The sequence below is a fragment of the Theropithecus gelada genome, chromosome 3 (assembly GCF_003255815.1).
Source record: "Theropithecus gelada isolate Dixy chromosome 3, Tgel_1.0, whole genome shotgun sequence".
NCBI lineage: Eukaryota > Metazoa > Chordata > Mammalia > Primates > Cercopithecidae > Theropithecus > Theropithecus gelada.
Window position 1 is genome coordinate 58,664,525 of NC_037670.1, and position 72,089 is coordinate 58,736,613.

At 36.2% G+C, this 72,089-nt stretch overlaps 1 long non-coding RNA gene and 1 other non-coding gene across 3 annotated transcripts; both read right to left on the reverse strand.

Moving 5' to 3' along the window:
* Positions 1-20,365: 20,365 nt before the first annotated feature.
* On the reverse strand, positions 20,366-20,469 carry LOC112621963. Its single transcript, XR_003118881.1, has one exon. It is a non-coding gene; the product is annotated as a small nucleolar RNA U13 (small nucleolar RNA).
* Positions 20,470-30,480: 10,011 nt separating this feature from the next.
* LOC112621823 lies at positions 30,481-49,798 on the reverse strand. Of its 2 annotated transcripts, none has more exons than XR_003118780.1 (3): positions 49,677-49,798; positions 32,713-32,784; positions 30,481-30,956 (listed from the first exon to the last, which is right to left on the reverse strand). It is a non-coding gene; the product is annotated as an uncharacterized LOC112621823 (long non-coding RNA). The 2 variants fall into 2 exon arrangements; XR_003118781.1 differs by having other exon boundaries at positions 30,481-31,422.
* Between the last annotated feature and the right edge of the window lie 22,291 nt (positions 49,799-72,089).

The window sequence follows — 72,089 nt, forward strand, 5'->3', positions numbered from 1 at the left end:
CAGCCACCTTAGAAAACATTTTGGCGGTTTCTCACAAAACAAAACCTACTCTTACTATCTAATCTAGAAATTACACTCCTTGATATACCGAAAGGAGTCCATGCAAAACCTACAGGAGTCCATGCAAAAACATATGGATGTTTATAGCAGCTCTACTCATAATTGCCAAAAGTTGAGCGTAATGAAGATGTCTTTAAGAAGGTGAATGGGGACATAAACAGTGGTACATCCAGACAATGGAATGTTATTCAGTGCTAAAAAGTAATAAGCTATTAAACCATGAAAAGACATAGAGGAAACTTAAATGTGTATTACTAAGAAGCCAATCTGAATAGGCTACATATCATCATATGCTGTATGATTTTACCTACCTGACAGAACAGAAAAAACAAAACTATGGAAGCAGTAAAAGATCAGTGATTTTCAGAGGTAGAGGGGTGGGGAATGTATTGGTTCAACACAGAGGATGTTTAGGGCAGTGAAAACACCCTGTATGATACCATAATCACTCTGTATGATACCATAGTGATGGATACATGTCGTTATACATTTTTTGAAATCCATAGAATAATGCACAACACCAAGAAGGAACCCCAGTGTAAAGTATGGCTCTGGGTGATAATGATGTGTGAACACAGGTGAATCAATTATAACACGTGTTCCACTCCAGTGAGGGATGCTAATATCGCGAAAGGCGAGGCAGGAGTGGGCATAGGAAATATTTGGCATGTATCCGTACCTTCTTTTTATTTTTTCTGTGATCCTAAAATTGCTCTTAAAATAAAATCTTTTGAATGTATTCATATTGTTCCAGTGTGATAAGTATGAATGTACAATAATGGAGAAAACATAATACAATATAATATGTAAATAGTTTTGGAAGACTAAATTTAAGAATGTGAACTTTAAAAAATATTAGAGATTTTTCTTTAATTTTGCACAATACAGTTCGGAACAGCATGATTAAAAGTGAAAGTTTTATATGTTTTCACTCTACTTCCAGAGTTCTCAGTCATTTTTATGACTACATCTAAAGGTTAAACATATGTATGTGTGTTTATTGAAATGTGTAAAATTAAAATAGCACTTTTCTCTGTGTAAGTGTGTTCAGTTCTGCAATAAATCAAAAGTATAGCCTAGAATTCATTTCCTTACCTTGTATGGCCTAATGGGAAAACAGGAACTAAAGAGCAAAGGATTACATTTTCTTCCCACCATAACAGATGGATGCTCATTTGCAGAACAATGATGTGTTCCGAATAGAAAGAAGAAAATTTCAGTAAATGCAAAAAAGATTGGTGTGTATTTTCAGTTTTCTCCATATCTAATTAGAAGTGCATTTATCTGTTGGACAAACAATTGGTATCCAGATGTAATTATAGACTACTCATAAACACTAGATTGAGTCTTCTTGTTAAAATTTTGAAACAAAATAAGTATATAATGTAATTTTAACTCTGTGGAATAGTACAGTCATCCTTCTCTATTTTCAAAAGAATGGGACTGACCTATAATAATAGTATCAGGAAAATCAAGTCTCAGGATAAATTAAGGCTTGAGAAAATAAATTAAAGGGAATAAAAATCTCTTTTTAGTTTTACTCTGAGTATGAATTGATAATGTCCTACAAAAATAGAAAACATGATATTCAACTTGTATTTTGCTCCCTTCCCTGTAGAGTAAGCTTAAAACAAAAAAGGATAAATGGAGTATAGCTAGAACGAAATTGAACCTGAAGACAGATAAGAAAACTAAAAAAGATCTGCTTTTTAAATGACATTAAAAAAAAATCTTCTTTAATAACATCTACTTATATTTCTCAGTTACCCGTCTCTACAATAAATTTGAGTATGATTTGTAATTAATTACTAATTATCATAGATAAAATGTGAAGATATAGGTATTCATATGATTTTTTTTTTTAAGTTTGATTTTGGGAAAAATGTTGAACTTGATTTTGATTCTAGGGAAAAAATTAAGAGGGCATGGTTGCTATTTAAAAATGTTAAATATATAATTTATTTATTTCTCTGATTATAACAGAATACATACTACTATTTACATGCAATAGGAAATTTGATATATTCAGAAGCCATTAAATAAAATAAAAAGAATCCCCAATAACCCATCATTCAGTTTTCATCTTGTCATGATATAGTAAGATAGATAAGAAAATATTTATAGTTGTGTTTGGTGTGACCATAGAGGGAGAGTTAGTTCATGCCAGTATTTTCTAACCCACAGACAAGAGCTTATACAGTTCAACTCTCAGCAGCTCTGCTCTGGAGTTTTTCCCTTTGTCACTGTAATAAGACCAATCCCTGGTCTCCATCCCCTGCCCATCTCCAGGAGCTCTTGGTCTCTTGGCAGGACTCCTTCAGGTTCTCAGTGTCCTCCTACTGTATGGATATTGGTTGGCAGTGCCTCCTCTTGGACCATGGCGGCTTGGACTTGCCCAGGGTCTACTATAGTCACTTACTCAGGTCAAAGTGGAGTACACAGACCCAGAGCGTGTGGCAGGCACCCTGCCCTGTGCCCAGGGCTTGGAGCTCCTGTCTGGCTTTGCCTCTGCTCCTACCAGCAGGAATATTTCAGCAACAAGTGCTCATTTTCCACAAACATATTTATTCCTAATGTTAATACTACAGATTTAGGGGTTAAGTTCTCTAAGATAGAATTGCATCAATCTTTCTTAATGCAACAAATATAAACTCTGCAGAAGTCTGATGAAAAGTCCTTTTTTTTTTTTTCTTTCTTAAAATAGTATCTTCAAAAACTCGTTTATGGCTGGGTGCAGTGGCTCAAACCTGTAATCCCAGCACTTTGGGAGGCCAAGGCAGGCGGATCACTTGAGGTCAGGAGTTTGAGACCAACCTGGCCAACATGGTGAAACCCTGTCTCTACTAAAAATACAAATATTAGCCAAGCATAGTGGTGCACACCTGTAATCCCAGCTACTCAGGAGTCTGAGGCACAAGAATCACTTGAACCTGGGAGGCAGAAGTGGCATTGAGCAGAGATCACGCCACTGCACTCTAGCCTGGGTAACAAAGCAAACTTGGTCTAAAAAAAAAAAAACCAGCAAAAAACCCCTCATTTACCTTTAATTTAATAAGCATACTTAATTATCAATTATTTCTTGCCTGTAATTTATATTTTATTATCAATTTTGTAAGTAATTCTTTATATAATTTGAAAATAAATTTTTGCCTAGAATGTACATTCCAAGAAGGTGAGAGTTTTTGCCTCTTCTTTCTACTGCTGTATTTCTGAATAGAACAGAATCTGCTTGAAGAATCCATCACTGGCTCATGAGTGTTAACTGCCATACCCCTAGTCAACACAGTAACACATCTCCACCAGCACCCCACATCTCACTCCAGGTCCTCCTGACTCTAATCCTTTTTTTTTTTTCATAGCAGTTATAATTTTGTAACAGAAATGTTTGGTTTGGAATGTCTATAAAACCTGCAAATAAGTCGAGTACACATCGAATATATCTGGAATTTGGGAAGGGGTACAGGACTGTAGATACAAATTTGGCACAGAGAAACTGTATAAAATTCTGAGGGTTGAAGAGACTGCCAAGGATGTGTGTGTAGATTGGAAAATGAAGAACAAAGACCGAGCCTGGGGTGGGGCGACATGAAGAGTTCAGGGTGAACAGGATGGGGCTGTGGAGGAAAGTGAATAGCAGAAGAACCTGGGAGGTAGGAAAAACTGGGCAAGTGTGGGATCTTGGAGGAAAAGTGAAGAAAATGTATCAAGGAGGAGGAAGAAATAAATTGTGTTGAATGCTGTTGATAGATCAAGTTCAATTATGTATTTGAATTGACAGATTTAGCAACATAGAAGTCATTTATAAACAAGGCAAAAGAAGTTTTGGTGAAGTGATGGGTTAAAGGGCATATCAGAGTGTGTTTAAGAGGGTAAGAGAGAGAAAAACTGGTTTCGAAATGAAGAGAAGTGTTTTTATTTTTATTTTTATTTTATTTTATTTTATTTATTTTTTTGAGACGGAGTCTCGCTCTGTCGCCCAGGCTGGAGTGCTGTGGTGCGATCACGGCTCACTGCAAGCTCTGCCTCCCAGGTTCACGCCATTCTCCTGCCTCAGCCTCCTGAGTAGCTGGAACTACAGGTGCCCACCACCATGCCCGGCTAATTTGTTTGTATTTTTGGCAGAGACGGGGTTTCATCGTGTTAGCCAGGATGGTCTTGATCTCCTGACCTCCTGATCCACCTGCCTCGGCATCCCAAAGTGCTGGGATTACAGGCGTGAGCCACAATGCTGGACTATTTTATTTTATTTTTTAAAGGAGACATAAAAACATACGTGTGTACTGGCAGAATGATTCGATAAAGATTTTTTTTAATTGATGAAGGTGGAACCTTATGGCCATTGGGAGGGATTAGCTTTAGACAGAAACATGGATCATTCTGTAGTAACAGGCAAAAGGGTATGTAGGTGGAGGTACTGGTAGGCCAGAGATGTGAAAATGAGGCTTGTGGAAATTCTTTTAAGATTCGTTAAATTTTCTCAACAGGAAATATTAGAGTGAGATATTTCAACAGATGAAACTGTTGAAAATTTCAGGGAGAGGAGAAAGTGTAAAATAGATGTATAAGAGAGAGAGAAGTCATAGCTAGATGTCTGGAAATTGAGGTTAATGGTCATAAGCTAGTGCGCGCCTGCTTAGTTTTGGTTGTCTCTCCTCCAGCCTCATTCAGCACACAGGCTCAAGTGAGGGGTAGTCCCAGATACAGAGTGAGCCAGGGTTGTAATTTTGTCAAGGGATTATGAAAAAGAGTGATTTTAACAATTGCCTATAGAACAGCAATCCCCAAACTCACTGGCACCAGGGATCAGTTCTGTGGAAGATAATTTTTCCACGAACCAGGAGTCAGCGATGGAACTGTTCCACCTTGGATCATCAGGCATTAAATTCTCATCAGGAGCGTGCAACCTAGATCCCTGGCCTGTGTAATTCACAATAGGGTTTATGCTCCTACGAGAATCTAATGCCCCACTGATCTGACAGGAGGTGGAGCTCAGGCAGTAATGCTCTCCCACAGCTGCTCACCTCCTGCTATGTGGCCCGGTTCCTAACAGGCCACAGACCAGTCCCAATCAGCGGCCCTAGGGTTGGGGACCCCTGCTGTAGAATTGAAGTTGGGTAGAAAGAGGAGTGAGACCATTAAAGAGTAATTGCCTGAGAAAAATGTTGGTAGAATCAGTAGAATAAAAGTTCCCATGAGGTTGAAAGATTGTTGAGCTTAAGGTACTGGAAGAAATACGTTAAAAATAGGAGGTAGGGTGCATAATGGGATGCGTTAAATTAAAGCTAAGGAGGGTTACAGTGATGGAAAGAGCTAGGGTAAGATCACGGGAGGATGGCTGAGGCAGAAAGGGGAGAAAACTCACCAAACGAGAGAATCACGACAAGGACAAAGAACCGAGTCCTAGGCATTGAATATTGAAATTACTAAGAGTTAAATAGGCCTAGCGATTCAGGGAAATGAAGGGGATGCCGTTGGAACCAGCTGGGAAAAGCCACAGTGAAGAGGTAGAGGTGATTTAATATGATAACATATCCAAAACTGTGTTTTGTTTTGATTTGGTTTGTTATGTCTTGTTTTTGGAGCACAAAGGGAAAGTAGTCTGTAATTAAATAAAAAAAATCAAGAAAGGCACTTACTCTACCTACATGTTTAGCAACATGGAGGTCATAGCAAAGAAAACAAAAACAGCCAATGTTTGAAAGGTAAAGCAGGGAAGGGATAAGACTCTATTAGATCAAGAAGGTGAACAGAACATTGAGAAAACAGGAGGACGATATGGGGGATTGTGCAAACTGTATTACATAGGGATCATTGGAAGAGTTTTAGGAATGGGAGAGAGGGAAGAAAGGGCCAAAGACAGGGACTTATGTGTCCCACAGAGTTTAGACTGCAGCACATGAGGAGAGAAATGTGGGATCTTATTTGAGTTTTTGACATATCTTTCTATATTCTTAGCACATATCTTTTGTAATTTATGATATATGTATAGGCATATATATGCATATTTATGTTGTGAATTTCTTTCCAGTCTATTTTTTTTCTTTTTTTTTGAGCTAGAGTCTTGCTCTGTCACCCAGGCTGTAGTGCAGCAGTGCAGTCTTGACTCACTGTAACCTCCGCCTCCTGGGTTAAAGTGATTCTCCTGCCTCAGCCTCCGAAGTAGCTGGGATTACAGGCATGTACCACCATGCTCAGCTAATCTTTGTATTTTTTTTAGTAGAGATGAGGTTTCACCATGTTGGCCTGGCTGATTTCGAACTCCTAACCTCAAGTGATCCACCCACCTTGGTTTCCCAAAGGCCTAGGATTACAGGTGTGAGCCTTCGTGCTCAGCCTCTAGTCTATTTCGTGATTTTGTGTATTTTACTTTATAGATGGTATTGTCTTGTGTTACTAAGTTTAGTTACTTTGTTTTTTTTAAAGTTTAATACTTTGGCCTTTGGAATTATATTTAAGGAAAGCTTCCCTTTTTAAATAGATGAGACAATTTTCTTAACAAGTTCATATTTCTCCCCCAACCTCTTGCCTTTAATTCATCCAGAACTCTTATTCTGTCTGATTCTTCTACTTGCCTATACTTATACCACAGATATACTGTTTTTATTACAATAACTTTTTAACATATTTTGCTTTATGCTAGTCCAAGCCTTCTTTCCCAGCATTCACACATATTTCAGTTTGCTTTTTTCAAAACTGCTTTGGCAATTCTTATTTACTCTTCTATTTGAATTCTGAATCATAATGTATATGAAACAGTCGTGAAGCATAAAGTACTACTTACCACAAGATATATATATTTTAAATATAAAGATATTTCAAATGACATCAAATCTTTTACTTAATAACAAAAGATTGAAAATCATTTTATCAAAATAAAGGCTAAGAAGAGAAAAATATAAAAGTTGTAAAGTACATATGAGAGCCGATGGAAAACTATACCAGAGAAGAATTTTTGAAAAGTATAAATCAAATACAACGAAATTAATCGTGAAGCCCAAAGGAACCCAAGAACCTGCAGTCCTATGTGGACAAAAATAGATCTTCAAGAAGATGGGTTTCCAAGAAAGTGTGCTTTTACAGAAAAACCTGACATTTCAGAAGGCAGCACTCGGAGAAGGGGGTGCTAGGCAAGTGATGGGGTAACTGTGGGCAGCTCCCTGAATTCCTCACATTCTGACAGTGAGGCTCCATTATTTGTCTAGGAGGCTACTTTAAATTTTGATTTAATTAAAACGGCCTCCAAAAAGTCCACAAACCAATTGTGGATCTCATTGAATTCCCGTGTAGGAAAGACACTCATGTAACCATCTTCAGATGGAAAATCAGGGCATTTCACTTCAGAGGCTGCATTGCACCTCCTCCCAGCCAGAATTTATCCACACAGCTAGCCATTATTACAACCATCTGCTCTCCTAGATTAGTCTCTCCTGCTTTTGAAACACATATAAATGGAGTATATAATATAGTATGTATCTTTGTCATTAGTTTCTTTCCTCAATATGAAGTCAGTGAGATTCATTTAGATTAGCGTATACAGCAATATTTCATTCAATGTCAGTGCTGTGTAGGGGTTGACAAACCTCTGTAAAGTGTCAGGTAGCAAATATTTTAGACTCTTCAGGCCATGTGCAGTCTCTGTTGAATGTCTTATTAAGATGTATTTTTTAAACAAACCTTTAAAAATGTTAAAAACGCATTCTTAGGTTGTGGCCCATACCAAAATACGCTGCGGGCCAGATTTGGCCTGCAGGGCACAGGTCTATTATAGTATTCTTGTTATAGAATTCTATTGAACGAACACTCCAGTACTCATTTATTCATTCCATTGCCATTGAACATTTAGGATATTTCAAATTTGGGTCTTTTATAAATGGTGTCACTATGAACATTCTTGTGTAGGCCTTTTAAATAACTGCTGCATGCATTTTGTTGAGAACACAGCTAGAAGATAAACCACTGGATAACAGGATTTGCACACGCTTGGTGTAGAGGCTGTGATCAAATTGCTGTTCAAATAGGTTGCATTGATACACACTCCCACAAGGAGTGCATAAGCATGCTAGTCACTGCACATTCTTGTCAGCACTTGGTATTATCTGCATTTTTCATTTTAACCATTCTAATGGATGTCTAGTGGCTATTAATGACTACTAATGAAGTTGAACAACTTTTTTAGGTTTATTATTCATATGGATATACATTTTTGTGAAAATCTGTTCAAATCTTTTGCCATTTTTCTATTAGATTTCCTTTTCTTATTCTTTTGTAGATATTTTGTGCATTTTATGGTTATGAGTCCTTTGTTAATATGTGTATTACAAAGATCTTGTCTACTCTGATTTGCTCTCTTAATGGTGCTTTTTTGATAAATGAGTGCTCTTAAATTTAGTCTAATATAATTTGTCAAGATTTTCATCTCTAGTAAGTGCTTTTTGTGTATTGTTTGAAAAATATATGCCTACTCTAATGGCATGGAAATATTATCTTTGTTCCTTGTAAAACTTTATATTTTTAAATCTTTCACCTGAAGACCTAAATTTTCTTTGTTGTTTTTATTATGCATATGATATGAAGGGTCAAGATTCATTTCTTTCATATTAATATCTAGTAGACCTAATTACAGTTTTTTAAAAATCATTTCCCATTACACTGAAGGGTCACTTTGCTATAAATCTAGTGACCATGTATATACAAGCTCTGTTCTTGGGGTCCTTGTTCTGTTTCTTTGGTCTTTTTGTCTATAATTGCACCAATAGTACAATGTATAATTTAATGTGGATTTATCAGTTCTAGTTACCTTAGGATGTTTCAGTATAAGGCATTGGAAAACATCCACTTTTATTCTTCCACACATTGGCCTTAGGTGGTCTTGGTTCTTTTTTTTTTTCATATAGGTTTAAGAATCTGCTTGCCAACTTCAACAGAAACTACTGCTGGGATTGCAATTAAAATTAAGTTGAATTAATAGACAAGTTTGGGGCAAAGCATATGTTTACAATATTCTTGGTGCATCCCAGTCCAGGTCACTCTTGCCACCCACCTTTCAAACATGAATTTGGCATATCCTTTCATTTATTTAGTTTTTTTAAAGTTTCTTTTAATACAGTCTTGTAATTTTAAAGTAATAGTCTTATACTTTAAAAAAAATTTGCATTAGATATTTCTGATATTTTCCTATTACTAAAAATGATACATAGAAGAAAACTTTTCCTTATGTTTGTCACTAATACATATACATACATTGATTTATTGATTAATTTTTGTGTGTTGATCTTGTGTCCACCTACCTAGCTACATTTAATTATTAATTCTAATTGACTATTTTCAGTGTCTTTTGAATTTTATATATGTACCATCATAATCTCTGCAAATAGTGACAGCTTAATTTCTTCTTTATAAGCAACATCTGCTATTTCTTTGTCTTATTGCATTGGCTACAATCTCCTGCAGAACAGAATAGAAGCAGTCATAGTGATCCTCCTTGAACTGTTCCTAATTCTAGGGGGAAGCTTTCACTATTTCACCATTAAGCATATTTGTGCAGACATTTTATAAATATTTTTATCCAACTAAGGGACAACTTTTAGTTCCAGTTTGCTAAGAGTTTTTTTTGTCATAGATGGATGTTAAATATATTACTACATATATTGAAATATTTATGTATTTTTTCTTTTTTAAAAAATTTAACTTTTCATGTGGAAATAAACTGAATTTCAACTGATGGCTGACCTTGTATTCCTGGAATAAACTCAACTAGTCATGATGTATTATCTTATATTTATATTGCTAAATTTGATATCCAATATTATACACATGTATTTCTGTTTCTACGTTCTTAACAAAAATGGATCTACAATTCTTCTGTTACGTCCTTGATAATCTCTTGTGTCAAGTTTGTTCCAACCTCATAGAATGCTGAACTGCCCTCATTTTCATTGTTGTAAAAGTTTGTGTATTTTTTTAAATTTTAATGCTTGAAAGAATGGACCAATGAGGTCATCTGGGCATATAGATTTCTTCATGAGATGAATAGGTCTTTGATTATAAATTTAATTACTTTAAAATAAGGATGTCTATTTATATTTTTCATTCCCTCAAATTTCAGGTTTCATAAATTGTGTTTGCTCAAATAATGTTCATAATAGTCTCACTGTATAATGTCAATGGATCTCTAATGATGTTTTGTTTTTTATTTTTGCTTTTGATAATTTATGCTTTTAAATAATGCCGTTTTGTTATATAGAAGCCTATACATTTTGTTAGTCTTATGAAAAAACAGGTTTGGTTTTCTGAATTTTTCTATATTGTGTGTTTTCTTTTTCTAAAAACAAGAAATTTACGCATAATTTCCTTCCTTGTATTTTCTTTGGATTGAATTTACTGCCATTTTCTATGTTTTTGAGACAAAGAGTTTGATAATTGATTTCTAACTTTCTTTAATTTCTCATATTGTATTTAAAAATAAACTTTTCTTAGACAAATGTTTAGCTAAATTCTACCAGTTTTATATATTCTCTCTCTCTCTCTCTTTCTGTGTGTGTGTGTATTAAGATATATACGGTTTTTGGGTTACTATCAGTTTAGAATTATAATATCTCCCTTGTCCATGGACTCTTATCATTAAAATATCTATTTACTGGCAGTAGCAAAGCATCATGTGCTTTCTTTTGGTTAGTTTTTGTATGGTATAGTTTTATCTTTACTTCAAACTTACTTAAATTTTATAATCTTTACCTAAACTTTTGTAATTTTTAATCTTTATACTTAAAGTATGTTTCTTATAAGCAGTGCATATGAAAATAATCTAGCATGACAGTATTAATCTTCTAATTAAACTAGGGCATTTCATTTAATATAATTACTGATATATTTATCTTTTTATCAGCTTATATTATTTCATATTTGAACCATTTGTCTTTTTTTTCATTTTTCTTTTCTTCTATTAGATTAATCAAGAGATATTTTATGCAACATTACTCCTCCATTAGATTGTTAGCTATATATTTTTAAAGAAATTAAATATCTTTTCTTCTATTTTCTGAATGTATAATACATAGCTTTTAAAGATCTTTGTTCAAAACTTCAATAACAAACTAGACCACTTCTGAAACTGTTTCTCTGAAATTGTTCTTTATACTTCTTTTTTTATCATTTGATCCTATTTATTGGAGTGATTTGTTTTCTAAATGCTGTGCATTATATTAGAAAAATTGTAGAGATTTATAAAGTGTTTTCTTCCTGCAGATGCAATGGAGTTAACTACCCTAATACAATTTGAGCCTGAGTTAAGGCAAAGTTTTATAGCACTCTGTCACTCTCTAATTTTCTCCCATTTCTGGGGTTTTTCCCCTTCAGGTGATCCTGAATAATGCTAATCCTTTTTTCCTTAGTTCTCAAGAATGTCAGGTTGTTTCTTTAACTTCTTGGTCTTCTGTAACAAACAACTTCAGACATGAGAATGAGATTGTGGAGTGGGTTAAGTGTTGAGTTCTCTGAGCTTCCTCTTTGCTTCTAGAATCCTATCTTCTCCAATGTTTTGTTTTCTAACCCCTCCCTCTAGCTCTGCCACACTGTAAATGTTTTTCAGGTTTCTCTGGTTCTTGTCCTTATTTTTGGATCTCAGTTTTTTTTCACTAGGCCTAGAACTGGCAAATGCCCTGAAGGAATACTGGCTTACCTCTCTGGAAGTTTCCTGTTCTGGAATTTTGTACTTTTAGGTGCTGGCTGGTTCAGTATCTCTCCAATGCCCTCAGACAAGTTTTTCTCTGTGTACTTCATCTGGATTTGAAAGTTGTTTTTAACAGCAGTATTAGATTGCCACAACCAAAAAAAATCAATATGGGTATTCTGATCCTGGAGGCTCCCAGGTGGACTTTTCATTGCAGTGTAACTTTCCTAACTCACTTCCAAGAAACTAATTATTGGGATGCCCACCTGTAAATATAAACACATAATGTGCTCCTGGTCATCATGGTTTTAAACAAGTCCAACCTTTAGAACTGCTGTGAGATTAACAGAAATCTACAGGCTGTATCTTTCAGATACTAGGTAGGGTGGAGGCAATTAGGCAGGATGACTCCCTGAAATCTTTGACTGTCTTTATTTGAATACTAAAATAAGCTAGAAACCAAATTAAGACTATTATTTATACAATTGAACTCCTTCAACCAGCTTGATGAACAGTACTAATGCGGTCCTGTGTATGGCATTTTAATGCATTTTTGAAAAGACATCTGGAAAGTTCTACTTATATTCCACTTCACTAACAATATACGGCCACTCAAATTAAAAGGAACAGGAAGAGAAGGATCTCACAATTTCTATGATCCACTGGGCTGCTAGTTTGAAAGTACTTTTAGCACTGGAGCCTGTCACAGAAACACTGGAATGGGCTCAGTAAGAGAAACTGTGACAAAGTTAAGAAATGAAGACACTGATGAAAATATCAATGCTGGCCAGCCATATTATTGGTGTTGGAAAGTGTGGCAGCATCTATGATGATTTGAGTGACTGATGAAAATAGCTGAAGGTTATGGTGTTATAAGCATTCTCTCATTTTACACACGTTCACACAGTGGACATAGAGGAAAGAATTATCAATGTATGGTAACTCACTTGTGTGAAAGAAAGCTACCAATCTCAACTATCAGATGAAATAAACAAAAAACCAAAATGAGTATGGTTGACAGTGTTCAATGTTATCTGAATTCTTTGCTCCTGGAAAGCAGGAGCAAAGGTTAAGAAATTTTCTCACCCTTTTGTGTTCTGAGAGATGGCTAACCTAAAAAGACCACTCTATATTTTAACATAAGACCTGCCTTCCCCATTTCTCAAGGCTCACTCTTTTATCTGTCTCCACAAAATCCTAGATCTTCTTTCTTTTATTCTGAAAGATTCCTTATTAATGAACCTTTTCTCTATTACAGTAGTCTTAATCAAGTCATCTCCTTAATTATCTGGTACATTTTTGACAACAGAAAAGCAGAGGCTTTAATGAAAATATGAATGTTTTTCTGTATAATGAATGAGCAGAGTAATATGCAAAAAGCAACCTAAGTTATTTAAGAAATCATAAGTAAAATTTCCAAAAGAATACAATTCAAAGGTAGTATTTACGTGTTGGTGATCTGGATGATTAAACGGAAAGGTATTCAAAAACATAGTGTAAAAAGAAAAAGAGAAGAAACTGAATAATAAAAGTGAGGTAAATGGCATGGAACATCTATTGAGAACTTCAATATCTACATAATAGGAGTTCTGTAGGAAAAACCTTAGGGGTAGAGAACAAACAAAACTCAAAGAATTGATTGTTAAAACATTTCAAGAACTAAGGAAAGACAGACTTTTAGATCCAAAGACTTATCAAATACCCAGGTGAAATATGTTGGGAGAAAAAAGATTCACGCTTGGAGCCATCCTAGTGAAATGTCTACATTTCAAGAAAGAATGCTAAAATCTTTCCAAGTAGAAAATCTTGGAAAGGTTACTTATAAAGTAGCAATGCACAGAATAACACCAGCTATTTTAAAGAATAATGTCATCGAATAATAATGATAGCTAACATATTTAGCACAGTCTTTGTTCTAACTTCTTTGTACATGTTTCTCTTTGAATTTTCTTAACAACTCAATGAGGTAGATATTTATTATTAGTCTCTTTTTTCAGGGAAGGAAGTTTAGACACAAAGATGTTAAATAACTTGCCCACAGACACACAGCTGGTAAGTGGTGGGAAAGGATTCAAGTTCAGAAAGCCTGATTCCAAAGTCTGTGCTTTGGACTGGCTTGAGGAAAATGCATTTATGTAGGTGAAACTATAATTCAAATGTGAAGGCAAAATAAATATGTTTTTGGATATGCCAAGACTCAGACATTTTGCTGGATGAACTCACACAGGAAGAGCATGTGGACACAGAGAAAGGGTCCAGGACTGAGCCCTGTGCATGTGAATGTTTAGAGGTTGGGCCAATGACTAGCCAAGGAGATGAAGAACAGTGGCCAGAATGGAGAGAGTGCAGCTCCAGACACTAAGTGAAGCAAGTGTTCCGGGAAAAAGGAAGGATGCCAATATCAAACACACCTATCAGGCAGAATGTGAGGGGAAGTAAAATGCAACCATTGGATTTGGCAATGTTGAGATCCTTGGAGAAGCTGGTAGACCTGACTAGAGTGGATTCATGAAGGGGAGGAGAGGCCTTGGGTGAGCAGGCGTGATCTCTTCCTGACAGCAGGTCCACCTGGACTCATACATGGCAAAGAGAGCCACGTCCAACTTGATAAAAGGTCTAAACTTAAATTTACAGGTTTTAAACTATTAGACACAAGTATGTAGGGATGTATGTATATCTTACAGTGGGACTTTTTTAAGCAAAGAATGAAATTAAGAAGCTGAGCTACATAAAAAGTGAAAACAATTTTAAACAAAAGTAAATAGGCAACAACATACAGGTGAAAGTATTTGCCATCAATAAAGCAGGAAAAAGATTTCAATTTTCAGCAAAAGGTGAACAAATGAATATAAAAACTTCAAATAGTTGAAAAATAATTTAAAGCTGAAAACCTAATTTAAAGAAGATGAAATAAGAATACATAATACAAATATAAAACAAAGAATTTAAAAAACTAAGAAGAAAACATGGGTACATTGAAAAGTATACAATTGATACTATTTTGTTCATTCTGAAAAAATAAAGAAAACTTTAAATATGCTGAATTGAGATGAGGTAGGAAAAAAGATTACTCTCATACACTATTGGTGGGAATGTAGGTTGATACAAATTTTTTGGAGCCAGTTTGGAAGTCTTTTTCAAAAGTTAATTGATAATTTAAATCTTAGAATTTAGTCCAGCATACATCATTGCATCTGTGTTATCGGGGGAAACCAGCCCCCAATAATTCAACGTTATTTCACATAGGTTCTTTTCTATTTCCCTAAGTGCCAGCTGGTCTGAGAAATAAAGGGAAAGAGTACAAAAAAGATAAATTTTAAAGTTGGGTGTCCGGGGGAGACATCACTTGTTGGCAAGTTCTGTGATACTCCCTGAGCCATAAAACCAGCAAGTTTTTATTAATGATTTTCAAAAGGGGAGGGAGTGTACGAATAGGGTGTGGGTCGTAGAAATTACATGCTTCACAAGGTAATAAAATATCACAAGGCAAATGGAGGCAGGGCAAGATCACAGGACTGGGGCAAAATTAAAATTGCTAATCAAGTTTTGGGCACACATTGTCATTGAGAACGTCTTATCAGGAGACAGGGTTTGAGAGCAGACAACCGGTCTGACCAAAATTTATTAGGCGGGAATTTCCTTGTCCTAATAAACCTGGGAGCACTACAGGAGACCAGGGCTTATTTCATCCCTTATCTACAATGGTAAAAGACAGACTTCCCCAAAGCGACCATTTTAGAGACCTCCCCTTGGCAATGCATTCTCTTTCTCAGGGATGTTTCTTGCTGAGAAAAAGGATTCAGCGATATTTCTCCTATTTGCTTTTGAAAGAAGAGAAATATGGCTCTGTTCCACCTGGCTCTCAGGCAGCCATACCTAATGGTTATCTTCCTTGTTCTTGAACATCGCTGTTATCCTGTTCTTTTTTCACGGTGCTCAGATTTCACATTGTTTAAACAATTTGTGCAGTTAACGCAATCATCACAGGGTCCTGAGGTGACATGCATTATCTTCAGCTTATGAAGATGACAGGATTAAGAGATTGAAGACAGACATAGGAAATCACAAGAGTATTGATTGGGGAAGTGATAAGTGTCCATGAAATCTTCACAATTTATGTTCAGAGATTGCAGTAAAGACAGGTGTAAGAAATTATAAAAGTATTAATTTGGGGAACTAATAAATGTCCATGAAATCTTCACAATTTATGTTCTTCTGCCATGACTTCAGCCAGTCCCTCCATTCAGGGTCCCTGACTTCCCGCAACACTGTGTAAAATGAAGCATGCACAGAAATATTTTTTGTAATATTATTTATAATAGTAAAAAAAAAAAAAAACTAGAAACAAATTTAATACCAATCTATGGCTGCACAGTTAAATTCACTATGATGTTGGAATATTATGTAACTTTAAAGAAAAATGAAATAAATTACATTGGAAACATGAAATGACCAAGCAAGTGTTAAGTATGAAAAAGCAAGTTATAGCAAAACTTATTGATCAAATTTGATTAAAAAAGAGGAGATCTAACTAGCTGCTATGATCTGATTTGTGTCTACCTAAAATTTATATGCTGAAACCTAATTCCTAATGCAATAATATCAAGAGGTGGGGCCTTTGGGAGATAAGTAGGTCATAATACCACTATCCTCAAGAATAGGACTAATGCCCTTATAAATGAGGCCCAAGGGCTCCTTCCACCACACTAACACACAGCTAGCAGGGACCATACCTGAAGCAGAGGGCCCTCACCTGATACAAATCTGCTGGGCCATGATCTTGGACTTTCCAACCTCCAGAACCATGGACAATAAATTCCATTGTTTATAAGTTACCCAATCTAAGGCACTTTGTTATAGCAGCCTGAATGGTACTATGACACTAACCTACTAATGAGATATAAAAGAAGAATGTCTGTAAATCTACATGAAAAATGTAACCTGTAATGATCTCTGAGGGGTGGGTTTAGCATATGAGGAAAGAGGAAACAATGGATCATCATCTCATTTTACGCAAAAGTTCATCAAATCACTTGATGTTTCTAAATAAGTAATGTTTTATTTTAAACGTTTAAAGGAAGAGGTTTTTTAATTTTAAAAAGATAAAAAAGAAAGAATAATTATATTCTTTACATTACAGAATATACCAAAACCAGTAGTACATGGACACAAGAGATAGATCTAATGGTGAAACCTAAAAGATCTAAAGGGTTTCTCACAATTAGAAAGATCACTATAAAGATAAAGCATCTGAAAAATCACTGACTAGAGTACTTGCCTTTTCGTTTAATGTATATGTTTGCATAAAATATGCATGCATATTTTAATATATGCATATAAAATTAGACACACATGGGAAATATGACAACAGGGCCAATTTTCTGAATGACAACATTTTTTACCTTATATGTATTTGTGTAAAGTTTCTTTCCAAAGAACAGTAATTGTGTTTAACCATAAAGTAAAAAGTTAAATTAATTTTATATGATTGCTACATAACGTCTAACAATCTGGTGTTGGACCACAGCCTGCACATAAGGAAGTGTGTCTTGTTCAGCCTGACCAAGGGCAGAAGAAAGGATGCAGCAGCACAGGAAGAATAGATTTTCCTTGTACCCTTGTTTGCTTTGGCATTATTAGATCCAATAATGAGAACCTGGACTAGGAGATTGGATATTGATTATTTGCATTCTTTGTATTTAGCTGTTGGAGAAGGTGAACTGGGGAGAGAACTGTGTTTGGTCATCAACTTCACATAGCCCAGTAAGTGGATTTTTAGATTCTGAACACTTTCCCTTGAATTGTTTGACTTTTCTGCCTTGGAATTGCATCTGTCCCATGAAGGGGTAGGGTATTGCCTTTTGCATCTGACTAGTCACCCAGTTTCTGGGGAGAAATGAGGTTACTGCTAAGCTGTGTGGATCACAGACATTTTGTTTGGTGAGTCTGTTTGGGAATCTCCAGGCAAGTGGTGGGAAAACTGGTTCCAAGTTCATTGTATCCTTGTTTTTTTCTAACTATGATTTCGTTCGGTAGGGAACAAGTGAACTTTGACCTTTCCATGGGGCAGACACGTGGCAGGTGCTGCAGACTCAGTGTTGAGCACCACAGTGGAGAGTGCAGGGAAGTTCAGCAATAACTTATTTATAATTCTATCTGATAAAAGCTGCAATGCAGAAGTGTGTTATGGACTGTATTTTGTTCCCCCAAAATTGATGTGTTGAAGCCTTAATTTAACCTCTAACACCTCGGAATGTGACTGTATTTGGAGACTGGGTCTTTAAAGAGGTAAAATTAAAATGGTGCTATTTGGAGGGGCCTTTATCCAATCTGATTGATGTCCTCATTAAAAAAGTTGATACGGACATCCTGAGAGACACCAGGGATGCTCACATGCAGAGAAAAGGCCATTTGGAAGCCAAGGAAAGAAGCCTTGGGAGAAATTAAACCTGCTGACATCTTTGATCTTGGACTTCCAGCCTCTAGAGCTGGGGTTCTTTCTGTATTTGAGTAACCCCATCTGTAGCACTGTTGTATGGCACCTCTAGCAAGCCAATACAAAGTTCAAGGTGCTCTTAGAAGGAGGAAGGACTGCTTTCCACCGGGAGATCGATCTGAAGAATGATTGATGGTTAACTGTAGGGGTCCTGTGAATGCAGTACAGTGAAATGATCCTAAGTGAAGGGAGAAGTCATTCAAATATTTAAACAGGGCATTCCTATGATCTCTTTGAAATTTTTTAAGTAAATATAGCTACAACATGGTAACCAGTGAGGATCCTGGGTCAACAAGAGACTGAAAAGCAGTGCACTGGCATCAGGAAACGAAACAAGAAGAGTGTGCCTTACTGAGAGCCAGAAAGTCGAGTGTTCCTCAAGGCACCTTGAGATCAAGAGGTTAACTAGATGTTGGAGAGCTTGGTGACTCTGACTAGAACTTCTGATGCAAGTCCAAAGTTTAAACCAAATTCAAGTGGCCCGAGGAGGGAATGGGAGTAAGGAACTGGATGTTCTGTTATTAGACAGCCCTTTTGAGAAGGGCAACTGTCAAAGACAGAGGGAGTTTGAACAGCCGCTGGTTATTTGGAGGGTGACACAGCTAGCTTCAGAGTCCTCTAATACTGTGCAATGGTTTTCAGTGTGCAGAAGCAGCAGCAGCATCACCTGGAAACTTGTTGACATGAAAATTCTTAGGCCTCGCCTCAGACCTACTGATCAGAACCTGTGGGGGCGGAGCCTAAAAATCCCCTGCCCTAGAACAGTCTTTCAGGTTTACAGAAATAGGCTGACTATAGTCAGAAGAGCCCTCATCCCTGATGGAGTTTCCTTCCCAAGTTTTAATGCCTTTAGTCCATTTATTGCTGTTTCATAAAGGGAGATATGCAAAGTGTACCCACACTGCCATCCATACAAGAAATAGTAGTGGGTGAGTCTAAGAAAGGTGAAGCTTCTTGCCATAATAGTTTTGGGAGCTTACTGTCTTCAGTTATATGTTAGAAGAAGTTTGATTTTTTTTTTTTTTTGGTGTGCTTGTTCTTCTCTATCTACTTTCGAATCTCACTTGCATTGACTTAATATAACTTTTGTTATGTGCACTCAGTTGATTTGAGGAATTTTTTTTTTTTGCTTGTATAACCTGTCTCTCCCTCTTACATACAGTAATTTCTCCCTTGAATAATTGCTTAACACTTCTTTCAATTTTAAGCTCTGAAACACTTATCTCCTTTATATTAACATCCATATACCCATCATCTTTTCATACCTTTTATTAATTCATACTTTTGGAAATTCTGGCATTAACCATTTATTTCTTCTATGGCTTTATTTTGTATTTATTTGTGTTTATCATATCTCTGAATTTAGCAATGTCTTCTTTACCCACATCACACTTTATCACCATCAGCACATGTGGTTGATGGTGAGGAATACAGAGAGGCCTCGTGCCTGTGTGTCAGTGCAGAGCTTAGCATGTAATCAGAGACAATGCCTGTTAGCCGTTCTTATCACCATGAGGGGACTGCAGCCAATGCTAACAATGGCACCTCACCAGACTGTGCTCTGCACTGGAGCTTCACTGTTAATTGACTCATTCAGTCTTTCAAACAGTAGTTAGCTTTTTGATTCCATGAGCTTGATTTTGTTTAGCTTTATAGGTCTCATGTGCACAAAGGAAACACCCCTCTTTTGTTCTTTCTTTTCTCAGCAAGAACGATAAAATAACCATAATCTTTTCCTTGTGTATTCAAAATACTCTGACTGAAAACACACTTAAATTCTAGAAAGCTTTATAATGATTTAAATTACAATGGCACTGGTTTTTTTTTTTTTTTTCTGCTTGTCATTATCTTCCTAGGCTTTGTCACTTCCATGGCAACACATACTGTATTTTACTTTGTGTTTAAAAATTATTTATGCTGAGCCATAAACTAGTTTTTTATGAATATTCCAACAATGTCTTCCAAGTGGCAAAATGTTCTGAGCCTTGTCTTAAATCCTTCCCACGCACAACTTTTAAAATAATGCTTTGAAGTGCAGTGCTGATCATGTCGCTCCTCTGCTCAAACCCCATCAGTGGCTCCCCACTGTTGATCAAGGAAAGCCTATACCCCTTGGTCTGACCTCTGCCTCCTTTTTTTCTCATCAGATGAGTAATGCACCAACATCATAACAAGGTTTGAGGATGGCACTTCTCACACATAAGCATGAAAACCCAATCATCACGCTTATAAACTACAAAAGGATCAGACTTCTGCCTCCTTCATAATCTTGTCTCAACTTGCCTTTAATGTCTTTCCATCTCACATCTGACCTCCTAATATACATCTGAGAATGCCTCGTCTATAAACTACAGATGGCTTATTAAAAATGGCATCAACAATGAAGACTCTATTACATCACAGAAAGGAAGTATGAAAATAGGAGGGCAATGACTGTTTACTTTCTCTGCAATTCTCTTGGTGTTCCCTTAATAGTCCAGGGATGGTTGCTCCCCTTCTAATGGTCACCTGCTGAAGGGGCAGAATAGAGAAAACTCATCTTTTGTCTATTACCATGAATGAGACAAACCTTCTCTGAGCCTTCCAGCAAACTTTCCTTGGTATCTATTAGACAGAGTGTGTTTCACACAGACCACACACCTAGACTGAAGAAGGAGACATTCAGAATTGGCCGAAGCTAACGAGTAAGCAGCTTACTCGTTACTGGGCAGATTCCTGCTTTCCACAAAGGACATGAGTACTCAGAGGAAGACGAAGAAAACCAGAGTTCAGTTGTTGAAGAAGGGAGGAGATAGCTACTGTGTGAACAGCTTTGTTGACATGAATGACACAGTTGGTGGTCTACACCCTAGTTTTCAGACTAGGGCCAGGTGCAGTGACTCATGCTTGTAGTTCCAACACTTTGGAGGCTGAGGTGGGAGGAACACTTGAGCCCAGGAGTTCAAGACCATCCTGGGCAACATGAAAAATCCCCAGCTCAACAAAAAATACAAAAGTTAGCCAGGTGTGGTGGTGCACATCTCTGGTCCCAGCTACTTGAGAGGCTGGTGGGAGGATCACTTGAGCTGGGAGGTCAAGGCTGCAGTGAGGCATGAGGGCACCGCTGCACCCCAGCCTGGGTGGCAGAGCAAGACCCTGTCTCAAAAATAAATAAATAAAAATAAACCAAAACTAAGACTAAGAATCATGTATTTCTTTGTCACTACAGTTGCAATCCTGGGAGAAGGAATTCTACTCACCCCTGGAAAAGCCTGTATAATATGTACTGTATCTACTTCTTTTTGAAATCAGATCCCTACACTAGGCCTAAGATACTTGAAGCCACTTATCTCACCTAGGGTCCTTCTGACCTCTTTTGGCTAATGTCAGTCTCTTTCATGGAATCCACCTGCTGCAGGTTTCTGAGGCAGAGCTTATTTGTGACTGATGGGTCCTAGGAATGCTTCTCCTCTGGATGCTTTCCAGTGAGCAGACAGCACTCAGGCCATCCTATGAAGAGACCAAGCTGGCCCATTCCTTCTGCAGGCTTTGGAATCAACTGGCAGCCCAAGACTCCATGACAGTTATTATGCAGCAGCTCCTGGATGCATCCACCTATATGCTCTCCCATGTTGTTGTTTATACAATTTCTTTTCCCTGGATTGAAGCTGTTACCCTTCTCCCCTCCTTAAATCCAAGTGTGTATCTGATTTGTGTAGCCAAGTAATATTTTATTTAACAAATTTTCACATGATAAAAACATAAAAAAGAGGTGATTTTTAGGGGATCAATGAAGTTGGATTTTTTTTGTCACAAATTAGAAGTAGAGGTATAATACATTTACACAGAATTATTTTTTATTTTCTTTGAAGTAAATCAATGACAAGTATATGACTATAGACAGATATTTGTCTTTAAAACTGTTCATTTATATATGTAGAGGTACTAACTTAATAAATGCATTAATGAAGAAAAATATACAAGTTTATACATATTGGACAGAATAACTTGAATTATTGTTAATAGAAACATCTCTAGAAGTGTTTTCTTCTTTTGAGATGTTAGAATTTGGTCATATAACCAACAACATAGAGAATCACTCACATAGAGGAAAGGTGATACTAGCCAAATAAATCCCTTGCATTATTTACAAGAAGCATTAATTATTTATCCACTAATTTAATTGATTTGAACTATAACCAGGAATCAAACATAAGGGCTTTTTGCAGTAGGTTTAGAGCTTGAAGAATTTAATCTCATGAGTATAGTAAATGACCTTGTTCTCCATATTACTCCATCTCCAGTAAGCATAGCTTGAGAGAAATTTCTATATTAATTCTGTCAATGTTCATATTATTTGAAATGGCATGTAAAACACACATGATTAAAGTTAAAATTATTGTTTTATTATATCATTGAATAATTGAAAATAAAACTATTCACTAATCTGAATAAGACTGAATACAATACCTAGTTATTCTCTTTTACTAGATACCCTTTGTTTTTCAACATAATTGTGTTATTTGTTTACTTGTTTGATTTTTACTCTTTAGAACCTGCCTAATAAGTAGTGTATTTCTTGCAAACACCTTTAACTTTGATAAAGTAGGCACCACACACAACATTTTAAAATGCTATCTTTAAATATTGATAATACTTCCAGGTAAGAGGCAAAATGTATGTATTTCATGTTTCCAAATAAAGTCTATTTCTACTTGTAAAACGTTATTTGTTTTGAAAATTTTCTTTTATTGGGTACTCAGTGACTAATATATAACATAAAATATTGTAACTTTTTGCAAATTTTATTTTATTAATAAATGAAGAAATTGATATATACTTTCATCTTCCTCTTAAAGTGTACCTTCCTAACTAACATGGCGCCCATAAAACCAAATGATCCAGTAGTCATTTCTAATGAATTATATGATATTCACATATTTGGATGGGTCCTGGGAATTTATAGTCTGTGATGACTTTTAATCCAGGAAGACTTGATTCACAAGCTCACAAGCTCCCTGCCATTCTAGGAAGGTTCTTGTTTTAGTTTTCACTACAGAAGTGCCCCTGCAATCTCCCACTAATCGATCAACCTGAGCCTGCCTTGCCTCTACTCATATAATACAACCCAGGGAGTCTTCTGGGGCCAGAAAACCAATTTGCTTCTCAGTGAATCTGTAGAATGTTTGGAATTTGTCTGAGTTGACAGTAAAACTACTTGACTGACAAGGTATGCTGACAGATCCCCCCACCCCCGCACACACACACTGCACACACACAATCTGATAAATGGGGGGAAAATATATAAAGCTGTGGTAAATTCACTAATGGCCTAACTCGGTAGGAGAAGAGATCAGCAATTTATAATTTTAGCGAGAATTTTTCACTTGCTATCTCTATATAGTGGAGGAAGCTTTCTCTATCTTAATTATTTTTCAAAATGTAGCCTCTGACAAGGTCAATCTTGACAGATGTCCTCTATAAAGAAAAATGGTTGCCGTATGTTCTCCCAGAACAATGCTTTCTGTTGGGGAAGCTTGATAACAAAAGCGCTCGAGTGGAATTTCAGGGCATTTTCCTGTGTGCCACTGAGGAACACTGGTCCAGCGGCTTCCTCTGGTTACTGCAGCCATCAGTCTTCTCTCTTTGTCAAGGAGGTAGTCTTCATCATGGTCCATATGTCTACCTCCCAGGGATATCAAGCATCTTCTTTTGTCTTAAATGATTTTTATAGCTTCCTTTTACAACGATCACGGAGGCTTACAGTCTCAGCTGAGATTCTTCAAATTTGTGTATTCTTGTGGCATTTGGGGTGAGATATAGTTAGATCTAGGTCGTATTTAAGATCTATCTGAAAACTTTCTCACTATTAGTGGACAAATGCTGCATCTCATAAGATTCCCAGGAGCCTACAAGATCATGGCAAAAACTGTGGCTGGAAATTCCAAATATAATTCCTCCCAGTTGCAAGTAAAGGCTGAAGGCTTGTTCTGATTCTTCTGACTATCCTCCCACTGCCTCTGATGGGTTGTGGGTTGTCACAATGTTGGCTCAACAGTGAGGTTTGAGTGACTGAATACTGTAATGGGTATATGAAATATGGAACTTAAAAGTTTCCTCCTTTGAACTGAGCTGGAGGTGTCTGGTAGGCTGCATGTCATGAGTAGGAGGTTCCGCTATGTGTTCTGGCAGCACCATATACTTCTCTTTTGTAGCACTACTATTTATAGCACTATTAAATTACTGTCTCCATAATAAATCTGTGAGCCTTATGAAGGCAGTGAATGTACAATTTGCTCACCATAGCTTTTTTAGTACCTAGATACACTCCACTGAATCAATGTGTGTATGTATGAATGAATGATTTAGTAGTTCAATGTCTTATATTTTAGAGACTATGGTATTCATATATGTACATTTTCAAACCAGTATATTAAGTCCTGAAATAGTCCCCACTTATGCAGTCATATTTTAATTATTTGATTACTACCCTAAATACATTTGATTTCTAATAACTCAAATGCAGATATCTCAAAATGCTAATAATTACATTACCTTTTCTTAAATATCAGACCTTGTGAACTACTTAGTAAATTGGGAACACAAAAATTCCAGGGGTTATTGGATTGCTTTCAGGCTACTTCATTTAGGCTACCTTATTCAGTAAGTTATTTTATTTTGCACCTCCTTTACACTAAAAGAGATTAACATATCTTTATATTTCAACTTCTGTTTGGCCCCTTGTGTCAAACATGACGCACTGCAAAATACTGGTATGATCTACCAGATTTGTCAAAGGATAGTTGATAGTGCTTTCAACTGAACACATCCTTTGTAACTTTTAATAAAGAGTAATAACATTTTATATGCAGTAAGGTACAATAGCCATTGAAAACACAATATTCTTCCCAGGATCACTGATATAATAGCACATCCCTTTTCAGTTGCTGAGATTTTTGTAATCGTCTTTTTCGTTCTTAGTTAGATAAAAACTTAAAAGTTGTTTGCCGAATAAAAAATTATATATTGTTGATATTTCTCCAATACAAGGAATAATTTAAAATTATCAATCTTTTTTCAAAAATAGCAATGCAAGTGGGGAAGTAGATGTGGCCCTGAATACAGAATAGGTGAAATCATGTCATTACTTTTTTTCATAATCAAATGGCCCTGAAAAAAAAAACAAACTAAACACTCTTCACTGGTTAACATGATTAAATGAAGATAAGGTTCTCTCATTTCCTCTGAATGGGCAACAAATAAATAAAACACAAATACAAAACGCTCACGGATACTTTGTACAAGAAGTTAGAAGAATAGTAGTGGCTGTTTTAAGTGTAAAAGAGGGAGAAGAGAAACGCAGGGAAAGGGAAAGGGAAAGTAAGAGGGAAGGAGGAGGAGGGAGGTGAGGCCTCTCCCGAGTCATAAGCAGCCCTCTCTACATATGAGCATCCAGGCACACCCATGCCCACCGGAAACAGCAGCCAACCAGTCACACGCCTAGGCAAAAAGCAGAAATGAACGGCTTTTATGGAGCTATTACTTCTAGGATGTGTAATGCATTGTGAATAAGCAATTACTCGAATAAAATCCTAGTTCATTCCAAATGTTAATTATCTATTTTTCTAGATATATGAAAAGCAAGCTTAGTCAATTCCCCTTTTTATTAATTAATGCATGTTTAGACATCCGGTTTATAATGTTAAGTAAAGGGGCTTGCATCTTTTTCCTTAAAGCTGTACTGACTCTGATATGCGAATGTCCCAGGAGGCAAATAATTAGGCACTCTCAAAACTACCACTCCCATATTTCATTGGTAGGGGCAGGAAGAGACAGATACTCTGTCCACGCAAGTGAATCCCTCTTTCTATGTGTGTATCGCACATGGCCATGCCACCTTCTCTTTCCGTTTCTCCTAACCAGGCTCAGCCTGCACAAGAGCATCCCTGATCATGCAGAACTGAGTACAGATCTCAAAGGGAGGAAGGAAGGGGGTTAACCTCACAGCTACCACAGAACCTCTCTTCTCACATCTCCTTTAGGAGTCTTTCTTCTCCACAGTTGCTCCTTTCAGCTTCTTAGCTGCCAGTTCTGTCATCGTTCTGCCTCTGGATTCAGGGAAAAGCCGTCAAAGCCTTCTAGACCCATCTCTTTCATTTCCTAATCTTCCCTCGCCAACTCCACGCAGATTTTCTTCTTTCCAAAGAAGGGTAATTTAAACTATGTTTCCGTCTCCAGCTCTAAATTTTGCATTCTTCCAGCCCTACTTAGGTATGTCTTTAAAAAGAGGGAGTAACTAGGAAATATGGGGCTTACTTATGAAGCCAAAGGACTTGGCCTTTGCTAGGGGATACCATTCTGAGTAGGCAGTGGAGCCATTTACATGAGGTAGAGCAAATAAATGAGGTTGAGTCACATGAAGTGACCAGTGTTGGACTGATTTTGACCTACAGTAATGGAAACTTCATATGATCAACCGAATACATATATTTTTCTAGGCACAAGTTTAAATTCAAAATGAAGAGTTTATTGCCTGCACTAAGCCATGGTGGGTCTGATAGAATTTTTGTCAGCTTTAACATACACAGTGCTGTCTGTAGGAACTTGAACTGATTGTATCATCATCACAATGTTTATCTCCTTAGTTTTCCTTCTTGGTGAGGTCTGTTAACAGGAAAGCTATACTCTAAAATATTTTAGAAAAGTTTATTTTAAACCTCTTTTAAATACACATATTTAAAATACGGTGGTCAGATTACAGTTTGGTTTTACACATTTCAGGGAAGCAGGAGTGACAGGCAAGGATGTAAGTCAGTATGTGGAATGTATACATTGGCTTGCCCTAAAAAAGTGGGGGCTTACAGGTTATAAGTGGATTCAGAAATTCTTTAATTTTCAGCTGGTTAAAGGAGTACAGCTCTCTCTAAAAATTGCTGACAGCAGAAAGGAATATCTAAGATTAGGATGCTATGTCAGAGTCAGCCACAAGATGCTGGGTCAAAATGTCCTGTTTAGCCAGATTGATGGGCTGCAGGCAGGACTTACCCTGGTCTGGCATCACCTTACATCTTGGTTTTAATTTGGTATCTTATTGCCCATGAAATCCATTCTATTAGTCTTATAATATCTATTTTAACATTAATTCTGGGCAATTTTGTCTAAGCTCCTTCAGGGAGGGGTTATAATGAGCTCTATCCAACCTCCCTTCCCATCATGGCTGGGAACTCAGTTTTTAAGGTTTCTATGGGATCCCTTTGGTCAAGAGGGAGCCCATTCAGTGGGTGGGGGATAAGGGTTTTATTTGCAGCTCACAAGTCCTCCTGTCTTCCGTGGTCCACAGTCCAGAGGACACAGGCTTCACTTAACCAGACGTCCTGACAACAGCCCACAAGGGTCAACACTATTTGCTTTCTGTATTGGTGATATTCTTTGAGTTCTCTTCTGCTATCTGCATCAAATTTTCACTGTAAGCTGTAACTTAGCAGGTAGAATTAGCCTTTAAAAAATTATTTTAAAATATGTTATTTAAAACACTCTTTCTCAATGCCTTTTAGTTCTCACCTTATCACCATGGAGTGATAATGGCCCCTGAAACCATTTCCTTCATGACCTTTGCTTGTATCTAAAATTATCTTGATTGTTTGTATTTACTTTTATTCACAGTACTCACTTGACTTAATTCTCAAATAAACTATCTGAACAAAGAGATTTTTTGTCTTATTCACTGCTAATTTTTTAGCATAGAGAACAGGACTCAACAAAGATGTATCAATGGATAAGTAGAAGATTAATTGACAAATACACTGACTTCCACTGGGAAACCACAGGGAGATGAGTATCCCTGGGTGGCTGGTAGACCTGCCTGTGGTCCTCCCCACCCAGTGTCCCCACCACCAACCCAGCCACTAAAAACCAGAAGGAGACTTGCCCAACATCCACATTGAAAACGAGTTTCTCCTGCCTCAGCCTCCTGAGTAGCTGAGATTACAGGCGCCCACCACCATGCCCAGCTAATTTTTGTATTTTTAGAAGAGACGGGATTTCACCAAGTTGGCCGGGATGATCTCGATCTCCCGACAGTGTGATCTGCCCACCTCGGCCTCCCAAAGTGCTGGGATTACAGGTGTGAGCCACTGCACCTGGCCCATAATAATTGTTTTTAAAAGCTTATGCAGAAATGTAGACAATATGCTGTTGGTGCACATACAAATGTGCATGAGCATATACATATAATATACATGTACAAGATATGTACAATATATAGTACTTGAATGTATATATATATCTCATACATAGTATATGTAAATATAAATTGCATATGTGTAATAAATACAAATGTATAATGTGTATTTCATATGTACATACCAAATATATATACATATACATATACATACACATACAATTGCAATGAGATTTAAAATTAATCTAAAAACATTAAAAAATTGAAAATTAAAATTTTGTATTTTTATTATGCATTGAACATATGGCATCATGTAATGTAAAAACAAAGCAAAATTCTGACTTTTTAAAAATAAAAACTGTAATCTGACCTCAACATTTTGTGTTTCAGCAACTGGGAGACCAAGCCTGCCTCCCTGCTGGACTTTCTCCCTCCTGCAGTTAATGCTCATCTAGAGAGAAGACAGATATTGTAAATCACCATGACTTTATACCTCACTTCTCATTGCTGAAGGTTTAGCATTATTATTTCCATTGGAAACAACAGAGTTAAGGAAGAAACCAATGATTTTCCCCATAAAAGGGATCAAGGAAGTAACCAAAGGAAGTGACATTTCGATTGTTCCTTTAAAAAGAAGCATCTTTTTAACACGTAAAATGTAAGCGAAAGTGCAACTCAAGCGCTAGCATCCACATGGCTAAAAGCAAGGAGGCATACTTGTTTTTGGCATCTTTAATGATCACAAAATACTAATAGTGGTAACACCTTTGGAAAAATTACTATGGGCCAGACTCTGTAATGACTGATTCACTTTGGGTTTCACATAAATCCAGTCCCCCAACATGGTAGGAATATTTTTCTTCTTTCTAATCTCTCTTTACGTCCCCTCCCGCACCCTGCTTTGAGAAAACGAATAGTTGCATTTGGCAAACTCTGCAGAAATGTTAAGTGGGATGAAATGTCTTTTGGGTGGGGGCAATTGGTCAGTCTCTTTTTCCTTTCAAGACTCTGAGAGGTGTAGATCAGAGGGAAGCACTCACTGATGGGAGGGAAGGTTTGTTGAGGAAGCTTATGATTAAAAGCCTAAAAATAGTAGTTTTTCTATACTGAAATTTTAGGTGCATTTATTAACTACCACTATGGCAAAAAGGCATTACTTGAGCACCCATTAAGTGCAAGGAATACTAAGAAAATTCAACATAATCCTTGCTCATAGAGATCTCCTGGTGGGGACAGTGTGTTGCACGTTGTTTGGTGAGCTATCTGTTAATATGCCTGGCTGGCTGACTGAATGAGGAGTTGATGCCTGTGCACAGAGGAGTGCAGAATGCCTTTGTGGGCACCGAGCACAGAGTTGAGACCAATTAGAACCTCTATTTGCAATGAAATGAGCAGATACATATGTTTTATATCTGACCAAAAAAACAAAAACAGAAAAAAGAATATTTAGAGAGCATGTCTGCAGGTGATGTAGTTTTTGTTTGTTTTTGGTTTTGTTTTTTTCTTTTGATAGAGTTTTGCTCTTGTTGCCCAGGCTGGAGTGCAGTGGTGTGATATCGGTTCACTGCAAACTCTGCCTCCCAGATTCAAATGATTCTCCTGCCTTAGCCTCCTGTGTAGCTGGGATTACAGGCGCCTGCCACCACACCCTGCTAATTTTGTATTTTTAGTAGAGATAGGGTTTCACCATGTTGGCCAGGCTGGTCTTGAACTCCTGACCTCAGGTGGTCTACCCCTCTGCCTCCTAAAGTGCTGGGATTACAGGTGTGAGCCACCGTGCCCGATGTAGTTTTAATGCCAGTTTTTGCATTGCATGCTCCATTACTGCAGCCTGTCCCCAGATGAGTACCTGCTTGCCTAGAGCATGATTACAGGTGCTGCACTGCAAGGGAGACAGTAGTGAGGATGAGCCACTCTGATCATTTATTTTGGCCACATGGAGGTGAGAGGAAGGAAACATTGCAAGAGGGAACAAGATATCGCTAATACAAAAATGCTTCTTTTTACTTGTCAGCTGAGATTCCACACATAGTGAGGTTTCGTTTTCATCACACAAATGTTTGAGGAAGAAAAATTCCTGACAAATCATATTAAGACTGTAAAATATTTTATTAAATATTAGTATTTCATTAAAGAAAGAAATGGTAATGTCAAACATTATATGAGAAAGAAAAAAATAGCTCAATGCAAATGAAAATTTGATCAAATGCATACAAATTAGAAACATTTTAAAATATGTTAATTAAAATTACAGGCTTTATTCCCATTTCATCATTTACTATCCTGGAATGCTGTTCACATGTAATGAAGGAGGTACTATTAAACAAAAGTATTGAAAAATAAAATCCCGTTTACTTATAGGCAGTGGTTAGAAGGAATCACTTTGCTCCGGATTCCCGACTGCAGTACTTGGCAGCTGTTATTAAGAGCCTCACATCCTTTCCTCACGTCTTCCCACAACTCAGTTCTTTTTCTCATTGTTCTCTGCATTCCAACCCATGCACTTCATCATTCTTACATCTGAGGCATCGGCACAGAACAGGGCATTCTAGGTGCAGGTCAGCAGAAGTGTCCTGAAATGGAGCGTAATGTTCCTGCTTCATGACATTATGTCCATATTGTAGCTCAAAAGTGTATTAGTTTCCTTTTGGCTCAAGTCTTCAGACAAACTAATACGTACATTACTTGGCCTCCAATAAAATCACGACTTTTAGAACTTTGCCAGTATATCTTAACATATTAAAATTTACATACTCTCAAATAATGACATGAATTATTTATTGTTCCAGGCATTTGAAATCATATAGGTTAGCAAGGAAAATATTTTGTGTATTAAGTATATGACAGATTATTCTATACTAAATCAAGAGTATTATTGTTGCTGTTGGAAAAATGCTATATATGATGAGTGTATTAAACAGGGTAAATGCACATAAATTTTTCCTTTTTCTTCCACAGTATAGACCTCCCTTTGAAGACTGGCAACCTGGCAAGGGAGATTATTTTCCAAACTCTTGAAAACATGTGAGGACTCATAATCTGTTACATCAATAGAACTTGAAGAGAATTGAAGAATATCACTTCTGTGCCAGGGAGCCTAACGGAAGAGGTTAGGCTCTTCCGTTAGGCTCCACCCTCTTTCCTCATCCAACAGCTGTATGGAAGGATACCAAGGCTTTAGGAGAAGGCAAAATCCCATGATGGGAGAGGCCTGAGCACCTCACAGTGTGTGGAAACCAAGTCCTCACCAGGAACACATGCAGTAGGCCTATGTGTGCAAGGCATTCATCTCCATTGTTGGAGCTGACCTTTTAGGTTATTTTGTAACGGCAGTTAAAATTACCTTGTTAACACAACAGAACACTGTCAAAGGAATGCTGTATGGTGCCAACCCACTATTGCCTTGAAACAGAGATTACTTCACATATTGGTCAAAAGTCTCCAGAGAAACAGCAGCAATAGGATAGATGTGATTTTCATAGATAGATAGATAGACAGACAAATAAATGGACAGACAACTAGACACAGACAGACAGACAGACAGAGATATAAATAGATAGACAACTAGACACACCAATAGATAGACAGAGATAGATAGATAGTTAGACAACTAGATACAGACAGACAGATAGAGATGGTGGATGGATAGATAAATAGATATATATATAGATCTAGATAGAGATAGATATAGATAGATATAGAGAGATAGATGGACAGAGGACAGATAGATAGACACAGATAGATAGACAAATAGATAAATAGATTGATAGATATAGATGGACAGATAGACAAATAGACATAGAGAAAAACAGATAGATAGATAGATAGATAGATAGAGATAGACAGATAGACAAATAGACATAGAAAGACATAGAAAGATAGATAGATAGACAAATAGACATAGAAAGATAGATAGATAGATAGATAGATAGATAGATAGATAGATAGATAGATATTTTAAGGATCGGATTGGCTTATGTAGCTATGGGGCTGGCAAGTCCCACATCTGTAAGGTAACCTGACATCTGGAAACTCAGCAGGATTTCTGTGGTAAGATCTGGAGGCAGAAATCCTTCTTCTTCGAAATCCTCAGTTTTTGCTCTTAAGGTCTTTGATGGGTTGAATGAAGCTCATCTGCATTATCAAGGATGATTTTTATTTTACTTAAAGTCAATTGATTGTAACATTTATAAAATACCTTCAGAGCAGCATTTGGATTAGTGTTTGACCAAAGAGCTTGACACCATAACCTGGACAAGTTGACACATGAAATTAACCATCTCACCCCCTCCGCCACCAGCTCACACAGAGGGCCAACTCCATCCTTACCTTTGATCATGTAGGAATGGGCACCTGACCCTGGGAAAATCCAGCTGGGGCCGGTGATGTACATCTTGTGACCTAAAAGGAAAAATATACGTTTTACCCAAAGTATTTTTTGCAGTAATTTTCAACTGGGAAATATGAAAGCTGTGTAAACAAACAGGAAGGCAAAAGGCAGAAGCCTGTGTAACTTTAAGACAGGACCAAGACAATCAAACTTATATACCAATCGGCATTATGAGGAAGCAGCAAATAGAAGGTGTTCAACTACCGAAAAGAGCCTGGCTTCAGAGAGCATCAGCGATGACATAAGGTAAAAATGGAGACACCAGGAAGAAGGATGATGATGCTGTCTCAATGCTAATTGCAGCTTCCATGAAATCTATCATAACTGAAGCTTCATTTTCAAATAACCTGTATATCCTGAAAGCAACTGCTAGTGCCCAACTAGTGATGGCTTGGGTATCTGCTTTTCTTTTAAACAAAAAGTGCTAACTAAGAGAAGCCAATAGGAAAGCTTTGCTAGATTAAGTGTTGTTTAATCTCAAGTTTGAGAAATAAATGGGTGCAGTAAACAGAGGCAAAAGTTCAAACACATTGTGCATTTTCCTCCCATTCCAGTCTGTGCTCCACGTTGCAAGGAAAAAAGGAGAGAAGGTCCAAAAAAGAATTCTAAGGATGGTATAATTTATGCTGTCAGCAATAGGAAGCCACAATACTCTGTTGACACTGATTAATCCTGAGTGAGTACAGTGTAGAGGTCATTCAGTTTTCACTTAAAAAAAAAATTATTTATTTATTTGTTTATTTTATTTATTTATTTATTTATTTTGAGAAGACTTTTGCTCTTGTCACCCAGGCTGGATTGCAATGGCAAAACCTTGGCTCCCTGCAACCTCTACCTCCTGGGTTCAAGCGATTCTCCTGCCTCAGCCTCCTGCGTAGCTGGGATTACAGGCACCCCCACCATGCCCAGCTAATTTTTTGTATTTTTAATAGTGATGGGGTTTCACCACATTGTCCAGGCTGGTCTCAAACTCCTAACCTCAAGTGATTCACCTGCCTCGGCCTCCCAAAGTGCTGGTATTACAGGCGTGACCCACTGTGCCTGGCTCAGTTTTCACTTTAAAAAAAAATTGTCATTGGATTTTCTGTGAAGTAAGCATGTATTTTTTAAGTAAATACAATCAAAACAAAAATTATGTACTTATCTTTGTAAAATATGATACAAAGGTAAAAAGCAAAAAAGTCGAATGGTAAAAATGTAAGCAATACCTTTAGAATTAATGAATGTAGATTCAAAGCAACCAAAATGTCAGACTGGATTTGCTTAAGATCCTTCTGGAATGTGTGGCTAGATTGTGGGGGTGTAGAGATGCACACAAGCCGAAGCATGAGTTAGAGTTGGCACCACAGTCTAGGCTGACACAAGGCCATGGAGAGCCAGTCTGCGTTTAGGGCTGGTGCGGACGATGACAGATACAAAGCATGTCAGGTAGGCTTCATGATGTTTTCCATCAGCTACAGTGTGGGAGGAATGACAAAGGAAAGCTAAACATGGCTTCCAAGTTCCTGACTTCAGCAATTAAGCCGATATTAATTATTTCTCTCAGAACATAAATGCAAATATGTTATGGATAGCCTACTTTAAAAGAAAAGGCAATAGGGTTGTTTTGAATTGAACAAACACATATAAATTCTCAAGTAATTAGGAATAAGAACTGGAATTACAAACGTTTTTAAAACGTTTTAAAAGATTAAGAGAGTTGCCCTCAACGGTGCTCTAAAATTTTGTTTACGAGAGAGCATATTTGGGGGTTTATGGTTGTAATGTGAAGAGGGAAGAGAGAATACCACAAGCTGCTCCTTGCTTACTTTTTATTCTTTTCGACAATTCCAGGGAATTACTGGATATTGAGTTGCTTGGATACTACCATGTGAAACGCAGACCTGCCGTGACCCCCATTTAAGTAGTGGAAGTTGGAGAACTGCACCTCTGGAGTTGGCTGAACTTCAAATCAAACTGCCTGAAACCAGAACTCTAGTGCTGACTAGTTACGTATGTTCTGCTTGCTAGTGTCTTGATTGGAACACACTCCATTTTAAGTCATCTACATTTAACATAAATATTTAATCAAAGTTGTCAAGTGTGCTTTGAAGTATCAGGCAACAGTCATTTTTCAACTCAGGTGTCTAGACTAATCAAACTTTAAGAAAGAGTGCAACATTTGTAATGACACCATCATTTTATTGAATCATTCTAGTTAAATTTGATTTCAGTGCAAAAATCACAACATTTGCTTTTCTCTGATAGAAATGCAGCTCAGAACTACAATTTTCATTTTGATTGAAGGGTACACAGCTTGTGGTGTTTTGGGCTCCACATGAAATTCAAAACTATGTGACTCTCATTCAGACCCACATTCCATGACCCTTCCTCTAAATTGAGAAAGGAAAGGGGAAACTTTTTTGACATCAATTCTCTACCTCCCCACTTCTGTCAGGTTAAATTTCTGCTTTGCTGAAAGAGGTAAATCTTTTGCTAAAGCTGTTGAACTGCACAGATAATATCTCCAAAATATGATTCTCAAAATATCAAGAGAATGATGTTATTGGAGGTTATATTATCCTTCACTGACTTCCAGAGTTGAGGTGAAGATTAAGTTAGATGGTATACATGGATGCTATCGATGGAATCACTATTAGAAAAAAAGAAACTATAAAAATGTTCAACTTCCATTACAACGTTATTGAAAAGAGCATACGTTTGTTTGTTCCAGTAACTTTTCTAAAATTCTTTAAAGGACATATTTGATTATATTGAGATATAGACTTTTTGTTATTGCCTGGCTCATGAAAGAGGTACCTTTGGACATTTTAAAAGTATACGAGTTTACAGTACTAACAGATTGTTAAAACTGAGTTGCTTTGGTTTGGAGCAGAATTATTATTAAATAGTGGTAAAAATGAAAATCAAAAGAATGTTTTCAAACCCAAGTAGAGAACGTTTGGTGTAATTTTCCAGCAATAAGTCCCAGGAGAAAGCCTTGCCCAAGATTTAGCCAATGGGGCAATTGCTCACTCAAGGCCTTGGTTTTTTTCTAGCCCAAGTGTATTTCTGTGACCAGCGCACGGGGTGGTGTGACAGGAGGCAGCCAGCCAGATAAAGCTATGGTGGTAAAGTAATGACATCAGGTTCAGAGAAGGAAAACTGCATATACTCATATGGAACAACCAGTAAATAGATTAGATTCCAAACAGCATTATTCACAAGCCACAGGCAGAGATCGTGCTCAGCAGTGGGCCGCATGTTCTACCCTGCCAGGTACAGGCATTCCTGCTCAGTCAATTGAGGTTGGATGTTTTCCATCAGAGGGGAGTGTGGCCCTCAGGTCCCCAGGAAGTCGTATGAAATCAACAACAGAAAACAGAACGTAGGCTGGTGGCATCTGTGAGTTCTAATGTGCAAAACTCTAAAATCCAAATGTCTGAAAGTCCAGAATTGTCTGTGTAAGTTTGAGGCAAAGCTGAAGAGGAGATCGAATGACTAAGAGTGGGTAAGCTGGTGTCACTAGGTCAGGAACCGAAGATGACATGGCAGTGAAGATGTGTCCTGCAGGGCTGGGGCTGGACAGATGTGGAGAGGAGGAGTCGCAAAGCTGGAAATGCATGCAGCCAGAAGCTTAGGTTTCAAAAGGCAACATATTTTAAGATGTGGTATAATTTTGTTGGCCAGTTTTAAGCTGTTTTCTCTAAATTGTGTAAGCTTCGGCAGATCCCCTAAACCTAGATACAGCCCTGAGTACATGTGTCTGGAGAGGATTGAGTGTTTGCGGGATGAGAATAAAGCAACTCACATCAGACTGTAGCCTCTTAAGGGCAAGGTATCCCACTAGTGCCTGTAAACAGCTGGCTTCTACAGAGACATGATGTGGACATTGACTTTATCTGTAATGTATTCTGTAATTTAAATTAATATTTACCATTTTTATCAACCTTGGCTTGAGGACTTTAGGCTACAGTGAAATGGCAGATTTAAAATAATGTACAATACTGGGCAATTTAGATGAAACATTTTATTTTCCATATTAAATTTAAAGGACAAGTTGACTCTCCCTTATCCAAAATGCTTAAGACCAGAAGAAGTATTTTGAATTTTGGATTTTTTTTTATATTGGAGTATTTGTATTATCCTTCCTGATTGGGCATTCTGAATCCAAAAATCCAAAATTTGAATTGTTCCAATGAGTAATTTTTTTTTTTTTTTTTTTGAGAGCCTTCTTGTCAGTACTCAGAAAGTTAGAATTTTGTACCATTTCGGACTTGGGGTTTTTGGATTTGGACTATTCAACCTGTACCAATTTTGTACCTGCTACTATCCTACAATCTCATGTCTCCTCCTCCCTTGTGTGGCCAGCAGACTGTGAGTAAAAAATCCATGGGGTATTTCTGTGTTCATGCATTTGTGGGATGATTCATCCCTAAAAGACAGCTCAAGGCCTCTTCAAGAATCCTCCAACTTTCTCATTTCCTGAAGTTCTATATATTTTCATTTGCTACTGAAAAAGCAAACTAAATTTTATGATTTGCTGTTCATTGAAGAGTGTATTTTTCTCTGGAACATTGTCATATGAGTGTGTGTGTATGCATGGATGTGCATAGTTTACATGGGTATGCATAGTTTACACTGTACAATTTGTTGACTTATGTTAGTGTATTTCTGTTTTAATAGTTCCATGGAACAGAGGTCTTAATTATATCAGGCTGATTCATACATTTGACATTTTGTATTTTACACAAACTTAGTGGTAATGGTGATCTATTTTTTCTTAATTTTAGGTCACTGAAAATTAGATTTGATTTTTGTAGTTCAGAGAGTAACTCCTTTATCAAGTTTGATGTAAGGTGTTTCTTGATATCAAACAAAAATTATTAATATTGACCTTACATGTTTAGAGAATTGGGTTTTGGAATTTAATAAATATTTTCAAAAATCATAGGTAGATTTTACCAAGTATGTATATACACAGCCCTATATGATTTTGTTATTGATGCACTTTCTGAATGGTTTATTCCCATGCATTTTGAGAATGAAAGTTTTAGAGACATTAAAAAAAAAAAAAAAACTAAGCAGCAGAATCCTATTGACTTGTCAGCCAAAGATGAACTCATTTTCTTCAACTCCTAATGCTCACTGACTAAAATCCATTTTTTTTTTCAAAAAGTCAAGGACTAAGAAAAGATGTTTTTCAAGAAACACTGCAAGTTACAGGTTAGAGAACATTTAATCAATCCGATGATTGGAGATAATCGTATTACAACAACAATCTTATCTTGGTTGTTTCCTAACAGGAATGAAAGAAAATCTGAGTGAAATAAACCCCAAAAATTTAAATGATAAACTTACATTTATTGAAATAGTAACTCAAAAAATAGATCGAACTTGATGAGTATTTTGTGCTAGTTGCTAGGGATACAAAGATGATTAAAATAAACTCATATTAAAATCTGTTAAACCTGTAAAGTAAAATGAATTAAAATCTGTTCTTTGAAGAGTTAGATAAATAAACAAAATAACAATTAGTGTAGGAAAAGTGATAGTTTTGGGTTAGGGCAGGTGTGTAGGGAAGCACTTCTCAATTTCTTCTCTAAGTTTCTCACTTACTCTCCAAATGTCAATGTGCCTTAGGATTTTATCCCTGGCCATTTTTCCTTTACAGACTATTAGCAAGTCTTGTGTGAGATTAGTCTTAATTGGCAGCTGTAAGCTGAGAGTGTCCATATCTCTATCTCCAGCCCAGATTCTCTGCTAAGGGCCAGTCTCACATATTCCACCTTGCATTAGCCATCTGCCAAGTAGACAGCCTAGACCCCTTTCATGTTCATAATGGAGAAACAGAACTCATCATGTCCAGTTCTTTCTCTCAAATTTATGTCCTCTCTGGTCTCAATAATTTATTCATTCTACACACACACACACACACACACACACACACGCACACATGCACACATATATAACTTATGTCGGATCCAGAATAAGTTATTAAGAATAAAAGTTTAATAGAACAAAATATGCATTCATGGAGCTTATAATTTTTTTTTTACACAAAACTAAATGATCAGTCACTTTTCTGATAAATAATTTGAATTGTGGAGTGTTCTAATCAAGCCTAATCAAGACAAGTAATAGTCATCCAGGTTACTTAGCAGACATATTACTAGCTTTGATTGGGAAGTGCAGAAAGAACTCTTTAGTAAGTTGTATTCCAGTGATCAATCATCCCCCATCACATTTTATTATAATTGCAACCCTTATCATATCTGTGATTATTTGGATAATTTATTTGTTTACTCCAATGGTTCTCAAAGTGTATCCCATGTATTCACAACACTTTCAACAAGTTTACAAAAATTGAAAACAATTTTTAATTATACTAAGCCATCGCACTCTGCGATGGCTCAGTGCATGTTGTGCAGTGGCAGCAAGCTGTACTAGCAGCTCATTGAACTCTTCATTTGCAATACTTGCAGTAAAACAAATAAATAAATACATAAAGCCAGTTTTACTTAAGAATGTCTGTTGGCTGTGAGTGGTGGCTCACGCCTGTAATCCCAGCACTTTGGGAGGCCGATGTGGGTGGATCACCAGAGGTCAGGAGTTAGAGACCAGCCTGGCCAACATGGCAAAACCTTGTCTCTACTAAAAATACAAAAATTAGCCAGGCATGGTGGTGAGCACCTGTAATCCCAGCTACTCAGGAGGCTGAGGCAGGAGAATCGCTTGAACCTGGGAGGTGGATGTTGCGGTGAGACGAGATCATACCACTGCACTCCAGCCTAGATGACAGAATGAGATTCTGTCTCAAAAAAAAAAAAAGTCTCATGATGAAGCACAAAAAGTTAATTTCACTGTATTTTGAGCTATTAGTACCGGTATTATTAATGTCCTGTGCTATGAAATAGAAGTCTGTGTTAAGCACTTCCACAGCATACCAGAGTATGACAGAATTCTTGAGGAAAAGTGCTCGTGAAATTAAGTTGTGAACTGGACTAGAGACTTTTTCATAAAGAATCATCTTTGCTTGAATAAATGACTGAAGATTCTTTATTTTTTTGAAAATGAATAAAGCGAGCCTGTCATAAAACTGATGGTATTTTGTTGCCAATAATAAAATTAAAGCTTTGTATTTGCTACCGTTGACAGCTTCCCAAGATTTAAAGTCTTTTTGATGATATTTGAGATGATACTAACAAATCCGATTATATATATAGTGTAATCAAATGTGTCAACATTTGGAAGATCTTCATAAACCTGTGATTCACTATTTTTCAAATGACTAATACATGATTTTACAGAATCATGAATGGGTAAAAGATCCATTCAAAGTGCAAGATGAAAGGATTTGTATATAACGGAGTCTGGAAATTTCGCTGATACGACTTCAGATCCCACATTGCAATTCATCTTTATGAAGCTACCTCCCTTCAGTGTAGTATCAAATAATAACTGAAAGGTTATTAAAATATGCCTACCCTTTCCAAGGTAGATTTGCTTTATATACTTCATCCAAAACAACATATAACAATATTTAACACAGACACAGATATGAGAATCCAGCCATCTTCAATGAAAGTAGATATTACAAAAATTTGCAAAATTGTAAAACAATGACACTCTTTTCATTGTTTTAATTTCTTTAAATGGAGTTATTTTTTCATAAAAATATTTTCATGTTAATATGTAATGACTTTTTTGTTATTTAAAAATAAATAAATAAAATCTTAAAATTCCACAGTGTTAATTCTGACTACAGTAAATATCAGTGGATATAACTCACATAAACAAAAGTTTTTACAAGATCTCAATTTTTAAGAGTATAAAGTGGCCCTCAGTCCTAGGAGTTGGAGCAGTACTCACTGGCCAAATACACTGTCTCTCCCCATTAGAAGGTAAGGATCATGAGAACAGGGACCTTGCCTGACTGCCACCTCTTTTATCTCTGCTTTGTGGAACACGGCTGGCAAATAGCACTGAGAAGAATTTCCTCAGCTGTCCATGCTTGCACATTTGGTTTTAATTCACCACACCCCAGTAAATACTGACCTGCAGGCCAGCAGCTTCTTTCCAGCTATTGGCTGAGTCATTTTTACATGCCATGTCCAGGCCACTCAAATATCTCTTCTTCTTCCCTGGGCTAATCAAGTTCTCACAGAGCACATGAAAGCCAGGAGAGATGAGATGATATTTTAAAGTTCTACAAATATTATTTCTTTATTTAGGAAAAATGTACTTGCGGATGATCAGCCACAAAAATGGAATCCAAACTTGATTGGACTACTTTAAATTACCCTGCAGTTTTTAAGCATAGGGTCCTGGCAGAACTTTTAAGAATTAACTATATCTGCCAATTTCTTTGTCTAATTATATTGAAGATCGTATTTACTTTTCCTATCTTTGTATATTGTGGATTTGTAAGGATTGCCTTTCTGAGAGTTGTCACTTCTTATCAGTTAAAACTTCAGAAATGATGCAGGCTCTCTTAATATATTCCTATTGAAAATTACTCTGCAGTGGTGTTGTAACCACAATTAATTGGTTGCAATTTGATTTGGGATCCACAGGAGGAAAAGGTGAAACATGATTTCCAAGTAGTTATGTTTACCATTATGGTTTAGTGACATGTGTTAGCCATACAAATGCAAAAGCAACATAACCTAGGGACCGAATTCTAGTACTTTATGCATAGAAGCAGCCAAGTGATTCTCATTAATGCTTACAGAAGTTAAACCCACCGTAAACCTTAAGGCAATGATTAGAACATATTGCCTGGTGTTCTTACAAGTAAACACCATCTAAGAGAGAGTAGTTTGGTATATGAATTTCAAAAATGACTGTTATTCATGTAAACACCCACTGGAGATCAAAGTGCATCTAAGCACAAATAAAAGTTTCTTAGTTTTAACTAGTAGTTAGGAGTTTTTAAAAGCTGTAACTCAGTAGAGAATGTTTAAGCAGAATGATGATAACAAAACTAGTAGCACATATCTGCTGCAGTGACTAAATATATCGAGGACCTAATTTCTTTTTCCTTAAATCTGAAATATTGACAGATTTTCTACTATGTACTTCAGACTCAGAGTAGTACTACACGTAAGTTGCTAAGTGTAGGGTGATTATTTTTTAAATGTCTCTCCTAGAAAACTAAAAAGAACAGAAAGCAAGCCACAAAAATAACTGTTTATAAACTGTGTACTTAAAAGGAAATTTGATTCTGGCCTTTTGCCTGGCTGAGAATAAGCTGGGAAGTTGTTACTCCATCCTAACAACAAGTGAAAAGCTGAATGAACTGAAAATCAACAGTCCTTCTTAGACTCACAGAAAAGTGAGGTCTCAGGACAAACTACTATGCCTAAAAGTGGAGAAACAGACAAACAGGTAATGAGAATCGCAGCACAGTGAAGCAGAAATCTCTGCAGGAAACAGTACCAGACACTTCATGTTATACTTTCAACAAAAAATTACAAGGCATACTAAAAGGCAAAACATACAGCTTGAAAAGACAGAACAAGCGTCAGAATCAGACTCAGATATGGCAAGGATGTGGGAATTATAAGGCTAGGAATATGAAAGAATAATGTTAAAGTCTTTGTTGGAAAAAGCAGGCAACATCCAAGAACAGATGGGCAATGTAAGCAGAGAGTTGGACATTCTAAGCAAGAATTAAATAAATTCTAGAATCAAAAACACTGTCACAGAAAAATTTTAAATGCTTCTAATGGGCTGGACATGGCTGCAGAAAGAATGTCCATACTTGAAGATATGTCAATAAGAACTTCCAAAATTGAAAAGTAAAGCAAAAAAAAAAAAAAAAGACTGAAAAAATTAAAATAGAATATTAAAGGATTTGAGACAATTACAAAAGGCATAACATACAAACACAGGGAATGCAAGAAGAAAAAGAAAGAGAAAAAGGAACAGAAGAAATATTTGAAATAATATGACTAAGAACTTCACCAATTAATGTGACACCAAGCCACAATTTCAGGAAGTGAAGAGAACACCAAGTAGGATAAATGCCAAAAAGAAAAAAAAGGACAAGAAGAGAGAAGGAAAAAGCCCTACACTTATATTCAGGCATATAATATTCAAACTGCGGAAAATTCAAAATAAAGAAAAAATATTGACTGAAGCCAGAGGGAAAAATATCTTATTTATAGATGAGTAACTATAAGAATTACATCAGATGTCTCAGAAACCAGGCAAGCAAGAAGAGAAGAGAGTGGAAAATTCAAAGTATTGAGGAAAAACCACCAGTCTGTAATTCTGTACCGTGCAAAATTACCCTTCAAAAATGAAAGAAAAACAAAAACTTTCTCAGATAAACAAAAACTGAGGGAATGTATTGTCAGTAGACCTGCCTTGAAAAAAGTGGTTTTTAAAAAAGTTCTTTAGAGATAAAAAAAATTATACGGATCAGAAACTTGGAGCTACATAAAGAAAGGGAAGCTTTAGGGAAGAAATCAGTGAAGATAAAATAAAATCTTCTATTGCCTTATTCTCAATTGAGCTTACAGACAACAGTTTGTTCAAAATAATAATAACTGATACATTCTATGATTATAGCTTATGTGTAAGTGAAATGAATGAGGGTAATGATACATGGCATGGGAAGGAGGAATTAGGAATATAATACTCTAATACACATATAAAACATGTAAAATAGAATGTCTCTATAATAGTCCTTTAACATAAGAACATGTGCCAGGTGTTGTAAGAGAGTTAAACAGTGAGAAGTAATTTAAATTGGGTGGCTAGGGAGGGCCTCTCCAGGGAAGGGTATTTAGGATGAGACTGGAAGGATGCATCAGTTAGCCAGATGGAGAGCTATGAAGAGTATTGTGAGCAGAAGCGAGAGAATGTATCAAGTACCATGCATTTTGCCACATGAGAGACACCGAAATAGAAAGAAGCTGTGAGATATAGAAGAGGAGCTCCGGGCAAGCTGGAGAAGGAGGTCGATTCAGTTCCTGCAAGGACTTTTAGGTAATGGGATGCTGGTGTGTTGAATTTTATGAGATGTGTTGACCACGGGTATGACATGATCTTAGTTATGTTATAAGATTATTATGTTTGCTATGTGGAGGATTGATTAATTGTGACAAAGCAAGATCGAAAGTACAAAGAACAATTAAGAAGCTACTGTGTAATTTCTGTGAAAGGTAGTAGCTATTTGCTCTAGGTACTTACAAGTGGTATGGACAAAAGTGAATAGATTTACACACACATACACCTGACATAAAAACAGAATTGTTATTTCTTGGCTTGTAAATTTCTAGCCATATTAGTTTTACTATAACATCGGCATAGAAGAATCAGGTGACGAAGGTCAAATTTGAAGACTCTAGAGCATGCTCAGGCCCTATCACAAAGTAATGGTAAATAATACTTCATTCTTGAACAAAATAACTGGAACTTTCAGTTTGGTTGTAATTTCAGTAGCATAGGTTCTAAGTAAAATCTGTCTTTCTAGATAATCTCTGAAATCATCTTTTTCTTTCTTTGAAAATCTGCCTTTTAAAACTCTATTTCAAGGTTCTCTCTCATTTTCTTCTATCGGTGACATGGCCCCATTTTCTGTCAAGGAACCAACTGTTCTAAATTTCTTGAATCCCTGCCAATATCTTTGAATCTTTCCTATTTGTCATCTTCCAGATTTAACCATTTACTTTTATCTTCATATGTTGCTGTTCCTACATACCTTCAATGAATTTTAAATGATGTAGTATTTTGCTTAAGTCCATACTGCAATAAATACCCCGATACATGCCCCCTGATGCACTTGTGCAAAACATCCCTAGGATATCTCATTGAGCAATTCTCAGCTGGCTCCAGGAATTCAGAAAATACTATCCTGCTGTCTCTGGCTTCCATTAGTATATTGGGAAGCCCATTGTTGGTCTAATCACCATTCTTTTACAGGAAGTCTCTGTTCTCTTGGCTGTTTTAAATTATTTTCTTTGCTTTGCTTGTTTTGTAGTTTTATTCTGTTCTTTCATGTACCTGGTGTGATGTTTGTTAGCTTTCCTGAATTTAAAGATTCATTTTGCTCATTAATTCTAAACAATTCTCACGTGTTACCTCTTAGACTATGATGCCACTCCATCCCTATCTTTTTTCTCTCCTCCTAAAACTCGGATGAGGAGTATGTTTGACCTTTTCATTTTCTCTCCTATATCTTTCCATCTCTCTTTTATATGCTTATTTCCTTATCTTTGGGTTGCATTCTACATAATTTCGTCAACACTAACTTCCAATTCAGTAATTGTCTCAGATGCTGTTTATTATATTGCTAGACATTCTGCTGTGCTCAGTTCCTAGTCTGCCTTTTCATTTTTAATCAAGACCTTTGTTTATTTAAAAATCATATTAAGGAATCTTACTGTATAATCTATAACTGATCACTCAGAGACCTTCTGTGATGCTCAACCATAAAGAAAAACCTATAGACACACTGAAAATAGAATATCCTTACAGTTGCCTCAGAGGAAAGTCCTGTGCATAATTTCTGCCTGCAGAATTAAATTCTGACCCTTCCACTTACCAGTGAGGTGATTTTGAAAAATTTGTTGACCATTCTGAGTCTTAGTCTTAATATCTGTGTAAGGTAGTATTAGTTCCTATCTCCAAAGAATGCAGTGATGATTAACTTAGCAAACATATATTCAGTTTTCAGAACAGAACATGGAAAACAGAAAATATATTTGCAAAAAGGAAATATGAGGAAAAAGAATCAGCAACTGATTTTTTTAAATGTCATTTAAAAGCTACAGATTTCTCTAACAATGGCTCATTGGCTCTGTTAACCTTTAGAAATAACTACATAGCAAATCACTAACAGAGGAACAATTAAGTCAAATTGTGAGTCACTCATTACTGCAGAAAAAATTAAATTGAAATTTTTAGAAAAATCTATATGACAAAAAAATTACCCTTTATTAAAATGTGAGAATATCTGCAACATTTAGATGGGAAATCAATAATACATGATAAGTCAAGCCATTGCTATGGCTGCTCACAATCCCACGCTGAGGTAGAATGCCCCTATGTGGGTTCCGGGAAAGAGGTTTGTTATTCGGTAGTGATGACAGCCGGGGGCCGCAGAGAAGGGAGAGACATCACATGAGAAATGCATCCTCCACTCATGAGCTGGGAAATGGACCTCAACACTGCAACTGTTGTTGTTTGCCCCAATTTAGCTGTGCTGGACATTAGAAGCAGGGGCCAGACACCTCATATCCACAGGGAATATAACTGAGTCTGCTTTGCAAGAAACTCAACTTTAGATTCAAACAGCACAATCATCAAAATAGAAAACAAAGTTAAAATTCTTCCCAAAACAAATACCTTGCCCAGATGGTTTTACAGGTGATTTTTTTTAAACCAAACATCCAATATACAAATACTTAGAATTTTATGTAAATTCTTCCAGAGAATAGAAACAAAAATACTCAGCAATTTTATGAATGTAAAAGATGCCACTCTTAGGTAATTAGTGTGAGGGATTTATTGTGTCTGTGTCCCAGTGGAAATACAAAAGAATGTTTGTGGCAACATTGGTTGCCATGGCCTCAAGGGGAAACAGTTCAAATGTCTAACAACTGATGAATAAATTTTGGCTTATTGACATAATATATCCAGAGGGGAAAATGATGAATCAGAGCTAGACATCAGCCTGGACAAAGTCAGAAATCTAATGTTGGGGAACAGAAAAAGAAAATCACAGAAGGCCTGGGCATGGTAGTCCCAGCACTTTGGGAGGCTGAGGTGGACAGATTGCTTGAGACTGGAAGTTCAAGACTATCGTGGGCAACATAACAAGATCCCTTCTTTATAAAAAAGTACAACAATTAGCCAGGCATGGTGGCACACATCTGTAGTCCTAGGTATTGAGGAGGCTGAGTTGGGGAAGACTGTTTGAGCCCAGGAGGTGAAGGCTGCAGGGAGTCCTGACTGTGCCACTGCACTCCAGCCTGGCCTGGGTGACAGAGCAAGATCCTGACTTGAAAAGAAGACACACAAAATGACTGGTTTATTGTAAAGTCCAACCAGGCAAATCTGAACAACATATTGTTTAGAGAATCATTCATAGGTGGTAAAACCTTTCAAGAAATTCAAGGGAGTATTTTAGAGGAACCTAGGCTAGCAGCTATTTGTCCCACGGTGGGGGTGGGGAGATGACATGATGTAAGGTGTGCAGGGCAGGTTTTAAAAGAACAGGTGACTGTCATGTGCATCCGTGTGAGGAGACCACCAAACAGGCTTTGCGTGAGAAATAAAGCTTTTTAATCACCTGGGTGCAGGCGGGCTGAGTCCGAAAAGAGAGTCAGTGAAGGGAGACAGGGGTGGGGCTGTTTTGTAAGATTTGGGTAGGGAAAGGAAAATTACAGTCAAAGGGGGTTGTTCTCTGGTGGGCAGGAGTGGGGGTCACAAGGTGCTCAGTAGGGGAGATTTTTGACCCAGGATGAGCCAGGAAAAGGAATTTCACAAGGTAATGTCATCACTTAAAGCAAGGACCGGCCATTTTCACTTCTTTTGTGGTGGAATGTCATCAGTTAAGGCAGGGCAGGGCATTTTCACTACTTTTGTGATTCTTCAGTTACTTCAGGCCATCTGGGCCAATACGTGCAAGTCACAAGGAATGCTATGGCTTGGCTTGGGCTCAGAGGCCTGACAGTGACATCATTTCTTAAGATGGATACATTGGTTTTAGCATCATTCGTTAAGCTTAAAATACACTAGATAAAATATTTTGTAATTTTGATATATTTAATAATTAAAAAATAATAAAAGCTAGAGGATATTTGAAGGAAGCAATTTAGACAGTTATTCCATATGTCATTACAATATTATTAAGATGCCTCTTTAGTCATTCCTGTTCTGAAATTCAAAGCATTTTTAATTTATTCAAAAGGAAAGACAAATAAAAAATATTTTGCTTACACAATTGGCTGAATGATTTGGAATACCTTTGCGGAGTGGTTTTAATTCAAATTCAAATTAAGTGGATTAACTGTGTCCTCTCTCACAGATAAATACTTCCTTTATTTCCTCCATGTTGTACTCTAAGCATTTAAACTATTTGCTTTCAGAAAGCTATTACCTTTCTTGGCTTGATACACAATTTCCAAATATTCCTGGTCATACTTGTAGATTTGAATGGGCCCAGTTGACATCCACATCTCATGTGTCTTCTGAGATACTAACTGAAGCTTGCTTCACTCTCTGACTCTACAGAGAATTCCGGTGGATGTCAGATGAATGAACTGGAAATGCAATCATTTAACAGTGAGCCAAAATAGGCCCTTTCCCTGAAAGTGATTTTTAGAAACAGTGTTTTCTGAAGCAGAACATTCTGGAGTATACGTCCCTCAAAGCATTTGGATCCTTCAGCTTAAATGCGTATCTCTCCCCAAAAGCCATTACGCACTTTGAAATTCCGGAGTGCAAAAATTTGTTGCTTATAAATAGCATATTTATCTGTTAAATATCTGCAGCTTATGGGCCTTCATTCCTTTTTTATTCTTATTGCCCTGAAGACAATTTCTAAAATGATTTTAGAGATATGGAGTAGTAAATGAGGTATTCCTGAGAGAGAGCCTGAAGTGAAAGCAGTTTAGTTTGAAATGTCCCAAGTAATCATTTGGTTTTATATATGTGCTTCAAGGTAGGTTAAGGTGGGACAAGAGAATGAGCGTTTGCTCTTGCACCTGTAATTAAAATGGCAGAATCTCAGAGTTTCCTGGAATAGAATCTCATGTCAAGTTACTAAGAAACATATAGTGCACTTTTGGCGTTACAAGCCAACTATTGACAATGTGATGCAGATTTTGAATGAACAATTTGTTTTGTATTTTGACCTAATATGCTTATAAAATCATAAACTATTTGTATTAAGAATTACAATATTAGTTTCAGAATTTATTCATTTTCATGTGTATTAATTTTTCAGTGATCAGCACTTAGCTCTGTTTCCTGCTTTCCGGCGTGCTAACTGGTTCAAAATAAAATCGAGAGTTAATGAAAACTATGTTCTTAACATAATGGTTTGAAGTATGTAATTTTCTTCCGGTTAAAACAAAATAAGAGAAATCTTATGTGAACAGTCTATGATCTGAAACATTTATTATGGCTTTATCTCAAAATAATTTAATGGGTTACTGTGTCTACTTCAACAGCTGCCTTGAGGCTTTGTTTGTTTGTTTGTTCAAATGGCTACCATCAGTCAAAGGAGACAGGCATAGTCAGCTCATTACAGCCTTAGCTGATGTACTAATGTAACTTCTAAGTAGGCTTAACATCACAGACTTTCAAAATGCTTAGCTATTAAACAATAATTTTTTCTTAGCTGTATTTAGAAAAAAATGAGGATTTTGATCCTTTCTATATGGAAATGATGACCGTTAGTAGAAGAAAATTCTTTTTATGTATTTACAATTACTAAACTCTACTGTTTACAAAACTGATTAGAAAATAATGTTTAAATCTTGTAGGTGGATATCTACATGCATATTTCTGAATTTGAATATGTGTGTATATGTGCATAGTGACAGAATAAAGTAACTTACATTTAAAATGTAACATCGATATATAATATATAACAAACATATATATGAATGTAAATATAATAGATACATAAACATATATACAAACATATAAATATAACATATACATATAAAATATATGTACATACATATAAAATAAAAGTTTTTTTTTACATATAAAGTATCTTAAAAAGAGTTTGCTTCAGGCTAAATATTTTATATGAGTATTTATATTTCTACTTTTCTCACTTTAATATATTTAAAGTGACAGTTCCTTGCTATTTTTGCATAATGTTTGAGTATTAATTTACTATTAATGTGTTATTTTCTTGGTATCTGTAATAAGAAATATATATCGTTGTCTTTACCCTCAGGTCTTTATCCTGAGATAGAGTTCTTAAAATCCTTGCAGTAGGGGTGCTGGAGGAATCATTTGTTCTGTATTTGTTCTTTAACCCTAGTTTCTGACACAGAGCTCCTTTGTAATGTCCTGAGTGACAGGCACACCTTTTGTTCTAACAGGGTGGCTCTCAGTGGGCTCCTGGATAGCCTTAGCGTGAGGGCTGGTTTCCCTGGGAACCAATCACCTGTGTAATGAGAGGGTTGGAACTTTCAGCCCCACTTTCTAACCTCTAGAAAGGGGAGAGGAACTGAAGGTTGAGTTGATCATCGACGGACAATGATTTAATCAACTACGACTACATAATGAAGCCTCCATAAAAACTCGAAAGGCTGAGTTCAGAAAGCTTCTGGATTGCTGAACACATAGAGATGCCTGGAGTTGGCTCCAATCCAAAAGAGGGCATGGAAGCTCTGCTTCTCCCCACATTTCTTGCCCTGTGCATCTCCTCTCTCTGTCTAGCACTTGAATCCTTTGCAATATCCTTTATGATAAATGGGAAGATGTAAGTAAGTATTTAGCTGAGTTCTCTGAGTTGCTCTAGCAAATTAACGGAACCCAAGGAAGAGTCCTGGGAACCCAGGTTTATAGCTGGTCAGTCAGAAGCTTGGGACTGTCACCTAAAGTGGGGGCAACCTTCTGGGGCTGAACCCTCACTTGTGGGGTCTGGAGCTTCCTCTAGGTAGATAGAGTCAGAATTGAACTGAATCACAGGACGCCCCGCTGGTGTTCACAGAAGCATTGCCTGTGCTGGTGGGAGAAACCCTCACACACATTTTGGTAACCAGAGATAAAGTGTTGCATTGAGTGTGATTGACTGTGTAAGAATGTAGGCGGAGAAAAAGTTGTTGTTTTTTTCTTCTTCAAATTAATTTACTATGAATGCGTAGATGTGTTGTTTCATTGAAATATTTCATATAAGTTTCTTCTGAACCCCTGAATTAAATTAAATGTCAACTATATAGACCAGCTAGCTCTATGTGAAAGAGTTAAGTGCCATCCAATATTTCTTCTGCCTCTCTGTTGTCTCAGACAACCGATCCTGCCATACCTCAGGAACCTTTAGATAGGTACTATGAGAGTCACGCCTTGTGAGCATTTCCCTAAGTTTCTGTTGTATGTGTAATTATAAGGCTATCTAAAACATGTGTACTCATTTTAGAGGAATCTGTGGTTAAAAAACTGAGCATGTAGAATCTGTTCTTTTCACTGAGCAATAATTTTAATAATCCAGAAGTACACTGACAGGCAGGGTTTGGAGAACAGCACACTGATGTCCCCGATTTTCAGGACAGCATATTGCTGACACCTAATCAGACACCCATGACAGGGCTGGGCATGTTATCATTACACAGAAATACACTTAAAGTGATTTTTAATTTGGGGTGTATTTCCGAACTGTTGAACTTAAGTAACCCCTCAGTTGAAATGTTCAGCATTATCTGGAATTTTTTTTTTTTTTTGAGACAGAGTTTTGCTCTGTCTCCCAGGCTGGAGTGTAGTGGCGCGATCTCGGCTCACTGCAAGCTCCGCCTCCCGGGTTCATGCCATTCACCTGCCTCCGCCTCCCGAGTAGCTGGGACTACAGGTGCCTGCCACCATACCTGGCTAATTTTTTTGTATTTTTAGTAGAGACGGGGTTTCACCGTATTAGCCAGGATGGTCTCCATCCGCTGACCTTGTGATCTGCCCGCCTCGGCCTCCCAAAGTGCTGGGATTACAGGCTTGAGCCACTGTGCCCAGCCATTATCTGGAATATTAAGTGTCAGTGACTCAAGAGTATTTTAGATTGCATTTATTATAAGTGAGCTCTAACTGCCATTCAGTATTGTAATAGAGCTCTCATTTTAATTATTTGTACTTTGCCTTGTACAAATAAATAAGTAAATAAATATGGTTTCTAGTTACACTAAAGCAAATTTTATGTCTAAATAATTTGTATATTGACCTATGATTTATATTTATAACTCTTTGTTTAGAGACGTGTAATACAGTAATTTTACCACGTGCATAATAAATATTTGTTTAAAAATAGAAAACAACAAAATGTAGGGGTTTTAAAATAAGAATAAGAAACAAGATAACTTTTGTTTTACCTTAGTTATCTTTCTTCTTTCCTGTATTTTTTTGTGAGTTTATCGATGATAAACTGAATTCTCCGAATCTTCCTTGTAAAATACTTTTTAAAAGTACTATATACTTCTGAAGAGGCTTTACATATTTATTCGATTTTCATCTTTGCTTATTTATTTATGAAACACATGAAAACAGATATAAAAGAAAAGGCATTATTGTAAAAGCTGTTTTGAATTTGCATGAGTGGATAGGCACTCCATTGTTTTAACAAGAAATGTATCATAAGCTTTTGTTTGTACATTTGTGGTTGCTTTTTGCTATTAAGGCTAAAGATTAGGATGTGGTGTATTCTGTTGTTGGCTCTCACATATCCTTTTGTGTAGCATCCTATATGCTAAGAGCAGGTTTTGCAGACTGGAGTACATGACTCAGGCTCCTGGAACCTGGAAGTGGCTATGGCCAGGAGCACGTTGTAAGGTAAAGGCTGGCCTGGTGGACACTGCCTTCCACTATAACCTCAAGACAAATCACTTTATGTGCAGATTTGTCGACTTTCTGAAGTTGAATGAGACAGAATTAAGCGATTCTTATCTTACTATTTTTCACTGATATCATTGAAGTCAACTCTTAATCTCCAATTGAAAAACATAATATTTTAGCTTTATTTGCCCTGCCTGGTCAGTTGTCCAAATGGTAACGTTTCAATCCTATGTCTTTTCGTCTTGGTTATTTTCCTAATTATGATTGATTTTATATTTTGAATCTATGTGCAGCTCCCAGAAAATGTTTTAGCAAGTGGGAAATTTGTAAAATATACTAAAAATTCAAAAATAATTTATGACTGCTTTGTAACAATGTAATCATTCAATACATGAGATAACTGCTTCTTTCTTGTTCTTTGTCTCTGCAAAATTATTATTTAAATATACTCATTTCTGCTTATAAAATATAACACACATTTATTTTGGAAAGGTTAGACAATAAAGAAAATATAATAAGCCAATATTTTTATCCAACATCCCTTAACTTAGAGAACCTCTGAAAACATTTTGTGTAGAACTTTTCAGTTTTTCTTCCTTTAAAGCACACACGGCTCTCACACTACATTGTAGTTTCATGTCTATATTCAGCTTTATTCATACAGCAACATAGCATGAGAACTTGCCCCTGTGTTGATATATATCACAAGAGCTAGTTTTGCACGGAATTTAACTAAGAATTCTCCTCTTACTGGATTATGAAGCTATTTTATAGTTTCAACAACTTTCAATAATATGAAATTAATCATGGTTCATAAATCATCCTGTGCATACTCAATTATACACTTAGGTTGTGTCTTGAGATATTAAATTAATGAATCAAAGTGCATGAACATTTTAAAGAATTTTTATACATATTAACATGTTGTCTTACACGTGCACACACCTACACATAATAGCATATAATTTCATCAAGAAATTGGTCATTTCATCAACCTCTACTGAACACCAAAAATGACCTCTACTGTATATTAAAAGTGAAAGGGCACAGTCAATTTAGAAATTAGGCCTAATGAGCCCATTAACCAAATGGGCATTAATTTGGTTCTAAACTTGCTAGCAAGCAACAAATGGCACAGGGCAACCTTATGACTATATAATTTGTGATGCCAGAGACAGAAATTCAATAGGAATTCTTAGAAGGCAATCTTTCTAAAGAAGCTAAAAATGATTATACATATTTATTATTGATACAAACAGTTTTTATTAGGTGGTTTCTTTTTAAAATTATGAATATGGAGTGCTGGAAACAAGTTAAAATGTAATTCCATAAAATTAATTTTCCAGAAGGTCTATGTAGTTTTCTCAAATTGCCCATATTGCTTTTGGTCTCCAAAGACAGATATGTAGAAAAGTAAATTTTAGTATAGAGTTCCAGTGCAGACGGGTTGAGCTTTCTTTCAAAACCCTGTCTTCAAAAAGCATGTCTCAAATGAGCTTCTCTTCAATAATGGGTGATGGTGAGTCAGAGATTATACACTGTATTTTCAGTGGAACCACAGAGTAAATTTATGCATAGGGCTTTTTTTTTTTTTTAAACATAAAAGAAAGGAGTGATGTAAAAAAAAAAAAAAAAAGCATTTTACAACTCAAGAAGACATGAATTTCATCATCTTTGTTCCCAGAAAGAAAATGCATATACACAAGACAAAGACTAAAACATCATCCTTTTTTTTTTTTTTAAAAAACACAGCTGCAGATTTCAATATAGAGCTTGTGAATTAGATAGCTTGAGTGGACACAGCTTTTTGCCAAAATAGAGGTGTCCTGGGAGTATAGCAACCAGAGAACTAGGTGGTCATTTGTTTTTCCTCATGCTCTACTGACCTCAATCTTTCTCTTACAATGCTCACGTTTAAAGTATTGTAGAATAGGAAAAGAGCTCAAGAACGAAACAGCAGGTGTATACAATTCTCTGACTCACCCATCCTGGGCTTTCTCTATCATTTACATATACACTTTGCAAACAGTTCTAACTTTTAACATCGTAGCCGGCCTTCATTCAAAAGATTATTAGATAATTTAGAAACAAATTAAAGTGAGAAGGGGATGATACCAGAGTACCAGCAATATTTTATTGGAGCAGAAGGGTTTAATTGGCTTGTCTATAGATTACTCCCATAGTATCGATTTCGTATGTATAGAAATGTTATTAGGATTGTTCTCTATGGAATCATAGGTCAATAAAAAACCAGTAATGTTATAGATCCTTTAATGTTATTCCTTATAAATAGAATGTTCTAAAGTAGAACGATGTGTCTGAAGCTATTCATTCCTTATGTGTCACAGATGATGTGACAATCATCATGCATATCTATTATTTTAAAACAAGGCAGCATCAATTTATTTCTTTTCTTATAATGCGGGAGAAGAAAAGGTAAGATTCTCTTAATTAGAGAAGAGAGATTGTCATCTATATATCTTCTAATATTATATACACAAATTTATAAATTTGAATATTACTCATCATGATTAATTGGGGAAAATTCCCTTAAAGATTAAAGATTCAAGGATAAGTATTTTATGATTATTACATGCTGAAAAAGAATAGTCTTATATATGTAATGCTTCATTTTTAAAACTCTATTAAATTATTTCTTTCAGTGTGCTTTCATTATTTAAAATTCTATTTCATCCAGCAGAATCAACAGCTCTTTTTTCTGTCCTGTCTGTTCTGAGATTCTCTCACAAGCAGCTGCTAATTAGGAGAGCCTGTGGTCCCAAGCCTCTGTACAAAATCTCATTTGTCAGCACTGGGTGAAACAGTGCAATCCTAAGAAAACAAAGGTGTATAAAAGAAAAAGAAAAAGCATAAAACATGGATTATAGGGGGAATGCAAGATTTTGTTTCTATAAAAGTGCTGCAAATGTTTTACAGTTTGTTTATCTTTCAATTTGGGAGTCAAATATTAGTTTTTAATTTAACTAGTTAAAGATATTAGTATTTTACTTTATGGATTCATTCCTTACATTCATGATCAAAAACGCTTCTCAACTTCCAGTGCAAATCAACCTTCCTTTTATATTCTTATAATCTCCATTCCAAAGAGCTTCTCTGCGCGTGCTCCTCATCTCAGGCCAGATAACACCGGTTCACCAATTATTTGGCTCAATTATCTATAGAGTCATCCTTGACTCTTTTCCCTCACATTCTATACCCAAAACATAAGCAAAGCCTGTTGGTTTTACCTTCAAATACACCAAAAATCTGAGAATTTCTTCTTACCACTAAAGTCACTACCTTGGTGCAGGCTGATGCTATCTCTTGTTTAGATTATCCAAGTAACCTCCTCACTGGGTGCCCTGCTGTAAACCCTGTGGTCCTACCCCTTCTGCCACCTCCTCCCATCAGCTGTGCGAGTGACCTCTTGAAAATGTAACTCAGATTTTGTGTGCTTTTTCACTAATAACCAGCCGTCAGTTCCTCTAAGTGCTTTGTTCAAATGCCACCCTATCATCGGGGACCTTTTTAACGACTCAACATTATTAGTATGTCCTATTGCTCACTCTCCCAGTTACTCTGTTTTTTTTTTTTTTTTTTTTTNTTTTTTTTTTTTTTTTTTTTTTTTTTTTTTTTTGAGACAGAATCTCGCTGTGTCTCCCAGGCTGGAGTGCAGTGGCGTGATCTCGGCTCACTGCAAGCTCTGCCTCCCGGGTTCACGCCATTCTCCCGCCTCAGCCTCCCAAGTAGCTGAGACTACAGGCGCCCGCCACCACGCCCGGCTAGTTTTTTTTTTTTGTATTTTTAGTAGAGACGGGGTTTCACCATGTTAGCCAGGATAGTCTCGATCTCCTGACCTCGTGATCCACCCGCCTCGGCCTCCCAAAGTGCTGGGATTACAGGCTTGAGCCACCGCGCTCGGCCTGTTTTTTGTTTTTTACTAATTTTTTTAAAAAAACTTTTGATTTGCAAAATTATTGTAAAGATAATAGAGAGAATTTCCATATACCCTATACCAACTTCCCCCGGTAGTAACATCTTATATAAGGATGATACATTTGTCACAACTAATGGACTGCTATTGAATTTTAAGGAAATTCCTTACTTTATTCAGATTTCCTCAGCCTTTTTCACAATGTCCTTTTTCTGTTATAGGATCCCATCTAGGATGCCACATGACATTTAGTCATCATGTGTCATTAAGCTTCTCTTGACTATGACAATTTCTCAGACTTTCCTTGTATTTGATTACTTTGACAGTTTTGAGGAATAATGGTCAGGTATTTTGTAGAATGTCCCTGCAATGAAATTTGTCTGATGTTTTTCTCATGATTACACGGGGCTGATGTGTTTGTTGGAGGAAAAACGGAGAAAAAATATCATCCTCATCACATTGTATCAAGAATACCTCTTATCAGTATGACTCATGATTGCTGGTGCTAAACTTTATCACCTACCTTGAAGTAGCTCTTGTCAGTTCTCTTCTCTGCATAGTTACATTTTTAAAACAATTAATTTTCTATATTATATTCTTTGAAAGAAGTCACTATGGTCAGCCCACGCTTAAGAAGAGGGAGTATGCATTTGGAATTTTTCTGCATAGAAGATTTATCCTTTCTCCATTTTGTTTGTTTTTATTTATTCTACCATGTATTTATATCTACATAAATACATGGATATTTATTTTATACTTAACATTAGACTTCAAATACTACTTCATTTTCTTGCTCCAATTGTTTCAAATTTGGCCCCTCGGAGCTCTCCATTTTGCTTCTGAGTTCCTTTGATATGCGTGTATCTTTGTGGGTCTTTTCTGTTTGTTTGTTAGCACTATTTTACTTTCTGGCACAACAAGGTAATCCAGATTCATCTTGTGGATTTCCTACCACAGTACTAGATACAATCAGTCCTTTCTCCAAGGATTCCTGATATTTTTTATTGGAGAAATATGTTAGAAACCAAGATCAAGGCACTAGACTGTCTCCAGGGTATTGTTTCCAGGCCCTATCAGCTGACAGAATAAAGAAATGTATGTGTATATACACATCTGAAAAGATGTATACAAACATATACCTTGGAAAGATATCTACACTCCCATGTTCACCGCAAAATTATTCACAGCAGGCGAGATATGGCAACAACATAAATGTTCCCTGATGTATGCATGGAGAAAGAAAATGTCATACATACATACAATGGAGTAACATTCAGTCTTAAAAAGAGAAAGAAATTCTGCCATATGCAATACCATGGATGAACCTGGAAAACATCATTCCAAGTGAAATAAGCCAGTTACAGAAGGACAAATACTGCATGATTTAACTTCTATGAGGTATCTTAAATAGACTTACAGAAACAGAGTAGGATGGTAGTAGCCAGGAACCAGTAGGAGGGGAAATGGGGAGTTGATGTTCGACAAGTATGAAGATGAATAAGTTCTAGAGAACTGTATGACACTGGGCCTAGATTCAAAAATATTATATTGTGTACTTAAAATGTGTAGAGTTCATGTTATGTGTTTATACCACAATGAAAAATGAAATAATACAAACAAAATATTTAAATATATCTATATTTAAATATAAATAAAAATAAGTGATAGTAAAGAAAACAAACAAACAATAAACATGGATTTTGACACATACTTAATGTATTATATTCATCATTATATCATCATGTAGAATAGTTTTACAATCTCAAAGAATCTCCTGTCCTTCACATACTCAACCCCACCCTCCCAGATCCCTTGAAACAACTGATCTATTTACTGTCTCTATAATTTTGTGTTTTCCAGAATGTCATAGAGTTGTAATTACACAGAGTGTGGCCTTTTCAGACTGGCTCTTCCACTAAGCAATATGCATTTAAGATTTGTCCATGTCTTTTCATCACTCATTTATTTTAAAATTATTATTATTATTTCTTACAGATCTTAGTTTTTTAGGCCAGTTTTAGGTTCACAACAAAATTGAGCAGAAGGTACAGAGATTTCCCATATCCCTCTAACTCCTCTATGCATAGCCTATTCCATTATCAACATCCCCCACCAGAGTGGTGCATTTGTTAGAACTGATGAGCCTACATTGACACACCATAATTGCCTAAACTATGTACTATACTTTAGGTTCACTCTTGGTAATGTACATTCTAGAGGTCTGGATAAATGTATAATGACATGTATCCACCATTGTAGTATCATACAGAATAGTTTTATTCCTCTATAAATTATCTGTGTTTCACCTACACATCTCCCACTCAGCACCTGACACTGTTGATCCTTGTACTATCTCCATAGTTTTGCCTTTTCCACAGTTGCATATAATTGAAATTATACAGTATGTAGCCTTTTCAGATTTGCTTCTTTCACTTAACAGTATGTATTTAAGTTTCCTCCATGTGTTTTCATGACTTCATAGCTCATATCGCCTTAGCGTTGAGTAATATTCCATTGTCTGGATGTACCACATTTTATTTATCCATTCACCTACTGAAGGGTACCTTGGTACATATGAATAAAGCTGCCATAAATATTCATATGCAGGTTTTTGCATGGACATAAATTTCAACTAATTTTGGTAAATACCAATACCAAGGAGCATGATTGGTGGGTTGTATAGTAAGAGTATGTACTTTTTGTAAGAAACTGCCAACTCTCTCATTCTGTAGGCAGTTTACTCTGTTGATAGTTTCTTTTGCTGTGCAGAAGCTCTTTAGTTTTATAAGATCCCATTTGTCAATTTTTATTTTTCTTGCAATTGCTATTGGCATCTTTGCCTGTTCCTGTTTCCAGAATGGTGTTTTCTAGGTTTATCTTCTAGTGTTTCTGTATTAGACTGGTGCAAAAGTAACTGCTGTTTTGCCATTTCACTCTGTCACCCAGGATGGAGTGCAGTGGCATGATCTCAGCTCACTGCAGCCTCTGCCACCCGGGTTCAAACGATTCTCCTGTCAGCCTCCTGAGTAGCTGGGATTACAGGCACCTGCCACCGCACCAAGCTAATTTTTGTAATTTTAGTACAGAGGGGGTTTCACCATCTTGGCCAGGCTGGTCTTGAACTCCTGACCTTGTGATCCACCCGCCTCAGCCTTCCAAAGTGCTGGGATTATAAGCGTGAGCCACCAGGCCCGGCCCAGCAATTACTTTTGCACCAACCTAATAGTTTTAGGTTTTATGTTTAAGCCTTTAATTTATCTTGAGTTGATTTTTGTAGATGATATAAGGAAGATGACCAGTTTCAATCTTCTGCATATGGCTAGCCAGTTATACCAACATCATTTATTGAATAGGGAGTTTTTTTCTCTATTGCTTGTTTGTACTGACTTTTTCAAATATCAGATAGTTGTAAGCATGTGGCTTTATTTCTGGGCTTTCTATTGTGTTCTGTTAGTCTATGTGTCTGTTTTTGTAGTAATACTATGCTGTTTTGGTCACTGCAGCCTTGTATTAACAGTGTAATTTGAAGCTGAGTGATGTGATGGCTCTAGCTTTTTTTTTTTTTCTTTTTGCTTAGGATTGGGTATTTGGGCTCTTTTTATGTTTGATATGAATTTTAAAATAGTTTTTTTTTCTAATTCTGTGGAGAATGTCATTTGTAGTTTGATAGGAATAGTACTGAATCTGTAAAGTGCTTTGGGCAGTATGGCTATTTATCAATATTGATTCTATCATTGAGTATGGAACTTTTTTTCATTTGTGTTTATCATTTCTAATTTCTTTCAGCAGTGTCTTGAAATTCTTGTTGTAGAGATCTCTCACCTCCCTGGTCAGCTGTATTCCTAGGTATTTTATTATTTTTGTAACTATTGTGAATGGCGTTGTGTTCTTGATTTGGCTTTCAGCTTAGATGTTGTTGTATAGAAATGTTACTGATTTTTGTGCACTGATTTTATATCCTGAAACTTTGCTGAAGTTATTCATATCTAGGAGCTTTTAGGCAGAGTATCCAGTTTTCTAGGTATAAAATCATATTTTCTTCAAACATAAATAGTTTAACTTCCTCTCTTCCTATTTGGATGCCTTTTATTCTTCCTCTTGCCTGTTTGCTCTGGCTAGGACTTCCAGTACTATGTTGAATATGAGTGGTATTCAGGGGCATCCTTGTCTTATTCTCAAGGGGAATGCTTCAAACTTTTGCTTTTTCCATATAAGGTTGGCTGTGGGTTTGTCATAGATGGATCTTATTATTTTGAGGTATGTTCCTTTAATGCCTGATTTGTTGAGGGCTTTTAACATGAAGATTGCTGAATTTTATTGAAAGCCTTTTCTGCATCTGTTGAGAAAAATCACATGGTTTTGTTTTTAGTACTGTTTATGTGATGAATCACATGTATTGTTTTACGTGTGTTGAACCAACCTTGCTTTCCAGGGATAAAGCCTACTTAATTGCAGTAGATTAGCTTTTTAATGTGCTGTTTGATTCAGTTTGATAGTATTTTGTTGAGGATTTTTGCTTGTATATTCATCAGGGATATTGGCCTGAAGTTTTATTTCTTTGTTGTGTGTCTGCTGGGTTTTGGTATTGGGATGATGCTGGCCTCATAGAATGAGTTAAAGAGGAGTTCCTTCTCATCAATTTTTTGAAATAGTTTCAGTAGGAATGGAACCAGCTCTGCTTTATGTATCTGTTAGACTTCAGCTGTGAATCCATTTGCCCCTGGCCTTTTTTTGGTTGGTAGGCTTTTTATTAGTGATTCAATTTCAGAGCTCATTACTGTTTATTCAGGAATTCAGTTTCTTCCTGGTTAAATCTTGGGAGGTTGTATGTTTCCAGGACTTTATCCATTTCTGTCTCTGAGGGATATTTTGCATCTCTGTGGAGTCAGTGGTAATGTCTCCTTTGTTGTTTCTGACAGTGTTTATTTGGATCTTCTCTTTTTTCTTTGTTATTATAACTAATGGGCTATTAATCTTGTTATTCCTTCAAAGAACAAACTACTAGATTCATTGACTTTTGTATGTTTTTTCTCTTCCTTCAAGAAGAAGTTTTTAATTTTAATTCCAGCCAAATTTGTTTTTCATGAATTTTACCTTCATTATTGTAACTAAAATGTTAGCACGATACCCAAGGGGAGTAGGTTGCCTCATGTTATCTTCTAGATAGTATTTTCAGAAAAAAATTTGAGCGGACATTATACTTAAAATCAATAATACACTGTTAAAAAGAAACTGAGAGGGAAAAACATCTTACATATTAGGAACAAAAATTCAAAAACAGTAAAAATTATATTTCTGAAAATTGGACTAGATATAAAGAATATAAAACATGGCCATTCTACCATACCTTAAAATAACAGAAAGAGTTCAAAATTAGGAGTCAAAATTTCTAGGATAGATGCAAGACATATAACAGTACTCTATATTGTAAGAACATATGAGAAAATATAAAGAAGACAAAAGAAAAAGACGCCATCAAAAAAGCCAGGGAAGAAAACTTTACTGAACTAAGAATAGGTGTAGTACTCAAATGGAATATGTCAATTGAATATTGAGAAAATTCTCACTTGATAGGATAAGGAAAACCAAGAGAATCTCCTACAAACTTTCAGAGAGGAAAGAAAATAGGCAAGCACTTGCAAAAGAACAACAACTAGCTTAGCACAGGATAAATGCAATAAGGCAATGAAAACATTATATAGAACTCATAGAAAAAATATATAATTTTAATTTATTATTCTACATTCCCAGCCAAACTTCCATTAAAGTGTAAGTTTAAGTCAATAGGAACACCACAATGCACAAATTTTGGAATCAGAAATACATTTCTAAATTTAGTAATAATGTAAATAATGCAATAATGAAAAAATTTTAAAAATAATAAAATAAGAAAGTCATGAGGTACAATTTTAATAATGAGAAAGAAATACACACTGATCATACTTACCTCTTACATATAGCAGTAGAGGGTTGTGTTGATGAGTTATAACATACATTCTACAGTTTTTTCTTGTACATACTAGAGTGGAAAGAGAAGGCGACCATAAAAACTTTTATGTGTCTGCTTGTGTGTTGCTTCTCCTATAGGATAAGACTTGTTATAAATTACTTAGGAAGTGCATTTATAAGACACTTAGGTAAATGAACCCTGGAGCCAAGCAGAGGTTATGCAAGGAGGGCAAGAGGGAGAAGGTGAGCAGATGTGGGTGTTAGAACAGCTGTATTTTGTGGCTACTTTAAGCTGATTATCAACCTAAACAATTAACAAAGTATGCTCGGATACAATACCTCACGTGTGAGATTCTGAGGGATTGATGTTTGACATGATACAGAACTGCACTGCACCTAGACTGACCAGATGAGTCCTACATTGGACGCATCTGGCAATCAACTAAAGTGGAGTTTGGATCCAAAAGTTGCAGGGCAGCTGTGAGGCACTACCACTGCCTTTAACACCCCCGCACCGTCCTTCCATCACACCTGGGAGAAGTCATCTAGGTTTAATCTGAACCACAAGTTACAGTATACATTAGCTAACATATGAGTTGATGTTTTTTAAGTATAAGAAACATACTTTTGATCATATAATTGTGATGCTTAGTGCGTTTGTCAAGCATATTTGTAAAGTGAAAGAGGCAGGATGCACCAATTGCTGACATAAACACAAGTAATAATCTAGAACTCAAATTTCAGAAGATTTAAAAAAAATCACATGAAATAAGGGAAGGAAATAATTCTACCTTCTTCTATTCTTGCTTGCATGGACTAATTTTTGAGTTTGTTAGAAAAATAAAGACTGATAACAATTAGTAAAATATGGAAGGTATCCATTAGGAGAAAAAAGTAACATCCAGAGCAGGCAAAGGTTAGTTGTAGTCTAGCAAAAGCAAAAGCTGAGAGATGGGAAAAGTAGAAGTGTAAAATATATGTAAGACAAAGTAAGAGCAGAATTAAGAAGTACATAATTATTTGGTTTAAAGGCAAATAATTTCTGATTGAATAGTTTTTTTAAAAGAGATACACGCTACATGCAATGATTATATTTAAACCATAGAAAGACTAGTGTGAGAAGGTGATACTAGTGTGAGAAGGTTTGGATATGTGTCCCCTCCAAATCTCATGTTGAAATGTGATCCCAGTGTTGCAGGTGGGGCCTGCTAAGTCGGGGGTGATTGCATCACGGGGATAGATCTCCCATGAATGGTTTAGTGCCATATTCTTTGTGATACGGGAATTCTCACTCAGTTTATGTGAGATCTGGTTGTTCAAAACCCTAGGACTACCCCTCACCACTCACTCTCCGTGTGACATGCCTGCTCCCTCTTCACCTTCCACGATGATTCTGAGTTCCCTGAGGTCCTCACCAGAAGCAGATGCTGGCACCACACTTCCTGTACAGCCTGCAGAACAGTGAACCAATTCAACCTTTTTTAAAAAGTAAATTACTCAGCATCAGATATTTCTTTAGATACAGCAAAAATGGCTATAGGCAAAAGGACATATTTGGGGTGTAATGGCCCAGAAAATAAACCACCTGTATTATTTTTTTCCATAAAATTAAACAAACAAAGAAAAAAAAAAAGCAAAACAAAATGAACCATTATAGTTTAGCTCCAAAGTTTTGGGACAAGTTTTCTCTGTTTTGTCAGAATATAGAAATGTGCTTTTCATTTTGACTTAAAATATTTTGTACTCTGAAAACTTAAAGTTAACCTGCATAAGTAGTATTTTCATTTCCAAAATGAACAAAATAAAGAGGAAAAGGAGAGAAATAGAGAGTGAGGGAGACAGTGCAGAAATGTCTCCATTACCCTGGTGTGTAGGGTGAGAGCCTAGTTTTCAAAATTCAGCATAAATTTAATGGTAGATCAAAAGAGCAAGAGAAATGGAGCAAAGACAACCAATTTGCTGTAATGTCTAGCCCTATAACTCAGAGCTAGATTTGCTTAAATCCTGAGCTTCAAGGAAAGATGGGCTTAAGGCTCTGTGAACCTATGTGTAAGGAGCACCTGGCACATTAGAACCAGCCTTGCATGCAATTTCTGTCAATGGCACCACTCAGTTCTGCTAGAATTAAATCTAGTTAAGAGTCTATGAAATATCAGACTTCTTTCAAATCTTAGCCTTATCATTACAGAATCCTGGGTTGTTTCTTTTCTATCCCACACTTTCTCAATAAAATCCCTTAACATCTGACTCTAATTTTGTTCTACTCTTTTATATTAAACCAATTAGATAATCCATTAAACAAATGGGAGGAAATAGCATTAATGATATGTTGCACTTGCATTATGAAGTTAATTGGATTAACTAAATTAGCTCTTTTATATTCAAGCTTGCATATGTTTTTAAAGTTGAAAGCAAGAAATCATCAAGAAAACTCCCATTTCTGTGATTTTCTCTCTTCATTATAAAGCAGAGGTCAGTGACACCACATACTGTCAACAAGCCTAAAGTTTAAAGAAAACAGAGAGAAAAAAATAAAGTTAAGGAGAGTACAAAATAAACAAGAAAAGAATCATAGAAGTTTAAACAAGATATAGGATCTGTAATTCCATCTAACCATGCTTAGGGAGTAAGAGTAGCAAAACCGTGCAGCAAAATGATTCTGGACATTTTGTCTGGCTTCAAAATAACATGACATTCCTCGGTAAGACAGTATTGGGATCACGGATAAATTCAGGGTCCATAGTTTTCTGTGGTATGAAAGGGCTTTGCATGAGAGTAAAACCCTACTCAGGAAATCTTGGATACCTTGCCTCAAGGCCCGGATCAGCCTTAAATTCAAGTTATTCAGACACTAACAACTGTGGTTGTTTCATGACACAGCCCAAGTTTCCCAGTCAGAGTTAATGCTGGAGATTTCAAGTCCAGGTGGAAGCTGATGTGTCCTCACTATCCACCGGAGAAGCCTGATTATTCACTTGCACATCAAAGAGCACATTGCACTTGGAAATTGTACTTTCTAAAGTATGTAGATGATTCATTCCATGGAGTGTTCAAAAATAATAGTCTGGTTCTAACATTTATATTATAATATTCAATTATTTTATATTTAGAAACAAAAATTGTTTTTGGATTGTATTCATTAAAATTTTCTGTTGAGAGGCAAACTTGGAATGCCTGTGAGTATACAGTTCTTGATTCAGAGCAATGCTAGTCATCACCAAGGTGCACAGATACCCATTAAAAGGTAAAAAGAGGTAAGAACTTATGATGTGCAATACTTTCATTTTATTATTATTGTTCTAGTGAATAAAGCTTGGTGTTCTTAGTCAAAGACTGAATCTGACTTTTATAGAGGAAGGTAGTAAAATTAAATGATTAATTATGTATATATAATACTTTCAATAATTTGCCTAAAAATTCAGATATTAAGATGCAAGTCTGAGTTGCAAATAATAAAAGACTTCAGAAATTCAGAATTAAGTGTGTTTCTATATTGTAGATAATTATAGGCATTTTTTCCCATAATTGTCACACTGTATACACACATGTATATTAGCATATGCAGTTACATTTGAACACTTACTTTATTTACATAACATATAGGATATGTACATCTTAAAACAAATCAGGGATCTCAGTCAATTATAAATTTTTTATCCAAATGATTGCAACTCTCAACAAATTACTTTTTTCCTTCAATTTTTTCACGTAAATAAAACCTGGGTTATGTCTACATAAAAATATAGTAGATTGCCCAGATAATAATAGAGTAAAATACTAATTCTGCTTCTTTTTGTTCCCTCAAACTAATCACATGCAACAAAGATCATAAGAATCAGTAAACTCTTTTTACTCTGGAACTGGGAAACATTCATAACCAGAATTCCATTTATAAGAGAGCTCTGACAAGTGCTTTGGAAATAGGTTAAATTGCAGAAATGCTGAGAGAAGACGGAAGCCTCCTGGGTCACAGACAGACTAGGCAGAGTTCAGTGTCCACATGCAGTGGGAATGCTCTGTGAGGCAGGACCAGTGACCCCCCACTCTGAAGTTGCAATCATGTGGACAAGGGACAGGAGCTGCCTGAACCTCCTGTGCCATTGCTGATAGATGGATGTGTTAGCAGATACCATAAATGAAGAGTTTTATAAGTGCAATATTACATTTTGGCAAGAGTGGCTTGAGATTAGTCCTTCCATACACTTACCTTCTGAATAAACTATTCTACTAAAGTGCAATTTGGTGAGAACTGAACTCTGATCATTTTGTCTAGCTTGAATTCCTTTCTAAGGGGCCTGGGGAGTCACACCTTACATACCATAAAATCTCATTAAATAGGCTTTGTTGTTGTTGTTGTTTGTTTGTTTGTGTTTTGACTTGGAATATTGTGGGTGACTTTCCAACCTGACTCTGCTATGGCAGCACATGACGGATAGCAGACTCCGTTTACTCAACTTACGCATTCCTTTCTACTGAGCCCAAGTCTTTAGACAAAGCTGAACTTTTTCAACCAATTGCCAAATAAGAATTCTCAAACCCACCGATGACTTGTAACTTCCCACTTCAAGATGTCCCACCTTTTCAAGTTGAACCAATGTATACCTTCCATGTATTCATTTATGATTTTGCCTGCAATTCCTGTCTCCTTGAAATGTGTAAAACTAAACTGTAACCCCACCACTTGGGTGGTCTTTTTTAGGACCTCTTGAAACTGTGTTACCTGAGCCGTAGTCACTCATATTGGCTCAGAGTAAAAATCTTAAAATATTTCAGCAGAATTTGGTTTCTCCTTCATCACTGGCAATCCACCCTTAAAATGTGAATCCAGTTGGAATCCCACACTGAGGATATGCACTGGGTGTTCTCATTTTGTTCATTTTGCTCCAGTCTCTATCCTGTACCCCAAGCCCAGCCCTGGGAGGCTGACTTCTGTTTGCTACGTTCTCCCTTCTTGCTTCTGGTTAATTCGGTCAGCAGCAACATAGGTAGAAGATTAGGACGCGGGAGAAAATTAGAGCTGTGCTCCTCCAGGGAAAGGTAATCACATGGAGCGGCTACGTGGTATGCGTGCTTTGTGTGATAATATTTTAAGGATACCTCCTCCCACCAAGTGGAATTATTTGATGGTGTTTTCTACCCACTTTGCAAATTATAAGCAAGTAGTTCTTAAGAAATATAAACATATTGATACAAAATTTGCTTTTGAACAAGTTGTTTTTGAAAATCTTAAAAAAATGTGGAATGCTTTTACCTTCAACCTGTTTACAAGTTGCTTTTGTAATGTAAAGCAGTGCAACTAAGTGGCTTGTGTTTGAGACAACTAAAGCACTGACAAGGATCTGTGAGAAGACTCCAGGGGGCTCCTTAGCCAAGTTTCAGCACAAAGGCTTCATGACCATCTCGGAATGCTGACAAAGCATCAGTCTCAGTACATCTCACAGAGAATAGAGTTTTCAGCAGATCATCACACAGACTGGAAGCAATTCCAAACTCCTCGTGCAGACTAGAGAAAAATGTTATACAATGGATGCATGTATCAAAACATCAAATTGTACCACATAAATATGTACAATTACAAAGTATCAATTCAAAAAACTTAAAAAGAATAGAGAAATGTTGTTAAGAGATGTCACTGGACCACAAGCTGAGGTCAGCAGCTGGGGCAGTGAAAGACTGATTTCCCTGACAGCATACTGTTATCACCTATCCTCATCTCCTTCCGTCTCCCTCATTAGCTCACTACACGCTTCGCTTATCAAGAACATAGTCGTTGTACTAAGGAAGTGTGTATGTTATTAGAAACATGGCAATGTACTGCCTGTATTTTACAGCCCAAAGCCAAGGGTTTTACATTTAATTTTGCAATAATAATAAAAATAAAACAATCAAAGAGAAATTTGGTTTCAGACCAGGTGTGGTGGCTTGCATCTATAATCTCAACATTTTGGGAGGCTGAGGTGGGAGGATCTCTTGAGCCCAGGAGTTTGAGACCAGTTTAGGAAAACATAGAGAGACTTCACCTCTATAATATTTATAAATAAATAAATAAATTTGGCTCAACATCCAAATAAGGGGCATAAAGTTAAATTCATAACATATATATGTATATATATACATATTTTTTGAGACGGGGTCTCACTCTGTCACCCAGGCTGGAGTGCAGTGGAGTGTTCTCGGCTCACTGCAAGCTCTGCCTTCTGGGTTCATGCCATTCACCTGCTTCAGCCTCCCGAATACAAAATTTTATTTTTAAATGACTTTTTAATTACATAATTAACATATGAAGAGACACAAGCAAATAAGCACAAAATCCATTACAGAGGATGATTAATTCTCTCTGTTGGCTTCCGATCAAATTCTAGTTCCATATTTATTTTCTGGAGTTGATCATATATGTTAGTTTCATATGATACATTTAGACACGTGTCTATGCATATGTGTACTGATATAAATAGATGTTATTGTGTTTAGGTGTCTTTTTAAAGGATATATGTTGCAACATATACGTATTTTTTATAATATATTTTGGGAAGCTATCCAAGGAAGTTTATGTGGATCTAGCTATCTACTGTCAACTATGAAAAGGTATTCCACAGTACAAATACAGCAACATTTAATAGCCAAAAATTAGTATTTAGCATACGTTGTATATTTTGAGTAAATATGTATATACATACACGCAAATGTATTCTCAAAATATTTCATTTGTTTTGAATTTTGTGAAGTCCTTTGTTCCAAAAATTTACTTAATTTAAGTAAGTTAATAATAATAATTCATTTTCTTTTTTTTTTTTGAGATGGAGTCTGGCTCTGTCACCCAGGCTGGAGTGCAGTGGCCGGATCTCAGCTCACTGCAAGCTCCGCCTCCTGGGTTCACGCCATTCTCCCGCCTCAGCCTCCCGAGTAGCTGGGACCACAGGCACCCGCCACCTCGCCTGGCTAATTTTTTGTATTTTTTAGTAGAGACGGGGTTTCACCATGTTAGCCAGCATGGTCTCGATCTCCTGACCTCGTGATCCGCCCATCTCGGCCTCCCAAAGTGCTGGGATTACAGGCTTGAGCCACCGCGCCCGGCCAATAATTCATTTTCATTATGGCATTTTTGCTATTTGAGAAAGACTTTTCCTACCCCCAAGATTCTATATCTATGTGGTTAGTAAACTGCATTTTTTTGTTTCATTAATTATATTCTTCACTATTCAAATTATATAAATACTTTCTATATATTAGTATAAATAATTAACAGTGGAGTTATAAAAATTAAAAATAATAATAAACATAAATGATCAATTTACATAAATCTCAACCTCATTAGAAAGTAGGATAAAAATTAGAACAATAATGAAATAATATTTTTCATTGCTAAAACAAGACAGTTTAAATTTTGATTATATTAAGTTTTGATTTATGAAATATTAAATTGATACAACCTCTCTCAAGAGCAATTTTGAAGTAATAAATTATTTCTCTCTGCAATATAATTTCTAGTTTGATATCTAGAAATATAACTACACAAAAAAGCACAATGTTATCTATTTAACAATTTTTAATAGCCAAATTTTCGAAGCAATGTAATACCTTTAACAAGAGAATGTTAAACCTTTTGTGTGATTATGCAGTATTTGTCTTTCTGTGACTAACTTATTTCACACAGCATAATTTTCTCTGGGTTCATCCACATTGATACAATGGCGGAATTTTCTTCTTATGTCATATTTTCTTTAATCATTCATCAGTGGATATTTAAGTTGTTGCCATATCTTGGCTATTGTGAAAAATGCCACAATGAACATGGAAGCTCAGATATCTCTTTAAGATAATGAATTTATTTCCTTTGGATAAGTATCCAAACTGGAGTTACTAGATTATATGGTGATCCTATTTTTAATTTTTCGTGTAGCCTCCGTATTGTTTCCATAATGGCTGTACACATTTACATTCCTGTCAACAGCATATGAGTTCTTCTTCACATCCTTGTTAACACTTGTTGTCTTTCATAAAAATATTTTTATTTTTGATGCATTACATTTGTGTGTATCTATGGGGTACATGTGAAATTTTGTTACATGCATAGAATGTGCAATGATCAAGTCAGGGTATTTAGGGCATCAGTCTCTTGGGTATTTATCATTTCTATGTGTTGGGAACATTTCAAGACTCCTCTTCTAGTTATTTTGAAAAATGCGTCACATCGTTGCTAACTAGTTACCCTACTCTGCTATCAAACATTAAAACTTGTTCGTTTTATCCAACTATGTTTGTACCCGTAAACCAACTGCTCTTCATCTCCCCTTCCTTCAAAACCATACACATCTCCCAGTCTCTGGTATCTATCGTTCTACTCTCCACCTCCAAGGGACCAATTTTTTTTATTTCCCACATATGAATGAGAACATGGGATATTTGTTTGTCTGTATTTGGCATAATTCACTTAATGCAATAATGTCTAGTTTCATCCATGTTGCTGCAAATGACATAATTTCATTCTTTTTTATTATGGCCAAATGGTATTTTATCAGGTTGTGTGTATATCATATTTTCTTTATCCATTCATGCATTGATAGACACTTAGATTGATTCCACATTTTTTCTATTGTGACTAGTGCTGTAATAAACAAGGAAGTGCATGTATCTCTTTGATATATTAATCCCTCTTTGTTTTGATAAATACCCAGCAGTGGGATTGCTGGATTCTATAGAAGTTCTATTTTTAATTTTTTGAGATATCACCATACTGTTTTTGATAGTGACTATACTAATTTAAATTCCCAGAGTTTTCTTTTCTCCCCATCCTTGCCAAAATCTGTTATGTTTTTTCTCTTTGAAAGTAGTCATTCTAATGATTAGTGATATAAAGTGTTTTCTCACATATCTGTTGGCAATTTGTATGTCTTCTTTTGAGAAATGTCTATTCATGTCCTTTGATTGTTTTTAATTTTTTTTTTTTTTTTTTTGCTGTTGAGTTATTTTTATATTCTGGATGTCAGTTTCCTGTCAAGTGAGTAGTTTGCAAATATTTTCTCTCATTCAAAATGTTGTCTCTTTACTCTGTTGTTTCTTCAGCTGTGCAAAAGATTTTTAGTTTAGTCTCATTTGTCTATTTTGTTGTTGTTGTTGCCTGTGCTTTTGAGGTCTTAGCAATAAAATCCTTGCCTAGACTAATACCGACTAATACCCTGAAAGGTCTTACCAGTAAAATCGTTGCTTAGACTAATACCCTGAAGAATTTCCCCTATGTTTTCTTCTAGTAGTTTTATAGTTTTAGACTTACGTCTAAGTCTTTACATCATCTTGAGTTGATTTTGTATATGGAGAGAGAGAGGGGTCCAGTTTCATTCTTCTGCACATGACTATCAAGTTTCCTCAGAAGCGTTTATTGAAGAGAAAGTTTTTTCCCCAATGTATATTCTTAATGGCCTTGATGAAGATCAGTTAGCTTTAGTTTAGTCATTCTAACAGGTGAGGTGATATTTCATTTTGGCCTTAATTATCCCTTGCCTATTTGTTTGTCTTCTTCTAAGAAATATCTATTTATGACCTTTTCTTATTTTTAATCAATTATTTGTCTCTTTTTCTATTAAGTTGTATGAGTCCCTTATTATATTTTGGATATTAACACCTTATTGGATATATGGTTTGAAAACATTTTCTGCCTTTTCATAGGTTGCTTTTTCATTTTATTATATGTTTTGTTTGACATACAAAAACATTTTAGTTTGATGCAGTCCCACTTGTTCATTTTTGCTTTGGTTGCCTTTGTTTTGATATCGTATCCAAAAGACAATTTTTGAGACTAATATCAAGAAGTTTTTCTATTTTGTTTTCTTCTAGGAGTTTCACAGGTTCGGGCATTACTTTTATGTCTTTAACCCACTTTGAGTTTACGTTTGTGTGTGGTTTAAGACAAGGGTACAATTTTATTCTTTTGCATGTGAATATCCT